The sequence below is a fragment of the Panicum virgatum genome, chromosome 3K (genome assembly GCF_016808335.1).
Source record: "Panicum virgatum strain AP13 chromosome 3K, P.virgatum_v5, whole genome shotgun sequence".
Classification (NCBI taxonomy): Eukaryota; Viridiplantae; Streptophyta; class Magnoliopsida; order Poales; family Poaceae; genus Panicum; species Panicum virgatum.
The window spans coordinates 27326266-27397938 of NC_053138.1; the positions used below are offsets into that span (position 1 = coordinate 27326266).

The following is a 71673-nucleotide window of genomic DNA, read 5'->3' on the forward strand; positions in this document are numbered from 1 at the left end:
TTTGCTCAAGGGGGTACATGCCAAGGGCGTGCTGGTGCTCCACCACATAGAGTGCCTCAGAGAGACAGAGGAAGACAGGGAGAAAATGGGGGTCTGAAGAATTTTGTGCCCAAGATGCATTTCTCTACATTTGATGGCAACAACCCATGTGTTTGGAAAGACAAGTGTGAGGACTATTTCAGAATTTTTAACCTTCCAGAAACCATATGGCCTAACATTGCAGCTATGCACATGGATGAGAAACCATCTAAGTGGCTTAAAGTATACAAACAGAAGCATGTGTTAGATGATTGGGCATCTTTTATCTCTGCAGTAGAGCAAAAGTTTGGGAACAATGACTATAGAGAATCACTTACTTAGTTACTGGAATTACACCAATTGACATCACTAGAACAGTATATTTCTACATTTGAAGACTTGCAGTACCAAATAACCATGCACAACAGTGAACTAGGTGAAAGTTTTTCACTACATAGTTTCTAAGGGGTTTGAAACCTGAAATTGGAAATGTGGTTCAATCCCAAGTGCCAGATACAGTGGAAAGAGCTATTCTATTGGCCAAAATTCAGCAACAAGTTCTTGACAAAGGGAAATATAAGTGGAACAAGTATGCAGCTAGTACCAAACCCAGTACTCCACCACTTAAACTGGACCAAAAAGGAGGTACCAGCACAAGCCCATTGTGGAAGGAAAGATAAACCAGAGATTTTCTGAAGGCCAATAACATATGTTTCTATTGCAGAGAACCTTTTGATGCAAATCACATGAAATCCTGTACAAAAAAGCCACAAAACCAGCTTAATGCATTGGCACTCAATGATATGGATGTAGTGTTGACAGATGAGGTACTGAACCAACTCGAGATAGAGGATACTTTAGCCTCTGATTTCTGCCAATTGTCACTCAATGCCCTGTCTGGAGCAGAGAAGGGAGATGCAATGAAACTCAGAGCCCTAGTGCACAACAAAGTCATGCTAATTCTGATTGATAGTGGTAGTTCTCACAGCTTTATCAGTTCATCATTTATGGATAAGCTGGGCCTTCCAACTCAAAGCACCAAATCACAACAAGTGAGGTTAGCAAATGGTGACATATTGCTCACTGATAAGATGGTGCCTCAGCTAGCTTGGTGGTGCAATGGGCACACCTTACATACAGACATGAAGGTATTGCCCATGCCAGTGTATAATGCAATCTTGGGATTCGATTGGTTGCAATAGAATAGCCCAATGCAATGCAACCGGGTTGACAAAACTATACAGTTCCAGTACCAAGGGCAGACAATTCTTCTTCAAGGAGTATTAGCTTCTGGGTTGTCACTCAAGGAGATGTCTATCAATCATGTGAGAAAATGGGCAGATGGCAATGACATTTGGGCACTGGCAGTGGTGGAAACTGTTCCTGATCCAGTACAAGGAACACAACAAGAGGCAGTAACACAGCTATCAAACAAATATCAAGATGTCTTTCAGGAACCCAAGCATTTGCTCCCACATAGATTCTATGACCATCATATTCCACTGATCTCTGGTGCTACTCCTGTTAACTCCAGACCCTACAAGTATTCACCCCATCACAAAGATGAAATTGAGAATTAAGTTAAGCAGTTGTTGCAGGCTGGTCTGATTTCTCAAAGCTGCAGCCCTTTTACTAGCCCTGTCTTGTTGGTGCTCAAGAAGGATGGGTCTTGGCGTTTCTGCATTGATTACATAAAATTAAATGCCATCACAGTTAAGAACAGATTCCCAACGCCATTAATTGAAGAAATTCTGGATGAGTTGGCTGGAACCAAATATTTCACCAAACTAGACATGAGGTCAAGATACCATCATGTGCATATGAAGCCTGAGGATGAGTATAAAACAGCTTTCAAGACTCATCAAGGCCATTATCAGTTCAAGGTAATGCCATTTGGCCTAACTAATGCTCCTGCCACATTTCAGTGCATTATGAATGATGTGTTGGCACCATTCTTGAGGAAGTTTGTCATGGTTTTCTTGGATGATATCTTGATTTACAGCCCGGATTTTGACACTCACTTACAACACTTAGCTTCAGTCCTAGAGAAATTGAGAGAGCATCAGTTATATATGAAGGCAAGCAAATGCTCTTTTGCCCAAACCAAACTGGAATACCTAGGACACATCATTTCTGATGTAGGGGTAGCAACTGACCCCTCCAAAATTGAGGCAATGCTCAAATGGCCTGAACCTACTACTGTCACAAAGTTGAGAGGATTCCTAGGACTCACTGGATATTACAGGAAGTTTGTCCATCACTATGGTTTGATAGCCCAACCCCTCACTCAGTTGCTCAAGAAGAAGCAGTTTCACTGGTCACCAGAGGCACAACAAGCTTTTGATCAGCTTAAGCAAGCTATGACTACTACTCCTGTACTAGCATTACCCAATTTCACAGAGCCATTTGTAGTGGAAACAGATAGATCAGATGTTGGCATTGGAGCAGTTCTGATGCAGCATGGTCAACCAGTGGCATATCTGAGTAAAGCAGTAGCCAAACACCACAAGCAATTATCTATTTATGAGAAAGAGTTTTTAGCTCTTATCATGGTTGTGGAAAAGTGGAGACAATACTTGCAACACCAAGAGTTCACTATCAGAACTGATCACAAGAGTCTAACCTACCTCACTGAGCAAAACTTGCATTCTGACATGCAGAGAAAGGCCATGAACAGATTGATGGGCCTCCAATGCAGAGAAAGGCCATAAACAGATTGATGGGCCTCCAATTTAAAGTAGTATATAAGAAAGGTTCAGACAATACTGCAGCAGATGCCTTGTCCCGAGTGGGCCATCTTCTAGTCATTTAGGCTATCCAACCAGTGTGGGTGCAAGAGCTGTTGAACTCTTATGTCACTGACTCCTAGGCCCAGCAGTTATTGGCTCAATTAGCTATACATAGTCCTGATAGTCATGGATTTAGTCTGGACAATGGTTTGATCAAGTACAAGAACAAACTATGGGTAGCACAGAATTCTGCCATGCAAACAAAAATCATTGCTGCCTTTCATGACAGTGCTATTGGAGGTCACTCAGAAGTACAAAGCAACCTACCACAGAATTAAAAGATTATTTCATTGGAAAGGCATGAAACAAGCTGTAGACGACTATGTCAAACAATGTCAAATTTGTCAGCAGGCAAAACATTAAAACACACCTCCTGCTGGGTTACTGCAACCTCTGCCCATCCCAGATGGAGCTTGGCAAGACCTCTCCAAGAACTTTATAGAAGGCCTGCCAAAGTCTGAGGGTTACAATGTCATCTTAGTCATGGTCGACAGGTTTACGAAGTATGCTCAATTCATCCCCAGCAAACATCCATATACTGCCAATACAATTGCTAGAGCTGTGTTTGACAACGTGGTTAAATTACATGGACTGCCTAAAACTATTGTCTCCGATCGTGACAAGATCTTTACCAGCACATTTTGGAAGGAATTGTTCAGGCTAATGGGTACACAGTTGCTTTTCAGCTCAGCTTACCATCCACAGACAGATGGACAGACCGAGCGTGTCAATCAGTGTTTGGAGATGTACTTGAGATGTGTGGTATATGAGGACCCAAAGCAATGGAAGCAACTTTTATCCCAAGCAGAATTCTGGTACAACACTTCCTTTCATTCCTCTTTAGGATGCTCCCCCTTTCATGCTTTGTATGGGTATGATCCTAGCTGTGGATTCTTCCAGTCCAATGCTGCTGCAGTTCAGTGCAGGAAATGGTGCACACATTACAGACACAAACCAACATGTTGAAAGAATACCTAGCCAAAGCCCAGAACAAAATGAAGTTGGCAGCTAACAAGAACAGAGTTGATAGAGAGTACAGAGTGGGCGACATGGTCCTGCTCAAATTGCAGCCATATGCTCAGTCCTCACTAGTGAACAGACCATTCCCCAAGTTGTCCTTCAAGTATTTTGGCCCCTACGAAGTGACAGAGCGCATTGGTCGTGCAGCATACCGGTTGGATTTGCCGGCTGATAGTCAGATTCATCCGGTGTTTCACGTATCTCAACTGAAACCATTCTTACCTAACTTTACACATGTTTTTTCTGAACTTCCGAAAGTTGCAGAGCTTGATGTGTAGGATCTGACGCCAGAAGCTGTTCTCCAGGGGAGACTGGTCAAGAAAGGAAACAAGGCCGTTCCACAAGCCCTGGTCAAGTGGTCCAAGCTTCCTCCACAGATGGCGAAGTGGGAAGACTGGTATGTCGTCCAAGAACGTTTCCCGGGTGCACTTCCTGGTGGTCCAGCAAGTTCTTGAGCGGGGGGAGATGTCTTGACGAAGGATGACTCATCCTTCGTCAAGACAACTTTACGCTTTCGAGTTTAGTTTACGTATTATGTAATCGAGTCGCTGCCCAGTGGGTCCAGCTATTGTAACCCGGACGGGGACAAGAGACGAGCGGCAGGGAACCGCGAACACTATTCTATTATCTGAAATGTAAAGCAACCGTCTCAGGTCAGGGTTCATCGCCCTCCTGCAGATCGGATCGAACCCATCTTGTACTATCTCACATCGGCGGCGATCGCCGGCGGTCACAGGAGTGACACCTCTTTTTGGAGGATAGAGGCTGGATTATCCTCCAGATTCACAGGAACCCTAAGTATAAGTAGGGTGGCCGCTGCCCTCCCTCCTGCTGCTCTCCCCATGACCATCTCTCCCCTGCTCTCCCCATGATCATCTCTCGAGCTGCTTGCAAATGCTATCGGGAGTCGGGACGGCTTTGTTTCCATTAGTTGGGCCACTCAAAACAAAGCCCAATTGGCCCATGCATCATAGCCCTTTCTTCAGTCGCCTGCGCTGAGGGGCTCCGCCGCCCTGTTCCGCTGTTCGTCTTCTCCAACGGCGGCGGCCAACAAGCGCAGCTGCTGGGATCGGCGAGGTAAGCGCGGAGCAAGGGCCCCCCAGAGCCTGTTTCGCATCCACTAAGATGAGCACTAGCCTTTACTAGCTGCGCTCCTTCTCCTTTTATTCACCAGTTATGGATCTCCAGCCGCTTCCACGGCGGGAAACCGGTAGCGCACAGATCTGAATCTGTGTTTAGTAGACTGGCTGGAGCTGGTGTGAGCGAATATTACTTCTTTTTTGCTCCCCTGTATGTATACATGTCGTTCGATTTACCGAGGGAGAAACTTGATCACTACAATCTTGCAATCACACTGTCGAAGCCATTAGCTTGTACTCCGTAGTAATTTCATTTCGGTGTTCAAGAACAAAAATTCTAATTTTTGGGTCAGCAACAGCATCTGTTCATGTATTGTTAGCAGAAAAAAATTGTAATTTTTGGGTCAGTATCGGCATCTGTTCATGTATTTTTAGCAGAAAAAATTGTAACTTCTGCGTCAGCATCAGCATCTCATTTATTGTTAGCAGCTTGTGCTTCCATGTGTTGCAGCATGTGCATTCTGTTGTAGTTTTCCCGCTTAGATTTTCAATTAAAACGATTCAGCATGTTTGCATCATGTGTTTGCTGAATTGGACCATTTGTTAAATCATTGATACCTAGAAGCAGTGTATTTGTTAGATCAGTATGTGTGTGCGCATGGACTATAATATGAATTGTTGTGAACAAAATGCATTGGGCCAAACAGATTGCTAGGATATCTCACATCTACTATTAGGACCTGCTTCTTGTTGGGGAGCTTCTATATAGTTGTTCTCTGTTAACATACTTGTGTGCCGTGATCGACAAATTTGGGAAAGGAAAAATTAAACCAGAAAGTTGCATAACAAATTCATGAGCAAAAAAGAGGTGGACATGAGCATTCCCAGAAAAAGAAGACAGATATAGGCAATTGTTGTTTGCTAGGAACTCATGTATCATGCATCTTGGTGTGCAAATGCACATATATAGAAAGACACAACATTCATGCAGGCATGAACCCAGCAAATTGTGATTTTTGTTTGCTACAGAAGCCACCAACCTACCAGGAGATGCATGCCTATTTCTCCTAGAATCACTCCTGGGAGTCAACCTTCCAGCCAAACATTTTTTTTTCCAGGACTTGCCTCTGATTCTGTTGAGGAGTGCGTCCTGGTAGCATCAGAGAAAATCCTAGAGTGGAAGCCTCCCGAACACACCCTAATAGCTGAAATAGTGCAGAGCAGTGTAAATAGTTGCTTTTTCCCTTAGAAGTCTGATTCAAATTATATCTTAATATTTGCAAAGCTGTAGTTTGTAGAACATACTTATATCTTGCAGTTCCTTTTCAGTTTTTTTTAAATGTTTGGTAAAATGATTGCCATAAAATTTACAGCTTTCGGCATTTTACAGGCCCAATCCATTTGACAACAACTAAAAGGCCAAAACTCACTGATCAAGGTGGCCCCACCAAACCAAACAAAAGCTTGCGATGGAATCTTCCTCGAGCAACACCAGGAACGTGCCACTGTTCGTGTCCCAACGGCCCTTACATGTGACCGACGCAGATGAGGAGGACGAGAGTGTGAAGCAGCTTAACGATTGTGCGACGATCAATCTCTCTCTCCAGGCACTGGCCTCCCTGCTCAAAAGTCAATTGTTTCCTTCAATACCAATCCTAGGCCTCTCAGATTTTGATCTCATTGTTTGTTCGCAGGACTGCCTTGTCGAGTCAAACCGCAACTGGAAGGCCTGCCAAGCACGTAAGTCATCTAATATACCAGCACAGTTTTATCTTCTCTGAAACAAGATTTGTTAGTTTCCAGGAACTGTGCACTAATGAAGGAAATCCAAATGCCTTTAGCAAGGTTGTTCAGCTGATTGACATGTGCATGATTTGCCAGTCCTTCATGAACTGGGTTTAGAGGGCAGTAATTATAGTTATATAGGTTAGTATATAGTTGGCTATTTGTCTTGGCTAGAGGAATGTTCCCGTGCAAACTGATCAAGCATGAACTTTGAGGGGTGCTATGAGATCCTTTTGGGAGCTTGAAAGGCATCAAAAGTATGTTCTAGCTAAGGCCTACCAGGTGAAAGTGAGAACTAGAACAAATTTAACATATTAGAATTAGGATGCACATCTGCTTCAGTCTTCACTACATTTTCCTTGCGATGATTTGCCCTGACATGCAAAAGGATATACTCTCTAGGGTGAGAGTAATGGTCATCAAGCATCCATATAACTCGTCTGGATCACTTTTATATGATAAATGGGTCCTAATATCCTTTCTGAACAGAATTCAGGACCTACACCCAAGTATGGTGGCGTGTTATCTGCTTCTACCTTATATAGTCTTTAGAGAAGCATTCTACATCGACTCTAGTCCAGGGCATTGACATAAACCATAAATGATGCATATAACAAGTGCTAGAAAATATCCTGAATAAACTCTATTTACTGATCATTAGCATTTTCATTGGGTTTGGAGAAAAAAGAAGCATTGTTTCAATGTGTGCTATTAAGTGCATTGTCTTGGACTTCGGCATTCTCTTATTTTCCATGTCATTCTTTTAATGGGAAATCCATGCATGTGGAAATCCTGGCGCATGCATCATTGCATCGACATGGGTGCAACAGTTGGCTTCAAGCTGGACAATTCTAGGATTCAAGGCTTAGTATACTAAAGCTTTGCCAGACCAACTTCCTAAACTGCTTGACTGCACTCAAACAAACCACAAAATGATGCTCAAGTACTACTGTATACTCTGGAGCGGTGTATTTATTTTTCCTGAGGGGTCATGGGGAACAGACATAACAGATTTGCCTTGATTGTCAGATCAGTACCACACTCTAATCTCTTTTTGGTTGCATTTGTGGCCATGTGACAGTTGACGTTGACTTTTTCAAACAGAAATTTTTAGCAGATTCTGCATATTAGTATTAGTCTTGATATAGTCTAGAGCATTATATTATCTTTACTAACTAGAGCCACGTCACTTCCTTTTCATAACAGAGGTTCAAGCCTGCCAGGCTAAAAGAAACAAAAATGATCAGACCTAACACTCTACATCTGCAAGTAGCTGATATCATAAAATGGTCAGCATGGATGTCAGGTAAACAGGCATTCAACATTTGATTAATAATGAGTTTTTTTCTTTCAAATTTGCTATTTCTGTGGACTGAAATTGTATATTTGTTTTTGTCTGTCAGTTTTCAGGAGACAAGAAGCAATTGGTGGATATTCTTAGCTATCGATGGGCATGAAGACCATCTCAAACAGCTCTGATGGCCGTGATGTTTCTTTGTTGCATTGTATGTACCGCATAAGCGCAGTTATAACGACAATAAAAACTGACACCATATACCAGATTTCTCGATGTAGTGCTTTCAGATTTCTTGACAGAATAGACATACTGTGGTCCTTTTTAAAAAAAATAAGGAACGACGAGCCTTCGAGCTTGAGCTGAAGATTGATGCAAGAGTAACTTTGTTCACATGGCCAGTTTCATTCTCTTTTGCTAGGGTCTCGGGTCTCCTAGGGGGGGAAAATACACTACAACTGCAAATGATCCCAGTCCGGCCTTGACGCCCTTCGCAGTTGCAGGATCTCTGCCTAGCGCGTCCATCTCCGTTCCCTGCTGTAGTTAGTTATCACAAGTCTCCCTTACCGAAACTAGATGACCATACTGCAGACGGACTCATTGGGGCTCGCCGGCCGTGACCGTGCAGGTTGCATTGCATCAATCCCTTTTCTTTTCTCCACAATTACCAAAGCTGAGCCAGTTCATCCAGCCAACCACGACTCATGGAACCTGAACCTGTCAAGTTCTTAACCAAATCATTCAGCCCCCCCCCCCCCCCCCCCCCCAACCTCGGCTCAATGTCACTTGGTATACATTTTGTCAACAGCAGAACGACTGATACAAGAGTTACAGATCCCAGTCCATCAAAATTGATGATCAAACCGATTGCATGTTGGCTGCAACGTCAAGGGTCAGATACTCAGTCCTAATGACTCAGTTGGAAACATTTTTTATTTACACTTGCCCTTTTTTGTTTCCAAATGGAAAAAGGAAGGTAATGAAATGACAAAAATTCAGGCAAAACTTCGTTCAAGCTTGTCTGCACAAAATCTATTAAGCTTTCATAAACAAGATGGTATGTCGTTTAAAGGATGAGTAAACATAATGATAAACGGCAGAACAACAACCTTCATCTGTCTACACTGTAAAAACACCCAACAAAGGCCAAGCTCTCATTCTGTTGTCGGGTTTCACGTTGGTGTTCATCTGCTGTCAAGCTTCCTCTGAGGCTGGAATGAACTTGAGAGAAATGCTGTTGACACAATGTCGCTCGTTGGTAGGCGTTTTAAACCCTTCCCCTTTGAATATATGCCCCAAATGTCCTCCACAGGCAGCACATGTGATCTCTGTCCGCCTCCCATCGGGGTCCGGCTAGTGTTGAAAATTAAGATTGGTTAATTACCGGAGATTGCAGAGAGGAAGGCCATAAAGCAATGATGATTCCTCATCCTGTGTGCAAAAGAAAATAATACATACCGTCTGGCTTATGGCCCCAGGAAGTCCCTCATAGAATGCAGGCCAGCCACACCCTGAGTTGAACTTTGTAGATGATTTGTATAAGGGAGTTCCACATCCAGCACATTTATAAATGCCGTCATCAAAAAACTTGTCATATTCACCCGTTCCGGGATACCTGGGAAATCAGATGATCAAACGGATTCAGAACAGTATAACAGAGAAACATCTTCCAACACATTTGGCATGTGACCCATGCTCCCATGCTATAACAATTTGGCATAACTAACAGATAGTTCTACCATGCTGCCATGCTATAACAATTTGGCATATAACAATGACTCTCATGTTACTACACAGAATCTGTGCAAGCTAGTGATAACTAACAGACACAAATGCTTGCTTGCCATTTGAAACAAACTAAATGGATTGCCCCACATTTTAGCAATTCAAATTTTATAAAAATAGAAAATAGTCATAATGGCTATAGGTCAGATACTAGATAGTAGATACAGATATTTAGTGTCAATCGACTTGTTCTTGCATTACTAATTGAACTCTAATGCATCAGCCAGGATTGCAGCAACACTCACAAAGCACAACTCGGGAGCTAGTTAGTTTATCAAATAGTTCACGACTTTTCTCAAGCTCTAGACTCTAAATAGCAACCAAAGAACTTAACACCTTATAGAATTCTAAGGTACTTGCAATTATTTATTTGTATCCATAATCACTAATTGGTTACTGACTTACTGAGATGTTAAAAGCTACAATTGGGCTACAAAGAAACTGATTTTTTTGCATCTTAGTTTAGTGCAATGACAAGACAGCAGTTTTCCTATATTATAATACCCATAGTTAAAGCCATGACCAACTGTATCCAGCCTAGTCTAACTTACATAATTATAATATCCCTCTGGATTTGTAAAATAACATTCACAAGATGGTAACAGCCAGCACCTTTTGTGATAAACTATAATGTAACACCATCACATAAAATGGTATACGTGGCTACCTTGTTGGTTGAAGTAGATGCATTTTATTAAGTGAAATATTGAAGGAAAACACCGCTAAGAAATGAAAAGGGCATATGGTAAGGTATGTAAACATAAAAAAAAAAACTCGGCCGGGTGGGGAAAGACCGCCCCACCGGTATTAAGCTAAGAAGAAGCCTCGGCTTCCCCGACCGAGAAAATCCCCGAACCCCAGCCCCGCCCTGACACTGGGAACCGTAACCCCTGGGGATTGCCTGGGCCATACACAGTCCTCAGGCTGACCTGGGCCGGCTCTTAACCAGTGCTTTGGCACACGGGACCGGCGAGAGGATTTTTTTTAACCACAACTTGAAATTCGCTCCCATGGGGATTCGAACTCAGGACCTGTGGAGTGCCGCTCGAGTGTCTTAACCGCTAGGCTAAGCACCCTTTGGCAAGGTATGTAAACATCACAGAAAGATGCATAACCAAAGTGCAGATTTAGAAGTAGATACAATTAAGGCCAAAAGGAAAGACTGCAAAAAAAAATCATGTGACAAACCAAAGAAAGATAAATGATCACTACGCAGTGGACATAATCTAGAGACCAGATGAGGGGCCCCCTTTCAGTAAAAGAGTACAGAGTAGCTAAGTATATTTGCTTACAGTGAAGAGCAATTTACCAATTTTTTTGGTTGAGAATTCGCTGCTGTAGTTAGTTCTCTTGAGTTACGATTAGGAGTAAAGAGCAATACCAGATTGCTCTCTTGGCTTGTACGTAGATTTTATGTGTCCTTACATTTCAATACAAAACATGCAGTTGTTCGAATAGCAACTGATAAGATGAATGCTGTGATTTAGTAATCAGACTAGCTTCATTTGATCCTTGTTTCAGTAATCAGCATTTTCTTGCTCTAATTACAAATTCTTCAACATTTTACAAGCAAACTACAAATGTATTGTGCAAATACTAGTAGAAAGTCAGAATCGATATCAGGTTCTGCAGTTAAATGACAGCGCTATCATCAATTCAGTGATATGCATAACACGAAAGCATGCTGCTGTGCATTTCTAGGACATCTTTTTTTGATGCTTATGGAATTGATTCAACTTGGGTTGATCAGTATCCGCTGATTATCCAGCGGTATCACTACCGTTAACAACACATCACACAAGTTGAGTAACAATGGCGAAGGACCAGAGATGTGGCCATGTGCCGTCCAAATCTTACTCTGTGCCCTTGAGGCGGAGGATGTTGAACTGCTCCGGCGTGAGGATGGCCTGCCACTCCTCCTCCGACTTGTGCACGGGCCCTGGCGGCGGGGTCGACGACGACATCGCCGACACGCCGGGCAACCTCCGTCCCGCCGCGCGGCCCCTGCACGGGAGGGGCGCGGGCCGAGGGCGCGCGGCGGCCGGCGAGGAGGCGAGGAGGAGAGAGGACAGCGGGCGCGAGGCACGCGGCGCCACAGCGGCGGTGCGGGGGCACGAGTGCGATGCCATCCTCAGCCCCAGCAGACGCTGGACGCCCATGTTGTCGCGTTGGTTGCTCTCAGGATTATGTGGAGTGGAGATGAGGAGCGAGAGCCGATGGTCTTTCCCTTTGTGGAAGGAATCAGGGTCGGAAGACAACAGGTTTGGTTCGAGTCCGGATCCTGCCTGCCTGCCTGCGGGCCTGCCTGGATTAGGATTAGGATGTTCCTCTACTCGGACAAGGAGGCCTCGGCATCTTCTTTCGATATAAAACCCTGAGCCTGACGGCCTGCTCCATCAAAGCCTGCAGCTTTGCAAAGCTTTCCTGCGGAGAAGCAAATACCTTCCGATGGAGACGCGTAGCAAAGCTGGGATTATGAGCCTTTGGAGTGTCCCGAGAAATCTGCTCTCTCTGATCTTGAGAGTTTTGTCAAAGCTGCTTTGTCATTGCGCCGGTTTACTTAAGAAATTCAGACAAGACGGGCCATCCATGCCACAGCTTCCTCAGGATATATTGATGGATATATTTGCCACCCTTGAGATCCCTGACCTGGTGAGGGTGGGCTCTGTCTGCTCGTCCTGGCGCTCTGCCTACACCGCCCTGCGTGACCATGGGCAGTACAAGCGCTCCCAGACGCCGTGCCTGCTCTACACCTCTGAATCCGCTGGCAAGAACACCGTGTGTCTGTACAGCCTTGGGGAGAAGAGGAGCTACAAGGTAACTCTCCCGGAGCCACCCATCCGCAGCAGGTTTCTTGTCGGATCATCGCATGGTTGGCTGGTTACCGTTGACGACAGATCAGAGATGCACATCGTCAACCCCATCACCGGTGAACAGATCGCTCTCCCTTCCGTGACCACCATCGAGCATGTGAAACCCATCGTCGATGAGTCTGGACTTGTTCAAGGGTATGAGCTCTCACGACACACTGCAAGGAGGGTGTATTACCGACTTTCGGATCCGGAGCATCTGAAGCTCCATGTGAACCCCACCTTTGACAAGTTTGAAGCTATCGGAAAGTATGAACCCACTGAATACATGGTTTATTACCCTGACCAACGCAGAACCCTTGCTCTTGCCGAGTTGCGGGAATATCTCCAGTATAAAGCTTTTGTGTTCCCTGATGAGAAATCCAAAGGGAGCTATATCGTTGCGCTCATCCATAATCCGATGAATCAGCTCTCATTTTCAAGGGCGGGAGATGACAAGTGGATTTGGCTTCCACCATACACTGACTACGAGGATTGTAGTTACAGTGATGGCTTGCTGTATGCTATCACTCTAAGGGGAGCAATCCATGCCTTTGATATCAATGGCCCTGTGATCATGAGGAAAATAATTATGGGAATGACGTTGGATCGTCTCACTGACTGCACATACATCGTTCACGCTCCGTGGGGTGATCTGCTGAATGTTCAGAGAATAGTTGATGAGGAGGATGCAAATGTTGGCTCCTCAGAGCATGTGCTGATGAGTACTACTGAAATTAAAATAAATAAGGTTGACACTAGAGCAAAAAAACTTGAGGAATTTAAATGCCTGGATGATCATGTGTTGTTTCTTGGGCATAACCAATCTCTTATCCTCAGCGCCAAAGACCATCCTCATCTAAAGGCAAACCATGCCTACTGTACGGACAATAGTTACTTGTATATTCATGGATTCAAGAATAATCGTCGTGACATAGGGATATTCAACTTGGAGAGCAACAGCTGGGATGAACTTGTGACTCAGCCTAGGTCCAACTGGCCTCCTCCCATGTGGATTACACTCAATCTTGCAAAGATGAATTGAAGATGAAATGAGCTATGCTTTGAGTTTTTTTTATGTCGAAATTCTTTTTGCATTGTCCACACTGCAGAGACATATTAAATGCTTTGTATTGCTGTTAAATGATTGAGCTGACAAGTGCGTCATACTTCTGTTCCCAACAATGTTGCATGGTTGTTTACCTGTGTACTGCTTTATGATGCTTGCAAAATTTGCATGGATGTCAGGCAAAACAGGCCTTCCACGTATAATCAAAAAATGTGTTTTATTCTCGAATTTGCTATTTCAGATCAATGCCACGCCCTAATCTGCTTTTCGTCCATGTGACAGTTGACGTTGGCTCTTTCAAACAGAAACAGTTAGCGGATTCTGGATATTAGTATTAGTCTTGATATAGTCTAGTGCATCGTATTATCTTCACTAACAAGAGCCACATCACTTCATCAGTTTCATAACAGAGGTTCAAGCCTTGAAAGCCTGCCAGGCTAAAAGAAACAAAAATGATGAGACCTAACACTTCGCAACGAGCCTTCGAGCGTGAGCCTGAAAGATTGATACAAGAGTAGCTCTGTTTTGTCTCGTAGGGGAAAAAATATACTACAACTACAACTGCAAAAGATCCCAGTCCAGGCCTTGACGCCCTTCGCAGGCATCACTTTCAGGATCTCGGCCCAGCATGTCAATCCCCCTTCATCACATTCATCTTCTCATTATATGGGGTCATCTCCCACCAGCCTATATGCAGCCATCATCGGTTAGATATAAAAGGTTAACTGAAAAGGCAACCATATCAATCTGGCCTACAACTGTTAACAAAGAAACTCACCCGTAGGAAGCTCGTGGTAGAAATGAATGTGGAGTGGGAGCTCGCGTGGCGTAGCAACACGAACCATGCACCCGCTCTTTGGGCACTTGTATCCGATCGTATGCTTACTTGAGCAGTGCACAAGCATCTGTAGATACAATGCAAACAAGTCATCAATGCTGTGAATCAATCTGCTGAACCAGTGTCGAAACACACAATGAAAACCTCCAATACTCACATTAGAAGGGGCATGCAACTTTCCAAAGTAATTGTGTTGATCAAAGACACACATATGGCACACAATTTTCTTGCGGCAGCCCAAACTGTCTTGGCAGTAGATGGCAAACTCACGGAGCTCCTCACCCCACACGGCCTCGTCGCCGACCATCTAGGAATCAACGTAAATTGCCGATGAATTAGTCATCCGAAACACAAAATGCAGTCTAATTAAACACGTTTCCTCGCAAGTCATCACAGCAAACAAAATTTCACAACGAGAAGTTCAAACTGCAATCCGCAACCAGGTTCAGAGAAAGAAATGCAAGCTAGGGGCATTACCAGTGGTGAGTCGGCGGGAGCCGGGAGCTGCCGCGGCGCCCGGGGCTGTGGAGGTGCCGGGAGAGCCTTGGCGGTGCCAGAATCCTGGTGCGCTGGATCATCGTGGTGAGCCGCCAGAGCCGGGTCATCGCGTCGGCGCACCGTGGGCTTGCCGTACATCCAGGCGTGATTCTTTCCCGTCTGCTTGACGACGGCGACGTGGTCGGGGCTGCGTTCGATGACGACGCCGTCCGTGCCTCGGCTGCGGCGCCCGAGCAGCAAGAAGACGACGCGGCCGACGCCGCGCGCGAAGCCGCGCGCGTACCTCCAGACACACCCGAGGACGTCCAACCAACGCGCGAACCGCGATGGAGGACCCTCGCGGTGGCCTCCTGCGCCGGCTGCGGGGAGGACGCGCGGCGCGGCGGCGAGCGCACCGGCTCGGTGCTCCTTCTTCTTCTGAGCCTCCATGCCTGCGCCGGCAGCGGGGCGGACGCGCGGCGCGGCGGCGAGCGCACCGGTTCGGTGCTCCTCCTCCTTCTGAGCCTCCATGCCTGCGCCGGCTTCCGGGCGGACGCGCGGCGCGGCGACGAGTGCACCGGCCTCCTCCTTCTTCTGAGCCTCCATGCCTGCGCCGGCTGCGGGATGGACGCGCGGCGCGGCGGCGAGCGCACCGGCTCGGTGCTCCTTCTTCTTCTGAGCCTCCATGCCTGCGCCGGCTGCGGGGCGGGTGCGCGGCGCGGTGGCGAGGCGTTCTTGATTCAAGAGACGACCTCTCGAAGGGTTCTTGATTCAAGAACTGTTGCTGACCCGAGGTCTTCTTGGAGGGGAATGGAGCTTGATTTCTGGAAGGAACAGGGGGTGGGATTGTTGCGAGGAGGAAGAAGAAGCTTCTTGGAGGCGAGGCGGCGAGGTGACAAATCGCGGGTGCGCGACGATGGAAGAGGTGGGAGGGAGAAGGCAGAGGAAGGGCGAGCGGGTTCTTGTTTTCGTTGGAGGTGGAGGAGGCGCGGAAGGATCTCGAGGTTTTATATGGGAAGGGAGGGAGGCAGGGAGCTTAACGACGTGGATCTCCTGTCTTATTCAGGTGTGGCTGGGCAGAGTTTCTGACGGTTCGTGGCCACTTCTGCTGTTAAGTACCGACCACCAAGGCTGTTTCTTTAATGAGAAATATGGATTAAAGCTCCATTAGTATCTGATGGCTGATGACAAGATCTCTCTGGAACTGAAGGGTTGAATGCTGATACACAGTTCTGAACAAAAATGTCTGTCTTCTCATACTGTCTAGCAATATCATCTCAGGTTTTAACAAAATGCACAAAGCAAGTCGTATTGGAATTGCTTGGCAATGAATTTGACATTTCACATTCTAACATGTGAATCGTTTACATGATGATGCTGAATTACTGATGAGTTCAATGGAGGTCTTTGCATACAATTTTTGGGGAACAGAGAGACAAAATACAACCCAAGATTAAACATAATTGAGAAAATGATGGAACAGATTTACAGTGTGCAGCACAGATCATTTCCGGGACTCAACCAATCAGGCCAGTGATTCAAAGTTGCAAGCATTGCTCAATTTTCACACGGCATCTGGAACCTCACATAACTGAGACAAATAGTGTGACTCCCTCACTCCCAGACTGAAGCTGGAGTAACTGAACATTTGAGCAGCTGACAACCAAAAGATCGGAACCTGGAACCTATGTTTCATCAGCTAGGTTTTCCCAATAACGTATGAAAACCCATCAGCACTCTCTCCATCTTCAGGCCTCCACTCTTGTTATTAACCCCGCACATTCATGAGAGAGATGGTTTAATATATGTTTGCCAAGTATGTCAGTAAGAAAGATGAGAAATACAACTTCCAATGATATCTGAACAAAAATGCCTGGCTTCTCATGCTGTCAAGCATTAATCTCTCAGGTTTTAACAAAATGCACAAAACAAGTTCCACTGGAAGAGCCGGACAAGGAATTTGAAGTTCCACAGTCTAACATGTGATTCGTTTACATGATACTGATGAAGTTTGGTGGAGCTCTATGCATACATTTTTTGAGGAACAGAGGGCAAAACGTCAACCTGAGATTAATATTATTGGGAAAAATATAAAAGATTGCAGTGTCCAGCACAAATCATTTCCAGGACTCAACAAATCAGGGCAGTGATTCAAAGTTGCAAGCATTGATCAAACGGCACCATTTCCCCCCCAGAACCTCACATAACTAAGATGCATAATATGACTCCCAAACTGAAGTAACTAAACATTTGTTAAGAAGCGCACAACCCAAAAATAGGAACCTGAGACCTATCTTTCAACATTCAAGATTTTCCAATAATATGTGAACCAATCAGAACTCTTATCTATCTTCAGTCCTCTGCTTTGTTGTGAATAACCCCTGAACAAACATGAGAAAGATGACCAGATGTATGTTTGTGGTAGAAACACAAGTATTTCAGTAAGAAAGATGACAATTACATCATTATGCAGTTAAACATACAACGTTGAAGGATATCTGAATATACTACTGGAACTCTAATGTACAGTTCGAATGTATAAAGCATTTGGTTTACCAAGCACGCATGCTTCAAAATCGGCAGTCTAATGACTGCATCATATACATCAAAGCATCAAGCTTAAGGCCTACATGCAACATCAGATAGCAATTGATACAATGCAATCAATTATCGAACAAACTCATCATCAGAATCATCATAATCGCTGTACTCTTCCTCCTCATTCTCTACCTCCTCTGCTAATGCATTCATGTCAGAAGATTCCTCAGCCTCCATTTCTTGAACTCCGATTGTATCATACTTCATGCGCTCATCAAATCTGGCATCCGGACAGTTAAGAAGCCATGCAAGAGAGCATGTGAACCCCTTCCTGGACACCATCTCATGCCGAGGCCTCACAGTCGACTCAAGGCCATAAGTGAAGAATGCAGGGAACTCAACCAGCTCCTCCAAATCCCTCTCCATCTCATTCTTGAAGTACTCAAAGTTCATCCTCATAATATCCATGTTCAGTGCGAGCAATTGGGGGCATGCCACAACCATCTTGCTAACTTGCGAGAGCATAAAACCACAGGCTGTAAGAAAATTGACATGCTTCAGAACCGCAGTTCGTCCAAGGTTAATGGCCTGTGGCATCCTCTCGATCACTCTCCCAAAATCATCACGGCTGACCAAAATGATTGACTCGAACAAGCTCTGCTGTGCAACAAGCTTGTCCCTCAGCTCAAGTCCAAGAATGTCAGGATACTGCATCACAATGGAGGCTAGTGCCTCCTTCCTCACTCCAAACTCCATCAGTACCTCAATGTTAGACTTCACCTTATCCTCTAATCCAAACCCAAGGACATAAGGCTTCTTCTCAATTATCCTTGCAATGTTAGAATCTTTAGATCGCCTAGGAGTAGATCAGAGGGTTGAAACCTTTAATCGTGGAGAAAACCCTTGCTGGTACCCGCCGTTGCCACCTGCCATGGCGCCGCTGCAGACGTCGAAGTCCGTCGCAGTAGAGGTGCAGTGGCGGCGTGGAGCAGAGGCGGCTCGTCGCGGTGCGATTGCCGGGACTGATGGCGGCTTCCCGTCGCTTCAGCGTCTCCCTCTCAGATCGGTCTAGGGTTAGGACGGTGGGAATAGTGGCGGCGACGAACCTCGTATCTCGAGCCGCTAGTCCCCACCTCCTCTTTATAGGGCTGCGCGATGGGGGCCCACCAGCCTCATCTTGGGCTAGGCATCCCCGATCAGGACGCGAGTCAAGGTTCGGCCCAATCGTTGGACTGGCCCGGTGGAGATCAACCTAACATTCTCCCCCTTGATCTCACCTTTACTTTTAAAACTTTATACTTTGACGTAAACCTTTTTACTTTCTTTATGTTTCTTTGCTCTTGGTCCTCATCTCATTGCAGATCAGTACGTAGGGCGTGCTTCGTCGTGACAGTTATTAGTTACCGTCAGATTAACAGCCACAATGTCCCTTTCTGTATTGAAACAAAAACCTTAATATTTCTTTGGGCCCTTTAGTAATCCAGAAATCATAGGCCTCCCGTAAAACTCATGTCGACTTGGGCGGTAGACCTTTAGTAAGCGGATCCACAAACACTTGCCTGATACTTTGATGCTCAATACTTTCATATGATTCTGGATTTTCTCCTTTGCAACATATAACTCACCGTCAAAGTGTTTGGCAGCACACTTGACTTGTTGCCATAGGAGTGAAAACATTCGAATGGTATATTGCTGTTGTCTACCATTATCAATTCCGGGTAAAGGTTTCCTCAACTATTTTGCTTGTCCTGTAGCATCATATTATGCTAAACTTTGGGTATACATAACCCATGATATCATAACTGTTTTGCTTCGGAGTTTTTCCACAATAAAACTCCAAGCTCGAGTGTTAGCTACTACTATGGGCTTCACTGAACATCTCGCCAAAACTTAATTCTTTTTACTCACAATCTTTTGAGAGTACATGTTCCTTTCTTATTTAGCATGAGGCTGACAATACTTTGCAAAATTACAAAAACATTCTATAACTCCATTCCAGTGATCTATTGCTGGACTGGACTTCTGCCAAAATATCCCGGATACTTGTGCTATGTCAGGATAAATTCTTTTGAGCACTAATTATGCTTCCAACAGCTGAAGCACATGGAACCTTTTCTTTTGATCGATCATATAACGGTTCCTGGAATCCTAAAAATTCTAAAACGGTTACCCTTGACAGACAATAGGACATGCGTAGGTTTATTCAATATGCATACTTTATTTCTTTAGAATCTTTTCTAAATATGCCTTCGTTGTAACCATAATACCCCTTCATTTTATCTCGATGAATTTCAATTTATAGAATGAAAACCCATCACCGAGATCAAAACTTGAGGACAAAGATTCTTTATCTATAACATATTAACACCACCACTAGAAAGTAGGATGTTATCTGCATTTAAGTTGTGGAAATCAAATTTTCCATTATTTGACTTTGCTATTGTCCTCTTCAATCTCTTTTAAAACCCAAGCTTTCTTACTATTTCATGAACTTTAGATATTACTGTCTCGAAGCTTACTTCAATCCATAAATGGATTTGATGTTGTACTATTTCACATGTTCTTTCTTCTCTGTAACTAAAACTATTGCCACAAGTCTTGCTTTATATCTTTCAATATTTCCTCTGGAGTCACATTTCGCTTTGTAGGTCCATTATAACCTATTGTGATGGCTCTTTTAGGAATCATTCCTTTTTCCATGGACTTAACACATGGAATCCTTATGACTTCTTCAAATGAGGTGGAATCGACCTCCATTTGATTTTCTTTACTTTGTATAGGGCTGTTGTTGCTCCTTTTGCCAAATGCCAATGGATTAACAAGATCCTGCATAACAGGATCCTTCTTTATATTATTCATTTTCTTTGACAGCTAACAACAGGTGTTGTACGCAACATCAGTAGGCATGAGAAACTTTTGTTCTTGAATACTTTTGTTCTTGAATACTTTTGTTCTTGAATCATTGAAGTGGACACACATTCCTACTTCTCTTCAAGTCTTAGGTCTATATATACCATACTCCCCCAGATTTGCCATCATTTGTAAATATGGCGTATCAGTAAATCTCTTTATTTAGGTTCCATCTGTTAAAAACTTTATATGTGCTCCGTAAGCATCATCTTACTATCTTTGAGGGTCGTCCAACATAAATACTGGAGTTTAGCCATTTCTTTACATAGGAGTATTAGTATAGTGACCGTTGTACCCCCCTGATGGTCACATTCATTCTTTAATACATCATCTCTTGCTTTCAATGCACATTACATGAGAGTATCTTTCTTAAGTGTCTTATATTTCTCCACCTCGAAATGTGGCTTTAACTTTTCTACCACAATTTCGAAAATTATTCACAACTTTTGTGAATGAGAAAACTTTTATTACTTCATCCACATGATTACATCATGCAGAACAAAGTAATTTCTTAATTTGTATGGGAGTACATTTTATTCATTTTGCTTTGAGAACTCAATAGAGTCCTTTATTCGATATGGCAGTATTTTTTCCTCATTTCATTTCACGAACTCAATAGAGTCCTTTATAACAAGTACTTTAGCAAGTCATGCTTGCATATCTTTCTTATCTCGAGGTTCGCATGTAACTTTCCATTTTTTTAAAACTTATTGAGTGCTTAATCACTGTGACACAATAGAAGTGCCCAATCAATTCTAGAATAGCAAAGCTACTACAAACTTTTCTCCCAGTGTGGGATAAACCAGCACATGAGTAATCACCACTTTCTCCCGCCATGCAGGATTAGCACTATGCCAACTTTACCCCGTCATGTGGGTACTATTTCATACTTTTTCCAGACATAAATGTCAGAATTGGCTTATATCAAATTCAAAAATAAATCTGAATATTCCATGACACACATGCTTAATCCGACGTTGGTCAAATTAAACATGTATGACTTATCACAACTTTGAATGAACTCAAAATGAATTCTACTTGATAGAGAGTACATAAGAGATATTTCTCAAAACAATCTCTTATTGCTCATTCTTCTTTTCCTTGGATCAATATCCATAAGTACTTTTCTCATGTGATGACCTTCTTTCTTTATGAGTCGCAAGTACTCAGTTCATTTTCTTTTGTCCCTTCAAGCAGAACTACATGCAAATCTCTGTCTGAAAAGACAACAATTAAAACTTTTAAGTTCTATTCTATATCACCGTTGGGCAGAAATAGAATAATCTTTTACATTAATTACATATCACCGTTGGGCAAAAACGGAATTAACGTATGAAAATCTCGATAAACTTTAAAACCATATATTTGCTCCTTCAGAAATAAATTCTCCCGTTGGTTCGAATTTAATTAGAGGATAAACAACTTTATTTCAGCGCAAACTAGGAAAAATACATTTCTCTAGTTCAGGAGCAGTCCTTTATCTATTCTCTGAAAAATGGTACTTTTATGCAATATTTACCAGAGATTTTAAACTTTAAGGTATGATTCATGAAAAATTATAATATTGTTATCATCAACGTTGGTCAGAAAATAACAATACCATAATTAACTTTAAATTTATCTTCCTTGAGAAATATCTTTGCGATTCCAGTAATGCTCAACTTTGAGACTTCAAATGACAGAATAATGCCAAAACTCAACTTTTACTTTAAACAGCAGAAACTTTTCTGTCTTTTACCCACAGGCAAAAAAACTCATTTAAGACTTTTAGACCATTCATCCAATTAAATCTTCTCGTTGGTTCCGATTTAATTGAAAGATAGCAACTGTATAACAACGGAAATCTTTTCCTTTCTTTTCAGAAACTGTACTTGGTACTTATTTTATCTCTAAATAATTTGTCTCGTTGGTTCAAAATTGAATAGAGATAAAAATGTACAAAACTTGCTCAAAGTAAGGTCTTTAATCATGCTCTTAAAAATAATTCTCCCATTGATTTGAATTAAAATTAAGAGCAAGAACTTTAAAACTTTGCAGCAAAAATAGATAAAAAATTATAATATTGCTATTAACAACGTTGGTCAGAAAATAACAATATCATAATTCACTTTTAAAGAAAACTCTTGAAACATGCTCTTAAATTTAATTGTCTCGTTGGTTCGAATTAAATTAAAGAGCAATGACTTTAATCTTTGCAACGGAAACATGAATATCACATTTATTCAGAAACAATATCATTGTAAAACTTTACTATTCTCTTATACAAATTATTCTGTAGGTTCAAATTTGCATAGAGAATCAAAACTGTACAAAAGTCTATAAAGAAATGCTTCTGAAAAGGATAAAACTAATTCCCCTTCTTTACTGTGTTCGAGCCCATGGCCCAAAAACTCTTTGAGTTCAACTCGGCCCGCTCCATGGCGCGTGCTCTTGGGCCGAAGCCGGCCCTCCATGGCGGCCCAGCAAGCACGGGGCGTGTCCCGCTCGGCGCCCCCGCGCCCAGGCCGCAGCCTGGGCCTGGGCCGGGAATTCGGCCTCCGCGCAATCTCCTCTTGGGCCGAAAGCAGCCCGAGCCGCGACCGGCCGATCGGGACCATTGAATCTGATCGGATGGTCCTCCAAGTTTGTCGCTGGATCAAAACTGCCCGACGGCGGTGCTCCCCCAAACCCTAGTCTCATTTCTCTTCCTCCTCCCCGTCTTTCTCGGACCCGATCGGTGGCGCCGCCGCAGGCGGCTCTCTCGTCGGCACGCTGCCAAGTCCGGCCACCGGCATGGCCGTGCTGTGGTCGCGCGGCCCCGAGCCCGATCTTTCTTTCTCTCCTATTTCTCACCAACCTGATCAAGTCGAGCGGCAGCCGCCACTGCGGCTAGCTGGAGGAGGTGACTGCGCCACCGCGGGGCTCTTCACCGGCGCGTGTGCCCGCCCGAGGGTGAGCGTGCCGCCGTCGAACAGCCTTGGGGCGGTGCCCTGAGCCTGAGCTCGCGCGTGGCCTCTGTTCCATGAGACGGCGGCTTGGCTCTCTGTTCCGCGCGACGACGGCGGTCTGCCGGCGAAACGGCGGCTCTCATGGCCTTCCCGCGCGGCGGTGGCCGGCGATGGAGTGCACAACGCGACAGGTTGGTCACGCCGGCCTATGTTCTTCCCTAGGGTTAGGGTTTGGCTGGATTCTAAACTTTGATTCGTGATCGAATTGTTCTCTTTCCTTTCTTTCTTTTCGATCCAAGATCGAGATCTTTTTTTTCCTTTCGATTCGTGACTGAATGATGCAATCTTTCAAATCCTCCATACCAACTAGGGCTTCGGATTCGTTTGCTTTGTCAATTCGAGATCGATTTGATTCCTTCTTGTCTCTATTTCTTTCGATTCGTGATCGAATCCATCCCGATCTTGATCTACTCGCTAGAGTAGGCTCTTGATACCAATGTTAGAATCTTTAGATCGCCTAGGAGTAGATCAGAGGGTTGAAACCTTTAATCGTGGAGAAAAGCCTTGCTGGTACCCACCGTTGCCACCTTCCATGGCGCCGCTGTAGACGTCGAAGTCTGTCGGAGTAGAGGTGCAGTGGCGGCGTGGAGCAGAGGCGGCTCGTCGCGATGCGATTGCCGGGACTGGTGGCGACTTCCCGTCGCTTCAGCGCCTCCCTCTCAGATTGGTCTAGGGTTGGGACGGTGGGAATGTGGCGGCGATGAACCTCGTATCTCGAGCCGCTAGTCCCCACCTCCTCTTTATAGTTCTGCGCGATGGAGGCCCACCAGCCTCATCTTGGGCTGGGCGTCCCCGATCAGGACGCGAGTCAAGGTTCGGCCCAGTCGTTGGACTGGCTCGGTGGAGATCAACCTAACATGCAATAGATAACTTCTGGATCCCGATGCCCTCAAGGTATTCGACGAAGGGTTTTATAATCTTCCCCACACGCATGCCAAGCACCTCGGGGAAACAGGTGATGATGCTGCCGATTTGGCGCCTACCCACGCCAATGTCGACGAGGTAGGCGATAGAATGCTCATGGTTCCCTTGAGCTTGAACCCGAGGAGCTCTGGGTAGCGCTCAAGCACGCGCGGGATGTCAACGGATCGGACGCCCATCCCCTGGAGGTACTTGACAATGGGGGCGAGGTCTACGACGACACTGGCGTGCAGGACCTGAGGGTAGCGGCGGAGCAGGTCTGGGAGCGCGTCGTGGCGGACGCCGAGCTTGCCGAGGTAGTCGAGGACGGGGACCATGTTCTTGCGCATGCTGCAGCCCAGCGCGAGTGGGTAGGCGGCGAGGTCCTCGCGGATAAGGCCGAGGGAGGCGAGGAACTCGGCGCGCTCCCGCATGATGTCGACGGTGACCGGGAGCTCGAGGCCCGCGAGCTCACCCGGGTCCACGCCGAGGGAGGCGAGGAAGGCGTCGACGTCGGCGCGGCGGGCGGCGCGCTCGCGCTCCATCTCGAGGAGGCTGGGCCGGGCGTAGAGGGAGCGTGGGCATGGGCGGCGCGATGGCGCGGTGCGGGGGGAGCCGCGGCCGGCGCGGGGTGGGGCGGACGCGAACGCGGAGGAGGCGCAAAGGCGGATGAGCCTACGGAGGTGCGGGCCGGGGAGGAGCGGCGGCGTGGGGTGGGCGGAGAAGAGGAGGGACTTCATCATTGGGACCTGGGAGTGGCAAGAGGGGAGTGAGGGGAAGAGGTTTGGGGGTGAGATGGGATGGAGCCCGAGACGGGTTGAAGAACGAAGATGACGCTCCGGTGATTTTTTTTTCGTTGAAAACCCTGTATTTTTAAAAGTACAATTTCCAAATTGTATGACAAAAATTTACGATTTTCAAATTTTCAGTTGAATTGCACCCGAGTGTTGTTTATAGGTAGCAAACATTGTAAAATACAGGCATGTTTGGTTGCTATCATGACTTTGTTTTTCTTCACCGCTAAGAAAAATAGCCACCGCAGAAAAATTTGCCATTTTTATGGCCTATATATAATCGGGTTTGGGCATTAATTGCATAATTTGGTAGATGTGGAGAGTACATGAGAAAAGTGATCGTCCTTAGATGACCACTTGAAATATCTTTCATTCAGTAGAGAAAGACAGTAATTAAGGTGTACATGTTTCGACTAGAGATCTTGAAGAGTAGACTGTGTACATCTAGATCGCTAAAGTAGAATTGGAAACTTGATAGTTGGTTAGCAACATAGATTTTATAGTGCATCCTTCTTTCAAAAATACTAACATGTGGATGATACGTACAAAGAGCATCCATAACTCCTCTTGTTTTGAATTTGGTCCCAATTCAAAGACCAAAATAGGTTCCTTGTAACTATTATCCATCTCTTCTTTCTTAGGCATATGGGTTACTAAGCGGTGGATCGGTGACCACATGATAAGCGTAAGGGAGAGAAGTGTTACATGATGGGTAAATATGTGGAGGTTCAATATGGACGGACACATTCTAGAATCAGAGAAGAAAAGTTGAGGTCTAAGAAAGTAGAAAGCGTGTGATAATGGAAGAAAGGTGACAACATCTTTTCACAAAATGGATGGCGATTGTGAATATTACAACTGTAACGAACATTTGTTTTTTTAGAGTAAATTTCCTCTATGTCATTGAAAAATATAACTCATCCCCTGAATGACATATAGAGAATTTTTTTTTGTCTATGACATAGTATGAGTCTAATCACATATAAGGAATGAGTATAATTTCTAATGGCATAAAGGGCATTGGCCCTTTTTTTAAGGTCCCAGGCTGATTTGTTGGGACGGACCTTAGGGGTGTGTTTGGTTGGAGGGACCCTTGGTGGATGGAGCCGCTCCATACCAATTTCTATACCGTTTGGTTCATGAACATCCAGAGTGGAGCCATTCCTAGATAGGAATATTCCTCAAAGATCCTGCAACGCCCTGTTTGCTCAATGCGGTCGAACGCAGCAGCTCCGGTGCGTCTCGCTCCTTCCATGGTCGCTTTATCCGTTCAGTCACCACCTCCTACCCTCGTTCTCACCACTCCACCTCTCGGTTTCCATCTGCGCACCCTCCTCGCCTGCTCTTCCTGCGTGCGCCCTCCTCTTCCCGCGCTGGGCGCGGGAAACAGCGCCACCGCCGCCTGGCGGCGCTGCCAGATCCAGCCGCGGCAGATCTCCCTCCACTTCCCCTGCCCCTCGAAGCACTGCCGTCCGCGCCCCTCCATCCCGTTCCCCGACACCAGCGGCGAATCCAACGGCCGGGCTGGGGGCTCCAGCCCCCCTAGAGCAGCAAATTTTCATGCAAATCACTGTAGCAAGATCCTAAAATCACCATTAAATCTTCATGCAAATCATTATCTCTATTATTTTAACCCCCCCATCCTGCATCTGCCACTGCCCTTGAATGCGCAGGAAGCAGGCTCGCCGCCGGACCCTGCTGTGCTGGCTCCTCCTTGCACTTCCCCTGCCTCCACGAGCAGTGCCGGCCCCGACTCGCCCCCTCCACTCTGAAACTCGGAAGCAGGTCCCTGCTCGGCACCGGCAGCACCCCCGCCCGATCTCCTCCTGCAGCTACAAGACACCACCGTCCGCTGATTCAGGTGAGCAAATTGGATCCTGGTGGCCTCCTCTTCCATCGTCCCTTTCTAACCACAATTGTTAATGGCCATATTCTATTTTTTCCGGCAGATTGACGCCCTATATTGCTAGATTCACCAGCAGTGAAGGACAATAGAAGTAGCAGCACACCATCTTCTCCATCGTCCAAGGAACTACAGCACTTGAGGTAATCTAATCTGAATATGTGTATATGCATCTATGATTGGGTATTCTTGACATGCTGCAGATGCAAGATTTGGTGTACTACTATGTTGATTGCTTACAAATTTATTATGTAATTTTTTGTTTTGTTATTTAGATGGACAAAAGGAAGAAGCTTTTAACTTATATGTCTGCAGCACATATGTTGCTTTCAATTATGGCTATGGTTATTCATCATTCCGAAAAAAGAAAAAGAGAGGCACCTCGAGAAAGAATTAGATATGGACCGATAGATGAAAGGGATAAAATCTGACTTGAGTATCTAGAAAATAAAATATGGAAAAATGATGTAACTTGTGTGGACATGCTTAGACTTAGTAAAGCATCTTTTTTCCGTTTTTGTAAACTGTTTAGGGATCGTGGGCTGTTGCAAGACACTATACATATGTGTGTTGAGCAGCAGGATGCCATGTTTTGGGACACAGTGGGACACTATACATATGTCGTGCTGTTTTTTATTTCTATGTATTGCTGAATTTTCATGTATGAACACATATTATTTGCTGTTTTTATTTTGTATGGACCTATATGCTGCTGTAACTTTATAATGGATCATTGTAAGTGTTGAATTTTCATGTATGAACTTATATATTATTTGCTGAAATTTTGTGTCACAATATTATAGGCAATGGAGGCTGAGGGTGCATCAAAGGCTTTGGTGTGTCAATGGACACCAACTCAATCCTCTTTCATGCTTAGTTTCCTTTCCAACATTGTAGCAGATGGCACTAGAACTTCATCTGGTTTCAAAAAAGTTCATCTCAATTCCTGTGCTAAGGCTTTGAATGATTATTTCAAGCTGAATAGAACTGGTGATCAGATTGCTAATCATCTGAAAACATGGAAAAAGAAGTATGTTAAAATCAACCAACTTAGGAAGTTGAGTGCTGCCATCTGGGATGAGGACAATTTTATAATTACTCTTGACCATGAGCTCTACACAGGCCATGTGGCGGTAAGCCGGCATCAGCTATTCTTGTTTAATTGTTGCTCTATCTCTATATTTATTTATGCTACCACTAATAATTATTTCACTCTTTTATAGGATCACAAAGGTGATGATGAATATGTAAACAAGCACTGTAGTACTATGGAGACTTGGCTACTATCTTTGGTAATAGTGTGGCTACTGGTCAGTATGCAAAGGGCTCAAATGACCCTTTAGGCACAGCAGGAGAAGATGGAGAAAATGAAGGGGGAACACAATGGTGCTGCAGCCACCCCTCATGATAATGGAGCAAGCAGACCAAACAAGAAAGCCAAAATTGTTGAGGGTGATGGTGATGGTTTGGTTGCAGCACTTAAAGAAGACTCTGAAAAGCTTTCTGATGCTATCAAGGAGGCTGTTAAAGCGGACAATGTGCTGCCACCAGAGTTGTTTGATACTATGAACAATCTTCCAGGTTTTGAATATGAGCACAAGTCGTTTTACTTTCTACACTTGGTGAACAATGCTCATATTGCTAGAGCTTTCAGCTCCCTGCCCATTGATCACAAAATAACTTGGATGGCCAAGTTTGTTACCGACAACTTTTGATGCACTATGGTATAGATTGTGGCTGCTCGAGCTTTTGGTTGTGTTACTGGTGGACCTCATGTTGTTGGAGCTTTTGGTTGTGTAGACTTGTGGACCTCATGTTGCTATAGCTTTTGGTAGAACCTAGAGCTTTTAGTTGTATGGGCTGTGAACTCAGGTTGTTACAACTCATGCCTGATGCAATGGTGGTATAGAATTTGGCCATTTCATACTCTAACTTTTGATTGTACCCATAAACAATGCACTATGGGTTAATTAAGTATATATCATATGTCATGATCTCTTAATTATATATGTAACTGTAATATATATGTAATTGTGATGTATACTATTGTTTCATTATTTATATGTGGGTTATGGTTGAGCACTGGTGGTAAACTCACCAGAAGAGAGAAGTGTGTAACCAGAAACAAGTCCCCATTCTTATTCTCCAACCAAACAAAGAATATAATAGCTCCATTCTTCAAACCAAACACAAAATGGGATGGCTCCGTCCCTCCAACCAAATATTTATTAGAGCCATTTCACTCCAAAAACATAGAATGGAGCCATTCCATTCCATTCCGCTCTCCAACCAAACACACCCTAGCTGAACTCGAGCAGACCGTGCGTGCCGACCTCCACTCCAATCCGATATGTTTACCTCCATCTGCCGGCGGCGGCTCCTCCGCCTCCGCCGAATCCCCTCCGTCGCCGGCGCAAACCCCATCCAACTCGACCCCATCAACACCCCCTCTCCCTCGGATACTCCTCAGCTTCCCCCGCGGGCTTCCCCATCTCCGAACCCTGCCCCGCCACCATCTCCTACTTGATCTCGTGCGGACTCTCCCCCGCTGTCGCGGCCGCCTGCAAGCTCCGCATCCGCTCCACCGAGAGGGTCGATGCCGTGCTCGCGCTCTTCCGGAGCTACGGATTCGGCGACGCGCACATCGCCAAGGCAGTCCGCCAAGCCCCAGGGGTCCTCAACCTCGACCCCGACCGGATCCTCCGCCCCAAGCTCGATTTCTTCGACTCCCTCGGAGTCCAGCCCCCGAGGTTCGCCACCATGACGGTCCTCCTCACGCACAGCCTCGACAAGCACCTCGTCCCATGCATCCAATTCCTCCGCGGCATCATCGGCACCGACCGCGACATCTGCCGAGCCATCTTCCTCAATCCACGCGGCATCTCGGCTAATCTGGAGAAGCAAATGCGGCCCTGCATGGACGCCCTCCGCCTCCTCGGGCTCCGCGAGGAGTCCATCTCGAAGCTCCTCATCTTGGGGATGAGCGTGCTCCTGATCCCGCCCAACCGCATGTGCGAGATCTTCAAGGACCTCAAGGCGCTCGGCACGAGCGTAAAGACTACGGGCTTCCTCTACGGCATCCGCGCTCACAGCTGCCTCAGTAGGGAGATGTGGCTGCGAAAGTTGGCCCAGCTTTGGAGTGACGGAGGGCGAGCTGCTCATGGCGTTGAAGAAGCAGCCCACGATGCTGCTCTATTCCAAGAAGAACATAACGAAGAAGCTGCAGTTCTACCTGGACGAGCCGAAGCTTGAAGTAAGCGATGTAATGGGGCGGCCTGTGCTTATGGGGTATAGCGTGGAGAAGTGCATCATACCAAGGTACGCTGTGCTGAATGTGTTGATGAGGGAGGGGAAGATTGAGCCAAACATCAACTTACTTTCAGCATTGCTCTGTAGTACCAGCCAGTTCTCTCGGAAGTATGTGCTGAGGTATGCTCATGATGTGCCAGATGTTGTTAAGGCATATAAGGGTGAGATTAAATTTGAAGGTTTCAGGGATCATGGTGTTTTAGTTCCTGTGAAGCCATGAGACTACCTTGCTATGGCCCTATGGGTAGGTTGCATATTTGCAATGATATTGGCATCAAAGTATGCTATGACTTTCCAAAACGCGATGCGCCGATGTTACTCATTTCAGGCCATCTTTTGCTCTGTTCCATCTTCATGCTGTTTGTCATGTGGTAACCTCTGTCCTAACAAATCTAGAAATGTAGAGCTTTGCGATGATGTTGAAGTAACTAGATCTGGAATGTCGAACTGGTTCATTCAATTGTTTATGCTCTTTAATCTGTTTCATTCACAAAACTAAGATTTTGATATTTCTATGTGGAATGGCCTTAGTGCTGCTTTTCTTTTTACTACCCACTTCAAGACTAAAGTTGAGAACATTCTGATTTTGTTGGTCCTTTGGAACCAGGATATTTGGGAGTGCATCTACTGGATTTTCATACAATGTTGAGCATTTAAAAGTAAAAGCTTGTAGCTCAGTTTAAAAATGGCTGTTGTGGGTTTGATGCACTTCTCGAGTTGCTGTCAAATCTGTAAAGTTTGTGTTTGTAAAGATGATATTGTGTTTGAAAATGTCCTTCTAGAATGAGGCTCTTGCCATTGCGAATTACAATGCTACCGACCTTTTTCTAAGCTGAATGCCTGAATAGATAACCATAGTAAAAATAAAGGTGGTGAATTTGCTTATGGTTGCATGCTTGCAGTATACCATGCCATGTGAGGATTGAGCCGTTCATCTGGTTCTGCATACAGGAAACTTCATATTCTAATTATTAATCTGACGCACCTTTTATCCTGGACGTGGCCCAACAGTCACGGTTCGTGGGCTGATTTGAGCCTGTTGTCTATATGAGGAGCCCCTGGGCCCTGGCCACAAAAGCCAAGTGATCAGGCCATCGCGCTTCACGCGAAGCACTCGCCTAGCCCTAGCAAGCAGGCGGCCGCCGCAAAGGCGATCAGAAAGGCCACGGCGGCCGGTGCGTGGCGCGCAGGCAAGGCAGCCCAGCCACTCGGATTCACACACACAGCGGCCATCCTCACGCACGCGCTCTTCCACCAGCATCGCTGACGCTCCCCGACGTCAAGCACGTACGATCCCGAGCCCAAGACCGAGAGGAATCGTGCACCACCACCGGCAGCAAGGCACAACCGGTGAGCCCCATGGATTACAACCCCGGAGGCGGCGGAAACTTCCACATGATGTGCGAGTACTGCGGCACCGTCGCCGAATACAGCGCTGACGATGCCGACGACGGCTTGTTCTCATGCCCAAGGTGTTATGCCGTCCACACCCACACCTCATCGCAGGCCGCCGCCACCAACCACGCCGACGTCCCTGCCGCCACGTCCGGGGACCTCGCGGGGGCCCGGGACAAGCGCCGGCGCGTCGGGGGAGCGGGAGGACTTGGGGGCGCGGGTGTGGGGGCTCCTGGTGATGATGACCCTGCCCTTGCTGCAGCGGCAGCTGGAGGTGCTGATGGAGCGGCACCAGCCAAGCGCGCGCGCGTGCGGCGTCGTCGCCGGCGCCGGTGGACAACGGTGCTCAACGCAATGTGGGCGCGGGCCGTGCAGCAGGCAGTCGCGCCGTCGCGGTCGCGGGCCACGACGCCGCGGGGGGAGAGACGCGTCCTTCATCGGCACAGATTGAGTTCAGCGCGCCTCCGCATCGGTGTGTAACTACAGATGCTGAGCACGAGAGCTGCATCAAAAATGGGACTGATGGATGATCTGCATACGAAGTACAAGTTAAAGAACTCATATATGGGCTTCAAGGATTGTTATATTACTTGTAATAATGTTTGAGGGTGTCGACGTTGTCTCTAATTTGTTTTCCTTGCTCTTTGCTTTGGGTGGTGCCTTAGCTTGTAGAACCTTTCGAGTGTTGATTCGTAAAGCTGCGAATGATAGATGTTCTAGTCGCAGGCAGTTGCAGGTTGGGGCGTTGGGCGTCATCTACTGCATTTGCCGGTGCTGCATTTTGTCGCAGGAGAAGACGATCTGTAGAAAGAAAAAGGGGTCCGTACTGCAGTTTGTTATCTTGATTCTCGAACTACATTTTGTTTCAATGACTGTGGATCCTATCGCCTTTTTTTTTACTCAATTGGCCGCCCCATAGCGCAATGCACGGCACTCAGCTGTTCCTCTGGGATACTAATAACGCCAATCTCAGTGGGAGTGCCATAAAAATGTCATGGATATTAAATTTGTTAACATGTACCAATAGTATGAGGAGATAGAAAAAAGGAGTGTCATGAACTCCACTAGCACAGTTCTTAATATTCCAGTCTAAATAACTGTATCGATGACACTCCCACCGAGACTGGCCTAATAAGACACCTTCTAAATGTAATTCTTGAAAAGTATCGTTTTTCGGTCATGATTTACGCCTCACAGTTGCTCACGATATTATTCACTACACATCAACTCAATGTTTCAAAAACAACTTCTCGACCTATAGATTATGAAATATCAACATATTGTTGTGGTTGTGGATCTTTGCTCTGAATACTATGGGCTGGTTTAGTTGGTATGGTCCTGCCTGTGACTTGTAATTTTTTCTTTCTTAGGATTGTGTGCTCCTTATTCTAGTCTAAGGTAAGGAGTGTTTATTGTAAATTATACTTTTTATTCTCTCTTAATATAAAGATACACAACTCTTCTGCGTGTTCGAGAAAAAAAAAGAATCATCACCCTACATACTGTAGTATTGCTCATGTTGTACTTCCAAGATACTACAGAAAATACGCACTCATTCTTGACTACTAAAATGCATTTGATGTGAAAACTGTATATGCACCCAATATGAAAATTTCTAACCGTGGGGACAACAGATTCACCACAAGAAGAAAGCGCACAAAGGTAAAGCATTCCTCCATATGCTCCCACGATCACTGCTCTTAGGCCCTCATTTCTTTGTTTTACAGTCTCACCTTTGTGCTCTCGTTCATCCAAATATGTTTATGGAAATCTCTAGCATTCCCCTCAAATAATTATGCGAGGAAGTAGAAACTAAGGAAAAATAGAAACGGTATAGAAATACGTACAACAGATTAGAGTGTGTGTGTGTCTATATATATATATATATATATATATATATATATATATATATATATATATATATATATATATATATATATATATATATATAGACCTCTGTGGTAGATTAACGCTTCCATAGTCAATTTCAGTTAGAATTATTAAACTGCAAAATGATGTTATGAATCATGAAGCAGAACTTTTGTAGCTTACCCTGCCAGATTTCAAACAATAATTAAACCTAGCGAAGTGGCAATATGGCACCACCCTGCCAGATTTCAAACAATAATGAGTTACATATTATCAAGCAGCACTTACCGCAACAAAAAGGTTTTCTAGCTTTGATTTCTTTCTTTCCAGAGTTAACATTTTTCTTCTTTAACCAAAACATATTGTTGTTCTTTAACCAAAACATTTTTCATGAACTCATACGTGTTATATTCCACTTTGAATTTACAATCTTGTATCTTCATTGCAGCTTTCATCCATCGGCCAAGAAATAAAAAAGCTAAGAAGCGAGTGATATACTAAGCAAACAAGTTGAAAATTGTGCTCTCAAAGCTGTTTTGGTGTTATTTGCCAAAAACTTTGAATCAGATATTATGTAACTTTTAACATTTGTATGAATATATGAACATGTAATGTTTGATGGTGATAGCAATGCTTCGAAGTTATCATCGCTCTATATAGCTCAAGTTATTGAAGAACATTATGACATAACTCAAATTGGTTTTTATACTTTGAGCTTGTTCCTTATTTAGGTGATCTTAAATATTGTCTAAAACTTATAATGTTCACTTCAGAATAACAAACATACTTCTTCTGACGGTTGAAAATGTAGAGCTTATCATAGAGCGCGCAAAGCGCACCTAGTGTTATAGTCTCTTTAATTTATACTAGGCAAATTTGTTTGTGTTACTACGGATAAAGTTGATATAAGTATCTAATACGTATAGATGGTCGTACGTTAATTTGTAGGGATCTACGTGATCAAAACTTGGAAGGAGTGTTGGTCCGACTCGGATGGACTAAGATCCACCAGTCAATTATACAAGGTGGATTAAACTAAAATTTAGATGCAAACCTTATGCCAATTTGCCAGAGCCCACATGGACCACACGGTAAACAGTCAACACCGTGTTTAGTTCTTTTGGCGTAAATTTTTTGAAATAAAATCTTACTATTTCGGAGTAGTAAATAAAATCTATTTACAAAACTTTTTGCACGGATGGGTTGTAAATCACGAGATGAGTCTAATGAGCCTAATTAATCCGTAATTAGCAAATAGTTACCGTAACATTACTGTTGCAAATCATAAATTAATCAGGCTTATTGAATTTGTCTCGCGATTTATAACTTATCTGTATTTAATGTTTTATAAATAAATTTTATTTAATTCTTTATGTATGTGTTCAAATATTTTATGGGATGGATTTTAGGATAATTTTTTTTATCTAAACACGGCCCGCGATGTGTCACCCAAGAATCCAAGAATGACATGGTCCCCTCCAGCCCCACGCCCTCCTCGGTCACTACTACTCCCCTACGCCCCTCGCGAGATCCACCAATCTGGACACCACCTCCTACCTCGTCGCCTCCGGTGGCCTCTCCCCCGCCGCCGCTGTCGTGGCTTCCCGCTGGGTCCGCGTCTTCTCTACCGCCAGGGCCGACGCCGTCCTCGCCCTCCTGCGCCACCACGGCTTCTCCAGCGCGCACATCGCCCAGTTGCTTCGCAACGCCCCGGTTGTCCTAGTCGCCAACCCTGACAAGATCATCCGACCCAAGCTCCGGTTCTTCGACTCCCTAGGCATCGGCGCCTCCGTCCTTGCCCAGTCGAACGTCCTCACGCGCAGCCTCGACAAGTTCCTCGTACCCTGCTTCGAGTTCCTCCGCGGCATCGTCGGCACGGACGCCAACCTCCGAACCGCCTTCTCCAATAAGCCGTCCCTTCGTGGATTGGTCCAGAAGAAGCTGCGCCCTGCCGTGGAAAATTTGCGCCGCCACGGCCTCTTGGATGAGGCCATATCGAAGCTAATCGTCCTTAATATGGGCATCCTCGGCATGGCGCCCAACCGCATCGCCGGCATCTTTGAGGAACTTGAAGCGCTTGGCCTGCCCATTACGGACCCCTGCTTCGTCGGGTGCTTCGCTCAGATGAGTGGACTCAAGCGGGAGACAATTCGGCGTCGGGTGGCGCTGTACCAGAGCTTTGGGCTTTCTCAGTGCCAGGTTGCCAGGGCATTCATGGCTCTGCCCCGGATATTGGGGCTTTCAGATGGGAACATCCAGAGGAAGCTCCACTTCTTCCGAGACGAGCTGAAGATTGCTCTGCCTCAGGTGATTGCAATGCCTAAAATCTTGACATTTAGCGTGGAGAATAATATCCTCCCGAAATATGCTGTGCTGAGCTTGCTAATGAGGGAAGGGAAGATCCAGAGAGGCATAAATCCGTTTGGTCGTTTGGGCCTATCTGCCAAGGATTTCTCTGAGAGGTGTGTGAAGAAGTATGAGAAGGATGTGCCAGATGTTGTTAGGGCATATGAGGGGAAGTTAAAATTCGAAGGGTTCATGGATCAGGATATTGAACCTGCTTGCAGAAGCCAGGCACTAATTTTCTAGGTTAAAATCGCTGTAGGTAAGGCAAATACTTGTGTCAGGATAAATGGAGATGCTAATTCTTATGCCACGATTATTCATGTATTGTTTAGCCAATGTGATCCTGCGTCCGTTGGTGTATACGAATCACGCAAATGCTCTGTCTCAGGTGATTGCACAGCCGAAAATCTTGGCATTCAAGATGGAGAAAAAATATCCTCCTGAAATGTGTTGGTCTTAACAAGCTGATGAAGGAAGGGAAGATTCAGGGAGACATCTGCCCAGTCCTTTGGGTGCGTCCAGAAAGTTTTCACTGAAAGGTATGCGAAGAAGTGTAAGAAGGATGTGCCAGATGTTGTTAGGACATGCGAGCGGAAGATTCAATTCAAAGGATTCTTGGAGCTATTAAAATTTGCTAAAGCCTGGCACCAGTCTTCTAGGGTAATGTCTGTGTCTGTGTAGGTAAGAAGTGTGCTAGGATCAACCCAGATGCTAGTTCTCATGTCAGGATTATTGTACATAGTCTCAGCATGTCACAATCTTAGAGCAGGTACAATAAAGCCACGTCAATGGTCGTAACGGCAAGACAGCTCAGCATATTCCGACGTGGGAGAGAGAGGAGGGAGGAAAGAGAATAAGCTTGTCGCTGCAGGCCGCGCCGGTTGCTTGCACTGCTCTGCAGTTGTGGGTCCCGCCACCACTACCAAGCTGTGAGAGAAGATGAGGACAGTAAAAAATAGCTAGTGGATCCTGCATAAATTTAAAATTATATTTGGAATAGGAGGAGAGACAAAATTGTTGTATGACTTGTCTCGTGTGTTGAGCTCTTGATAACTTGGCTTGGCTTATAGCCAAGTTTATTGGCCCTTTGGCCCTGCTCTTACCCTATTTATTGACAAGCTGACCCTAGCTCTATAATTCTAGCTTTCTTTGTTCGGCCACTGTGATTTGCATTCATTGGTGAATACAAGTCACACATATGCTTTCATCATGTTGAAGGCAGCTCGATCTTTGTTCTCAACAAAAAAAATAGGAACATTTGCTTGTGGGGGTAACCGGTTATTAAATGCCTCTGTTGATCAGCCACATACTTCCAATATTTGTAAACACGTTAATGGTAATTAATATTAATATTGTTATAATCAGATTTCTATGCTATTGTCAATAATTGTGATATCCTTGTTTTGTTTAAACCAGACCTGTCTGGGCTGGTCCTTCATTTTGTTTTGGGAAGTTCCTATTTGAAACTTTCACCTCCTCACCTTTGCTTTGCATAAAATCCCTGAAAACCTCTCAAAATTATGGATGGCTCTCTTGTTCAAAGAGATTGTTGAAAACTCTAGCCCAGTTGCTCTCTGGTGCTACACTGACTCAGAAACTCACAATTCTAACAGCTTCAGTGTGCGCACCATCTTATCTGTCAAGTTACATTTCCATAAAATAGTTTGCTTTATGTCCTGTAATGCGTGGTTTAGGGATTGATGTTCTGCATTACTCATGTTTACCTTTGGTGTTCTAGTTTCTTTTTGACGATTTCTGGTGTTCTAGTTGAGAATCTTGTTTTTCAATTGTTCATGTTTTTAAACAAGTTAACGTTAGATGCCTTAAACTGTTCAGAAGTGACAAGGACTTATTTGGGAAGTCATTAGGTCCACTCATTGACTGCAGCATAAGCCTCTGCAATTAATTTGTTGAAGCTGCTACGGATGCGTGCTTCAAACGTGGGTTATGTATGAACTTGAAAATACGATGCATGGCCTACATAGGTAAATAGACCAATTCATCAAAAATAATGATGCTTCGCGCACATAGCTCTGTGCGCACTTAGCTCAGGCCTCGTTTGGTTTTTTCAGTTTAAATCGTAAGTCGCAGAACATTGCATGTTTACACACCAATTAGGAAGTACTAAATATGCATTTGAATTTTGAACTCCTGAAAATGCGGAGCGGGCGATCGGGCGATGCGACGGCGTCCGCTAAGCCGCTGGCGTACTTGGTTGCCGGGCGGAGCGCCGTCCGGTGGGCGCGGGGTGCCTGTGCGTCGGCGCGGCCCCCCGCTCGGCGTTCGCGGCGTGCTAAGCCGCCGGCGAGGCGTTGCTGGGCGTTGGCGAGACCACCGATTCCCGACCGGCAAGGAATCGCTCTTGTCACCTGATGCCTGGCCTGGGATGACCTCCCTGCCGTCTCCGGGTGGTGCTTCCTCGCCGGAGCGTTCAACCTCGTCTCCGGGGAGGACTACGTCGCCGGAGCCTTCAATCCCGCCGGATGCGATTCCGGTGCTTCTGACAACTCCTTTGCAGGCGGATTTCGACCCTGGCGGTGCGGCAAAAATGGCTGTTCGTCGTCGCTGACGGCTCACGCTCGCGTGTCCCGAGGTGAGTGCTTTTCCGTCTGTTCTTGCAGGTCTTCCGGAGGTGGAGGATCAGAGCTTTGCCGATGGCGTGGCTGTGAAACAATCTTTGTGGAAGCGTTGAACCCCTTGTTAGGGGCCGCACCTTGTTTATAGGAGCAGGGAAGAGCCCCTGCGTGGCTTACAAGCAATGTATGATCTTATCTTGATATGGCCAACAACTAATCCTAGATTGATACAACAAATCCTATCTGACTGATACAGGAGATCTCAACAACATGGTAACTAACTATCCTGGCCATATCACGCAAGATCACACGGACGCTTACATTATAGGAAAGCTAGATTCTATCTTAACACTCCCCCTCAATCAAAACTTCTGTAAGTTTAGATTGCGGCAGAACTCCTGCACCTTTTGCACTGATAGTGCTTTTGTGAAGTCATCTGCCACTTGATCATGTGTAGATACAAATTGAATGTTGAGAAGTTTTTGAGCTACTCGTTCTCGTACAAAATGGTAGTCCACTTCTATATGCTTTGTTCTTGCATGGAAGACTGGATTAGCAGAAAGATACGTGGCTCCAAGATTGTCGCACCAAAGAGTAGCTGCTGACGGACTAGACACTCTAAGCTCCTTGAACAATATTTGAATCCAAATAATTTCGGCCGTGGAATTTGCCATTGCCTTGTATTCCGCCTCTGTACTGGACCTTGAAACCGTGGCTTGTTTTCTGGAACTCCACGAGATCAAGTTAGATCCAAGAAATATACAAAATCCACTAGTAGATCGTCGATCATCAAGTGATCCTGCCCAGTCAGCATCAGAGAAGCCGCTAACACACAGAGAGGACGACTTCCAGATTTTCAAACCATAATCCAGAGTTCCTTTAACATACCTTAGGATTCGTTTAACTGCTGTCCAGTGTTCTGTAGTAGGCGCATGAAGGAATTGACACACCTTATTAACTGGAAAAGCCAAGTTTGGACGTGTCAATGTCAAGTATTGTAAAGCCCCAACTATACTTCTGAATTTGGTTGAATCTTCCACGCCTAACTTTGTGCCTATCTCGCTGGACAGTTTTTCTGATGTAGATAATGGTGTATTAATCGGCTTGCAACACTGCATGTTAGCTCTTCGAATAATATCTGAGGCATACTTCTGTTGAGACATAAGAATTCCATCATTCACCTTCTTTACCTCGATGCCAAGAAAGTAACTGAGTTCACCAAGATCTTTCAAGGCAAAGTCTGCCCGCAAGTCAAGAAGTAATGCTTCTACTGCTTTAGGCGATGAGCTAACAACTATGATATCATCAACATATACTAACATGAATATGGTGACACTATTCTTGTGATAACAAAATAATGACGTGTCAGCTTTTGAGGGAGAGAAACCGAGTTGTTGCAACTTGTTACTTAACCTAGAGTACCACGCTCTGGGCGCTTGCTTCAAACCATATAATGCCTTGTCTAATTTACATATAAAGTGAGGACGAGAAGAATCTTCATACCCAGGAGGTTGTTTCATATACACTTCTTCCTCCAGAACACCATGAAGAAACGCGTTCTGCACATCCAGCTGTCGAAGGCACCATCCCTTAGATACTGCAATAGATAAGACAGTTCTGATGGTAGCTGGTATAACAACAGGACTAAACGTGTCTTCATAATCAATACCATACCATTGCTTAAAACCTTTAGCAACTAGGCGGGCTTTATACCTGTCAATCTCTCCATTTGCCTTTCTTTTGACCTTGTAAACCCACTTACAATCGATGAGATTTTTACCATGACCGGCAGGAACTGTAACACCTTGGGTGTCTGCACAGTAATTAAAAAGGTGTTTGCACAGTAATTGTGTATGTTTGCTATGCATCATGTGCTTGAATCGCTTAAAAAGGATCTTTTTGTAATTATAAAAGGCTATATGTGTAATTATGATTTTATGCAAGGTCCTTTCTTTAGTTATTTCTGAATATAGCTTTTGTGGAGGGTGTTTGTGCAAAATTTCAGTGCATTTATTGCATGGAAGCAAATTTTGCTTTTAAGTCTATGTTTGAAGTGAATTTGCTTTGAAAAAGACAAAATTCCTAGAATTCAAAATCCCTTCAATGTTTTTAATTTTAGCTCTTGAATCTTTGGTCAAATAAATTTTTTCACAACATCAAAGTTGTAGATTTTGAAAAGTTGAACAACTTTTATGTTGGGCACTTTTCCATTTGAGCTTTGGTTTAAAAGTTATCATTGGTTTACAGTTTAGTCCCTGGAATTTTTGGAAATTGCAAAATCGCCCTTTTTTCCACCTCCACCCCCCTGCTCTGTTCTCGCCGCCGCCCACCGACAGCGCCACCGCCGGCGCCGGGGAAAGCTTTCCCGGCCATTACTTCGCCTCGCGCTGGCACCCACGCGTCGCACCGCTCCTCCCCCTCCTGTTGCCTCGCGCTGGAGCCCCCCCGGCCGTGCCACGCGCGCCGCCGCTTCCAGAGCCGCCCAGGCGGCCGCCACCTCGCCGTCGCCGTGGACAGCCCCGGACAGCGCCCGCCGCACCCTTCTAGCGAGCGCCCGAGTGCTACAAGAACCCCAGAAGTCGATTTTGTTCGCTCCTTTGCTCTCCCCTCGCTCCCACGCCTCGGAACGCCGCCGCCGCACCACCCCGAACCCCGTCGAGCTCACCCCGCCGCGGAGCCGCCATTCCGAACCCGCTCCACCCCAATAGCCCCCACCATTAGCCGCGCCTCGCCCTCGCGCAGCTCCCAGGCCACTTCCCCTCGCCCAACCCTCACCGGAGCACCCCGCCGACGAGTTGCCTCTGCCGCCGAGCCGCCCTGCTCCGTCGAGCCGCCGCCTCCGAGCCTCACCCCGCACCCCAAGACCACCCAGTGGTGCGCCTTGAAGCCGTGAAGCTCCCCCACCCCTCCACCCTCGCCGCCGGTGAGCCCCTCGCCGGGAAACGGCCGGTCAACCGCCGCCACCCCTCTCTGACCCGGCCCAGGGACCTCTGGTTGAAAGAAAGAAAACCCTAGGGGGTTATTTGAATAGGCCTAGACTCAGATGAATAGTGCTATAGGGGCTTCTTTGCTATGATTTTCAGTGAACTTTGAAATTCAATATCAATTCGTAGAAAATTTGTAAAATAGCAAATCTTGATGTTTTGGAATCCTCTTGAAGAGATCTATGCAGTAGAACCATAATGTGTTAGGCTTTAGTTGCAAGTTTTTGCTGTAGATTTTGATTTGTGTTTCTAGTGCATAAATATTAGTTGATTTCATCTTTTTCTTAACTGCTGTATAAAGCCATGTCTTGCAGTGAAACTTTTATGGTAGTTTACTCATGTAACACTTGTTTTGCTATAAATATTTCATGATCAGTTCTATGTTGTAGCTATTTATTTGATTTAATCCTTGTTTAGTAGACTTTAATTATGGTAAATAGTTTTTGTTCTTGTTAAATTCTGAAAATATTCCTGCGTGTTCATCCGGAGTATCTTAGCTTGTCCTGGAAGTTTGAGCTTCAGTTCATTGCTAGATCAGGAGCTAAAAATATATCTTGCTAATATGTTGTTCTGTTTTGTTTATTTTCTCATATTTATTTCTGTGCAGATAAAATCATGAAAACTTCACAGTTGCTAGTCCATTTCTGTGTCAACCTCCTGTTAAATTTTGAGCTTCTGATTTGCTCTAGTTGACTTGTATAATTCAAGCTTGCGCTAGGTGTTGCCTGCATGAATGATTTGTTGTGATTAAATGGTTACATGTCTTGGTATGATTTTTACAGGGTAGTTTAATCTGTTCATGTTCTACTTAGGGTAATTTTTGCTAAATTTATTAATCTTTGTTCTTTGAGTTATTTATTTATTAGCAGACATGGAATTAATTATTATAGGAATCACCCACCACTCATTTTATGAAGCTAGTAAAATTCTTTTGTGCTGTTGATCATGATGCCTTGTGTAGTTAAATTTGGTATTTAACTACTCTATAAACGATTGCTGATGTGTGTGTTTATAATGTTGTTCTTGCATTACATATAGACACGACTGCCTTATCGGACGGGACGTACGAGCTGATCCCGGAGTCTGACGGAGGTGATCCAGAAGCTCAAGTAAACACTGCTGAACTAACTGAAGCCCCGAACCAAAGTTCGGAAGAGCCTAGGGCTGAAATAGTTAGCAACTACCGAGAAGCCAAGCCCCGGGCATAACCTATATTTCAAATTAATATCATTTACTGTATTACTTACTTGTGCATTTACAGTTCTTCGGATTTGAATTGAAACCCTAGATGCATGATCCTAGGAACCTATGTACTGAACACTAGACTTGGGTTCGACTACTTGCTAAGCTTATAGGACCGGTAAAAGTCGAGTGATTGCCTGTCACTCGCGAGCTTTATAGGAATTGCCTGTTTACTTTCTGTTAACAATATAAGGACGACGGACGGGGTTGTGATCGATATCATGACTTTATGTGAGACCCCGTCTGTGTTGATGAACTTGCTAAGGTCGCGGTGTGTGGTAGTGCTGGTTAAGTTTTTGAAAGTACTAGCCACATGCCGTAAATATGGTATGCGGCAAGCCTAGTAGCCGATTGGACCGGGGAGTGGATATACCTTTCACTCTCTCTTAGGGATAGGCTTTATTTTTAGGGTCATTTTGATCCATGCCACTACAATTTCTTGAAGTTGGATTTCATGTTGAAATCCATGCCATTGAGTGGCATGATTTTGAACGTGACACCCAATTTCACGGAGTTGTGGTGGCACGAATCGAATTTTCCCTTATTTTTATGTTGCGCAACACTACGACTTCAAGGGACAAGGTTTGGCCTTGGAGCCCTGTAGTCGGGGAGAGTGACCCTATCCACAAGCCGGAAAGAAAGGTCAACGGTTGTTTGGGAATGACCCGACGGTGTTCCAGACGTGTGTGCTAGGTTTGTCCTTGCAAGGTTGAATTTCGATTCAGAATCGTCTGCCTCTCATGATGAAATGAGACTGCTTGATCTCTTTGCCACACAGAGTAAGAAGAGCAACAATATTACGATCAATCTTGATGTTTGCTTAAAATTCTACCATGATTGAATAGTAGTTGCTTACATAGAATGGTTAATCAACTAGAATCTTGAAAGCTAAAACTTGAAAGTAAGGACATACTCTTTATTGCTTTTCAGCAAAAGGAAAACCAGAGCCTCACAAAACCTTGCATAGTCTAGCTAAAGTGGGCTACTTATACCCGTTGATGGTTAAGTCTTGCTGAGTATTAGAATACTCAGTCTTGCTGTTGAAACCCTTTTTCAGGTATGAATTTTGAGGATCAGATCGCTAGCTTGACCTACCCTTGCTCGTTGCCTCCTGGCTGGTCAGTAGAGTGGGATACGTCTTCGACCAGCAATGACTTTGACGAGTGATACCATGCTTGGGCTAGCCTGGTATACTTTTGCGACGTGTTGTAGCCGTCGTGTTTTATCTTCCGCTGTGTTTAAACCCGGAACTTACACTTATGGCTTGTATAACTGTTTTACTTAAGTTGGCTTTGTAATAATGATTTGAACTGGTTTGTAATTATTACTATGCCTGTGTTGTAAAATTGTGGTTGCAATATCTCTGGACTCGCCTTCGTGCGGGGTATGCTTGTTCGATCCGAGAACCGGTGGTTGTATCGGGACGTTACCCGACAGACCAAGAATTATTCCGTTTGAAGTGCGTTTGAGCTGATGTCACCTTTATGGTGATGGCCTGCGTACTTGAGCCGGGATAATTTAGGCGGTTCTGCCACAGCTGGTATCAGAGCTGCAAGTGTACACTAGAGGTATTGGAACCCTAAAAATCGCTTTCCGTATAAAATTGGAACAACAAGGTATTTCGGAAAACTACGTTGGAATCGTTAAGGGTTGTGCCTAGAACGTAAAGTCCTAGGGAATTTACGGGAATTATTAGGTGGCTATTTGTGTATGGTTTATGTTATCTGACTTCCAGCACTTTTCATTTTTGTCAAACCATACTCACAAGCAACTCTTAATTCTTGTAACGACGCACCTACGTTGAGGTAAGAAGGTAAGGATCCTCAGTCAGCTGAGGGAGTCTGACCTTCCCGTCGGTGATGCGAGCCGAACGCTGCCCTCAAGCAGTGGCTTACTTGAGGTGCTTCCAATATATTGACGATTAGTTGACTATATTGGAAGTAAAGTGTGCTCAGTCAGCTGAGGGAGTCTGACCTTCCCGTCGGCGATGCGAACCGAACGCTGCGCTCAAGCAGTGACCTACTTGAGCTGCTGCCAATATACCGACCTCGGTCGACTATATTGGGAGTAAAGGAACTTGTGAATACGCCTCTGAGTAGCGTATGTTAACGTTGGCCATACGGCGGGAATTGTATGGCTGCCGCTTCTATAGTGAGCGGTAATGTTTGGGGACGCTTTCATGAGTGCTGGCATGAAAGGTTCATTGGATATATATATATATATATATGTTCTGTCAATCTTCTGCAGGTACACTAACCGCGATTCGATATGTTAAGAACGGTTAGAATGTATCGACTAGCTATATAGGGAGAGCCGTATCTATGTTATACCATCGTGCTAACTACGTAAGCCCAACGATAGTTGGCAATTATTTATCTTGTGAGGACGGTCAGGACGTGCATACATATCGGGTTGATGTTTGATTGGTTCATAATATTTGAAGTTGTCACATGAGCTTTTAAGGAATTTCTAGTATGAATCCTCATAAGATAAGTGTTAGGGTGCTTAAAACATGAGTGAGTGTAGTTTTGATTTTAGTAGCATGCTTGTTAAATGCTTAGGTTTCCTTGGATGAAAAATATGGTTTTGAGTCATGCCTTCATCCTAAGCCCCATCTTGTTGTTATAAGGATCTTTTTATTCCTTTGAATCTCAAATGATGAACCAGTACCGATTGTGGTTTATTATTCTCTGAAATTGGAACCATATCATCTTTTGAATTAGAATCACATTTGTTTTACCGCAGTTTTTTTAAAGCTTTATTTGAGAAGTCTTGAGATAATTGTATTACTCACATTTGAATCCTTTTTGATTCAGATGGCGACTTGTTCCCAGATCTTTTGGGATGAGGAGGGGAATGCTCATACCGACTGTCTGTACTGGGAGGGTTTCCCAAGGATTCTTTGGGATTCACATCATATCTTCCACTACCCAGATCCACCCCAGTACACGGGACGCCAGTTTTCTGAGGAGGGAATTAAGAAGAACAGAGTTACAATGACCATTCCTCAGCACCCCACCTTGGAGTGGCCACCGATTGAGATTGAGGTGATTGGGTACTGTCTTGTGGATGCTTTTGAGAAGGCAGCTCTCAACGCTATCACCACTTTTTGTGAGCACCATCCCGAGGAGGTAGCTGCATATCCTATTGGTTTGTTTCCAGCAGTCAGTGCTGGCAATGCAGAGTGGCTGTTCAGAGTCACACACTTCGGACACTTAATTGGAGATGTAGCGGCTGAGACTATTGAGGCCGTAGTCAGATATATGAATGCTCAGTCGCACTACCAGATACTTCAGCAGCGACACATGGACCAGGTGATAGACTTGGCCCAGAGTTTTCAGCGAGGTCTCCGTCTGAGAGATACCCAGATTCAGGGACTTCAGGATGCCGTTGCTGGGAGGGATCAGGCCATTGCACAGTTTGAGCATCAGGCTATGGAGCATGGTGCTGAGATAGAGCAGCGCAACATAGTTATTGGTTTTCTTCAGGGGCAGGTGAATGAGCTTCAAGCAGATTGGGCTGATGCTTTAGCACATGTTGGTATGCTCCAGGAGCAACTAGATGCCCCAGCTGAGCCTGCAGCAGCAGATGAGGACCCCGAGGAGATTGAAGGAGTTTCTGATTTGGATTCAGAGCACACACTTGCTGAGCCTAACCCTCAGCCGGATGACTCTTCTTCCGGCAGTGCCTCTTCTGTTGGCAACCTCGACGACTTCTAGGCGTCTTAGACTAGTCCTAGATAGTTCGTGTTTTCTCTTGTTGTAGCTTATGTACATAGGGAAGAGATGTTGTAAAATAGCCCTAGGGAGCGGTACCACTTGTTGTATTATATGTGGTAAGGGTGAGTGATGTTCGGTTGTAAGAAAAATGCTACTTTGGGTGTAATATAAGTAGCGACTACCAGTTTTGAAATCATGATCTTCCTACCTACCAATTCTCTTCGTTTGTGCATTTCTAGGCTGTTTAATGAATGCTAAAGATGTTGCAAGTTTTGTGGCATGTGTGCTCATCAAATTTTAGCCTATTGAATTTGTGAGACTAAATTTTTAGTCCAATCACTTCTATGATCTCTGTTGATTAGCAGCATAGCACATAGCGATAAAGAATGAATTGCTAGGTTATCTTCTTTACCCTTTTGCTCTCAGCGTTAAGTATCCAAAACGATGGAGCATGAAGCTATTTGACAGCTGACCTATTCTGAGTATTATGGGTTGCACAAATATGTGTTATGCATATTGTGCTACACCGCATTTAGTTAAATTCTGCTGATTTTATTTTCATATCCAATGTATGATCATTGCATGTACCATTGATTTTGGAAGCAAGAAATATGTATCTAATGGATGTCTTCCATAATTACAGATGGTTGGTCATACTCGTGGAATGCCTGATGGCTTCGGTTGTGAAGCTGGCAGTGGATCTCAGCAGCCACCGCCACCCCCGTCGAATCTGGCCGAGTTAATGGCCATGCAAACAGAATTGCTTCGCCAGCTAGTCCAAGGGCAACAAAATCAGCCACGCCAACAGTATGGAGGACGTGAGGCACAACCAGCGGGTTACCAGGAATTCTTTGGTACCCAACCTCCACTGTTCAGTCGAGCTGATGACCCGCTGGATGCTGATGCTTGGCTCCGTACAATCAATTCCAAGTTTGCTCTGTTAGCAGTACCGTGTGTTGATGCAAACAAGGCCCACTTTGCCGCTCAGCAACTTCGTGGTCCTGCACGTATATGGTGGGATCATTATTGTGAGATGCAGCCTGCTGAACATATCATATCTTGGGAGGAATTCAGAACTGCTTTCAGATCACATCATATTCCTGAGGGACTAATTGAAAGAAAGTTGAATGAGTTCTTGGCTCTAGATCAGGGAACCTGCACTGTTCTACAATATGCACAGACCTTCAATCATCTGTGCCAGTATGCGGGCCATCATGCTGATACTGATGCCAAGAAACATGATCGTTTCCGTCGTGGCCTCAATACCAAGCTCAAGGAACGTTTAAACTTGGTTCAGCCCAATACTTATAATGAGCTGGTTAATATGGCCATAACTCAAGAGGACTGTATTGCTGCACATCGTGCCGAGAAGAAACGAAAAGCACCAACAGGACCCTCGAGTGCTCAGCCACCGAGGTATCGTCTAGTGCAGAATACTCCACCCAGGCCTCCACAAAGAAATGCCCCAGTGGGCAGGTTTGTCTTTAGGCCGCCTCAGCAACAAGGAGGATTCAGACCTCCAGTGCCTCAGCAACAGCAACAGCAGCAGCAGCAGTAGCAATTTAGCCCAAGGCCGAATGCCCCACAGTTCAATAGTGGGAATAGTAATAATCGATGTTTCAACTGCGGCAGTACTTCTCACTTTGCCAAGAATTGTCCGCAACCCAGAAGGAATAATCCAGGGCAAAACTCCAACCAGAACAACAACAAGAGCAAGGGCAAGAGGCAAATGGTGCAAGTCCGGCAAGGGCAAGTGAACTTCACTACTCTTGCAGACCTTCCAGAAGGAGCACCAGTCATGACGGGTACTTTCTCTATCCACAATAAACCCGTAATCATATTATTTAATTCTGGTGCAACTCATAGTTTTATAAGTGCCAAATTTGGAGCAAGAATAGGATTAGACTTTTGTCATACTAAGGGATCTTTTATGATAACAACTCCTGGTGGGAAGATAGCTTCCAATCAAATCACTAGACATGTGCCAATTAAGCTGGGTAGTAAATTGATCAAGACAGATTTGATCTTAATGAATTTAGAGGGCATGGATGTTATTCTGGGCATGGATTGGATGACTAAACATAAAGTACTATTAGATATCTCTTCCCGAGCTATTGAGATAGATTCACCACATCAAGGAGCCACCATACTCTATCTACCACAACGAGAGTGCTTCAACTCTTGTGCCTATGCCGTAAAAGAACTTAAACTTGAAGATATCCCTGTTGTGTGGGAGTATGCGGATGTATTTCCAGATGATTTGCCTGGAATGCCCCCTGATAGAGATATCGAGTTTGTTATTGAGCTTCAACCCGGTACAGCCCCTATTTCTAAGAGGTCGTACCGAATGCCTCCAAATGAGTTAGCAGAATTGAAAGTCCAACTCCAAGACCTTCTTGACAAGGGCTTTATACGTCCAAGTTCGTCACCCTGGGGATGTCCAGCCCTGTTTGTGAAAAAGAAGGACAACAGCTTGAGGCTATGTGTTGATTATCGACCACTCAATGCGGTCACTATTAAAAACAAGTATCCTCTTCCCCGCATTGATATTCTGTTTGATCAGTTAGCTGGAGCTAAGGTTTTCTCTAAGATTGATCTTTGTTCTGGCTACCATCAAATAAAGATCAAGCCTTGTGATATTCCAAAGACTGCTTTCTCTACCAGATATGGACTATATGAATACCTGGTTATGTCTTTTGGTCTTACCAATGCCCCAGCATATTTTATGTACTTGATGAATTCAGTCTTCATGCCGGAGCTGGATAAATTCGTCGTGGTATTTATTGACGATATTTTGATCTACTCCAAGAATGAAGAAGATCATGCTGAGCATTTGCGTATCGTTCTTCAACGATTGCGAGATCAGCATCTTTATGCCAAATTCTCCAAGTGTGAATTTTGGTTGGACAGTGTGAAATTCTTAGGCCACACTATCTCCAGTGATGGTATATCTGTTGATCCAACTAAAGTACAAGAAGTGATGGATTGGGAATCTCCGATTTTAGTTCATCAAATTCGCAGTTTTCTTGGTTTAGCTGGATATTATCGTCGAATCATTACTGATTTCTCCAGAATAGCCAAGCCTATGACAGAGTTATTGAAGAAGGGAGTGAAGTTTGTTTGGAATGATAAGTGTGAGGAAGCTTTCCAAACTCTCAAAGCACGATTAACTACTGCTCCAGTATTGGCTACACCGGACAGTACCAAACCTTTTGATGTCTATTGTGATGCTTCTGGTACGGGACTTGGTTGTGTGCTTATGCAAGATAACCGGGTTATTGCTTATGCATCAAGAGCTCTTCGGAATCATGAGAAGAATTATCCAACACATGATCTGGAGTTAGCAGTTGTTATTCACGCTCTCAAGCTTTGGAGACATCATCTTATGGGAACTCACTGTAATATTTACACTGACCATAAGAGCCTCAAATATATCTTCACTCAAGCTGATCTCAACATGAGACAGAGACGCTGGCTAGAGTTGATAAAGGATTATGATCTAGAAGTGCACTATCATCCAGAAAAGGCTAATGTGGTTGCGGATGCACTCAGCCGCAAGTCACAATGCCATTGTCTATCTATAGAACCATTCAATGGAACTCTATGCCAGGAAATGATGAAGTTAAACCTAGAAATGGTACCTCAAGGAAGTTTGAACCATATATCCCTTGAGCCTACACTTCATGATAGCATCATCATGGCACAATTACATGATGAAGGTATCAAGATCATCAAGGAAAAGTTATCACAAGGAGAAGCAAAGTACAAATGTTTCCGAGTGGATCATAGAGGAGTTCTATGGTTTGAATCTCGACTGGTTGTACCCAAGGATCATCAGCTTAGAAAGCAAATCCTTGATGAAGCACATCTATCGAAGTTTTTGATTCATCCCAGTGGTACCAAGATGTACCACGATCTTAAACAAAATTTCTGGTGGACTCGAATGAAAAGAGAGATCGCCATATATGTTTCTGAATGTGATGTTTGTCAAAGAGTTAAGGCTAGTCACTTGAAAGTAGCTGGTACTCTTCAACCTTTACCCATTCCATCCTGGAAATGGGAGGACATCAGTATGGATTTTATCGTTGGCCTACCCACTACTCCTCTTAAGTATGATTCTGTTTGGGTAATCGTTGATAGACTCACCAAAACCGCTCATTTTATTCCAGTACACACAACTTATTCTGCCAAGAGATATGCAGAAATTTATCTCGATCAGATTGTTCGTTTGCATGGAATTCCAAAAACAATTATTTCTGATCATGGGCCTCAGTTTATTGCTCATTTCTGGGAGCAAATGCAAGAATCCCTTGGAACAAAACTGATTCGTAATTCAGCTTATCATCCACAAACAGATGGGCAAACTGAACGCATCAATCAAATCCTTGAAGACATGTTGAGGGCATGTACTATTCAATATGGCAAGAACTGGGTTAAATACCTAGCACTGGCAGAGTTTTCCTGTAATAACAGTTATCAATCCAGCTTGCAAATGGCACCATTTGAAGCATTATACGGTCGAAGGTGTCGAACTCCTTTGAATTGGTCACAAGCTGGAGAACGCAAAATCTTTGGACCAGATTTAGTCTCTGAGGCAGAGGAGAAAGTCAAAGTTATCCAGGTTAATCTTAAAGCGGCTCAATCAAGACAGAAAAGTTATGCAGACAAAAGAAGAGATCCTTTACAATTCGAGGTAGGGGACTTCGTATATTTGCGAGTATCTCCTACTAAAGGTGTTCAACGCTTTGGCGTAAAAGGGAAATTAGCACCCCGATACATCGGACCATTTGAAATTATCGAAACTTGTGGACCCGTTGCCTACCGACTTCGTCTTCCATCTCAGTTGGCTGCCATTCATGATGTCTTCCATGTATCACAACTCCGGAAGTGTACCAGGGTACCTACTGAGATCCTTGAACCACAGGATATCGAGATTGAATCCGATCTATCTTATAAGGAGTATCCAATCAAGATTCTTGACACCAAAGAAAGAAGTACTAGAAGGGAGAAAGTTAAAATGTACAAAATCCAGTGGAATCAGCATACTGTGGAAGAAGCTACTTGGGAGACTGAAAATTTTCTCCAAAGAAACTTTCCCGACTTTCTTAGAACAAATCCAGGTACCAAGTCTTTGCATCCTTTTCTTCCTGTAATCTCGGGACGAGATTCCTTTTAGGGGGGAAGGCTGTAACACCCTGGGTGTCTGCACAGTAATTAAAAAGGTGTCTGCACAGTAATTGTGTATGTTTGCTATGCATCATGTGCGCTTAAAAAGGATCTTTTTGTAATTATAAAAGGCTATATGTGTAATTATGATTTTATGCAAGGTCCTTTCTTTAGTTATTTCTGAATATAGCTTTTGTGGAGGGTGTTTGTGCAAAATTTCAGTGCATTTATTGCATGGAAGCAAATTTTGCTTTTAAGTCTATGTTTGAAGTGAATTTTCTTTGAAAAAGACAAAATTCCTAGAATTCAAAATCCCTTCAATGTTTTTAATTTTAGCTCTTGAATCTTTGGTCAAATAAATTTTTGCACAACATCAAAGTTGTAGATCTTGAAAAGTTGAACAACTTTCATGTTGGGCACTTTTCCATTTGAGTTTTGGTTTAAAAGTTATCGTTGGTTTACAGTTTAGTCCCTGGAATTTTTGGAAATTGCAAAATGGCCCTTTTTTCCACCTCCACCCCCCTGCTCTGTTCTCGCCGCCGCCCACCGACAGCGCCACCGCCGGCGCCGGGGAAAGCTTTCCCGGCCATTACTTCGCCTCGCGCTGGCACCCACGCGTCGCACCGCTCCTCCTCCCCCTCCTGTTGCCTCGCGCTAGAGCCCCCCCCCCCGGCCGTGCCACGCGCGCCGACGCTTCCAGAGCCGCCCAGGCGGCCGCCACCTCGCCGTCGCCGTGGACAGCCCCGGACAGCGCCCGCCGCACCCTTCTAGCGAGCGCCCGAGTGCTACAAGAACCCCAGAAGTCGATTTCGTTCGCTCCTTTGCTCTCCCCTCGCTCCCACGCCTCGGAACGCCGCCGCCGCACCACCCCGAACCCCGGCGAGCTCACCCCGCCGTGGAGCCGCCATTCCGAACCCGCTCCACCCCAATAGCCCCCACCATTAGCCGCGCCTCGCCCTCGCGCAGCTCCCAGGCCAACTCCCCTCATCCAACCGTCACCGGAGCACCCCGCCGACGAGTTGCCTCCGCCGCCGAGCCGCCCTGCTCCGTCGAGCCGCCGCCTCCGAGCCTCACCCCGCACCCCAAGACCACCCAGTGGTGCGCCTTGAAGCCGTGAAGCTCCCCCACCCCTCCACCCTCGCCGCCGGTGAGCCCCTCGCCGGGAAACGGCCGGTCAACCGCCGCCACCCCTCTCTGACCCGGCCCAGGGACCTCTGGTTGAAAGAAAGAAAACCCTAGGGGGTTATTTGAATAGGCCTAGACTCAGATGAATAGTGCTATAGGGGCTTCTTTGCTATGATTTTCAGTGAACTTTGAAATTCAATATCAATTCGTAGAAAATTTGTAAAATAGCAAATCTTGATGTTTTGGAATCCTCTTGAAGAGATCTATGCAGTAGAACCATAATGTGTTAGGCTTTAGTTGCAAGTTTTTGCTGTAGATTTTGATTTGTGTTTCTAGTGCATAAATATTAGTTGATTTCATCTTTTTCTTAACTGCTGTATAAAGCCATGTCTTGCAGTGAAACTTTTATGGTAGTTTACTCATGTAACACTTGTTTTGCTATAAATATTTCATGATCAGTTCTATGTTGTAGCTATTTATTTGATTTAATCCTTGTTTAGTAGACTTTAATTATGGTAAATAGTTTTTGTTCTTGTTAAATTCTGAAAATATTCCTGAGTGTTCATCCGGAGTATCTTAGCTTGTCCTGGAAGTTTGAGCTTCAGTTCATTGCTAGATCAGGAGCTAAAAATATATCTTGCTAATATGTTGTTCTGTTTTGTTTATTTTCTCATATTTATTTCTGTGTAGATAAAATCATGAAAACTTCACAGTTGCTAGTCCATTTCTGTGTCAACCTCCTGTTAAATTTTGAGCTTCTGATTTGCTCTAGTTTGACTTGTATAATTCAAGCTTGCGCTAGGTGTTGCCTGCATGAATGATTTGTTGTGATTAAATGGTTACATGTCTTGGTATGATTTTTACAGGGTAGTTTAATCTGTTCATGTTCTACTTAGGGTAATTTTTGCTAAATTTATTAATCTTTGTTCTTTGAGTTATTTATTTATTAGCAGACATGGAATTAATTATTATAGGAATCACCCACCACTCATTTTATGAAGCTAGTAAAATTCTTTTGTGCTGTTGATCATGATGCCTTGTGTAGTTAAATTTGGTATTTAACTACTCTATAAACGATTGCTGATGTGTGTGTTTATAATGTTGTTCTTGCATTACATATAGACACGACTGCCTTATCGGACGGGACGTACGAGCTGATCCCGGAGTCTGACGGAGGTGATCCAGAAGCTCAAGTAAACACTGCTGAACTAACTGAAGCCCCGAACCAAAGTTCGGAAGAGCCTAGGGCTGAAATAGTTAGCAACTACCGAGAAGCCAAGCCCCGGGCATAACCTATATTTCAAATTAATATCATTTATTGTATTACTTACTTGTGCATTTACAGTTCTTAGGATTTGAATTGAAACCCTAGATGCATGATCCTAGGAACCTATGTACTGAACACTAGACTTGGGTTCGACTACTTGCTAAGCTTATAGGACCGGTAAAAGTCGAGTGATTGCCTGTCACTCGCGAGCTTTATAGGAATTGCCTGTTTACTTTCTGTTAACAATATAAGGACGACGGACGGGGTTGTGATCGATATCATGACTTTATGTGAGACCCCGTCTGTGTTGATGAACTTGCTAAGGTCGCGGTGTGTGGTAGTGCTGGTTAAGTTTTTGAAAGTACTAGCCACATGCCGTAAATATGGTATGCGGCAAGCCTAGTAGCCGATTGGACCGGGGAGTGGATATACCTTTCACTCTCTCTTCGGGATAGGCTTTATTTTTATGTTGCGCAACACTACGACTTCAAGGGACAAGGTTCGGCCTTGGAGCCCTGTAGTCGGGGAGAGTGACCCTATCCACAAGCTGGAAAGAAAGGTCAACGGTTGTTTGGGAATGACCCGACGGTGTTCCAGACGTGTGTGCTAGGTTTGTCCTTGCAAGGTTGAATTTCGATTCAGAATCGTCTGCCTCTCATGATGAAATGAGACTGCTTGATCTCTTTGCCACACAGAGTAAGAAGAGCAACAATATTACGATCAATCTTGATGTTTGCTTAAAATTCTACCATGATTGAATAGTAGTTGCTTACATAGAATGGTTAATCAACTAGAATCTTGAAAGCTAAAACTTGAAAGTAAGGACATACTCTTTATTGCTTTTCAGCAAAAGGAAAACCAGAGCCTCACAAAACCTTGCATAGTCTAGCTAAAGTGGGCTACTTATACCCGTTGACGGTTAAGTCTTGCTGAGTATTAGAATACTCAGTCTTGCTGTTGAAACCCTTTTTCAGGTATGAATTTTGAGGATTGGATCGCTAGCTTGACCTACCCTTGCTCGTTGCCTCCTGGCTGGTCAGTAGAGTGGGATACGTCTTCGGCCGGTAATGACTTTGACGAGTGATACCATGCTTGGGCTAGCCTAGTATACTTTTGCGACGTGTTGTAGCCGTCGTGTTTTATCTTCCGCTGTGTTTAAACCCGGAACTTACACTTATGGCTTGTATAACTGTTTTACTTAAGTTGGCTTTGTAATAATGATTTGAACTGGTTTGTAATTATTACTATGCCTATGTTGTAAAATTGTGGTTGCAATATCTCTGGACTCGCCTTCGTGCGGGGTATGCTTGTTCGATCCGAGAACCGGTGGTTGTATCGGGACGTTACCCGACAGACCAAGAATTGTTCTGTTTGAAGTGCGTTTGAGCTGATGTCACCTTTATGGTGATGGCCTGCGCACTTGAGCCGGGATAATTTAGGCGGTTCTGCCACAGGAACCAAACGCCAAGTTTTGTTTCTCATCAGGGCATCATATTCCTCATCCATGGCATGCTTCCAATGCTTGTGTTGAAGTGCTTCATCAAGATTGGAAGGTTCACTACTTTCTGCAAAACATCCATACCTGATGGTGCCATCCGTATAGCTCTTGGGCTTACGGATCCCATGTTGCAGCCTGGTCACTCGGCGTGGTGAGTGGACAGCTTCCGAAGGTGATCCCGTCACCGCCGCAGAGGATCCCGTCAGGATTGTGGTGGCCGCACCAGATGTGTCGCCCACAGCAGGAGCAGCCGGGACACTGGTCGTACGCGTGCCAGCGTCGGAGTCGCGTGCAGGAGAGCGTGTGGGGGGCATCGAGGCGGAGGATGGAGTGGCGCTGGGAGATTCGTTGGCAGGCGAGACAAGACGCCGCCTGCTCCACTGACGCGCCCAAATCCACCTCGTGCCCCGCGCTAGTGCCCTGTACTCCGACCGAATATGGTTCCTGCATGAAATGATGTCTGTTTTCCCTGCAACTTGCATCACTTTCATCAGAATTTTCATGAGTATTAGTCAGTTGGCCTAGCGATTTATCTTGAAGATTAGTACTGTCGGGATTTGCGAGGTGTTCAGGGAGCAACAGAATTTGAGAGCGAAGGAGAGCACCGGCATTAGGATGTAGCTTGGAAAAAGGAAACACATGCTCATCAAATACTACATCCCTAGAAATATACACACGACCCGTACTAATGTCCAAGCACTTGTACCCCTTATGCATATTGCTATAACCAAGGAAGGCACACTGTTTGGAACGGAACTCCAACTTCCTAGCATTATACGGGCGCAAATTTGGCCAGCAAGCTGAGCCAAACACCCGTAGGGCAGAATAGTCACGGGTTTAATTGTAGAGGCGCTCAAGAGGCGTCGAATTTTGGAGAAGTCTTGTGCGTGTGCGATTGATAAGATAGGTAGCCGTGACAAAGGCTTCATCGCAAAATTTTAGGGGCATGGATGCTTGGGCAAGAAGAGCAAGGCCAACTTCAACTATGTGACGATGTTTGCGTTCCGCGGATCCGTTTTGCTGATGTGTGTGTGGGCAGGAGACATGATGCGAGATGCCTACCCTAGTAAAGAAGTGATTGAGTTTTCATATTCACCTCCCCAATCCATCTGCATTGCAATAATTTTCCTACTAAGAGATCGCTCGACAAGGGTTTGGAACTCTTGAAGTTTAGAGAATACTTCAGATTTATGTTTCAGCAAATAGATCCATGTGAATTTGCTGAAATCATCAATGAAGCTAACATAATAATTCTTTCTGCCTACTGAATCACGAGCAGGTCCCCACACATCAGAGAACACCAACTCAAGAGGAGCAGAAGAAGTACTGGATGACCGAGAGTAAGGAAGTTGATGACTCTTTGCCTGTTGACAGGCATCACAAACCGACTCTGGACTGGAAACATGTGGCAAATTATTTCTACTGACAACCTGACGAACTACGGAGATGGACGGATGACCAAGACGATGATGCCACATGTCCACGGAGATCTTGGTGGCACTGCAGGCTACCTTCCCACGAGCACTTGATGACGATGGGAAGGGATAAAGGCCACCGCTACTCCGCCCTCTAAGGATCGTTTTCTTCGTGGCCTGATCCTTAACAAGAAAGAATGAGGGATGAAACTCAAGGAACACATTGTTGTCAGTAGTAAAACGATGAACAGAGACTAGGTTTTTCTTGGCTTGGGGAACGTGAAGGACATTTTTCAGAATTAGATCTCGATCGGAAGTATGTAAAATGCTATGGCCAACATGACTTATACTCATACCTGATCCACTGGCGGTGTGGATTTGCTCCCCGCCATGGTACTTTTCACGTGTAGAGAGCTTGTTCAGCTCACTTGTGATGTTGTCGGTGGCGCCCGTGTCGGTGTACCACGCGTTGTCGACGTTCTACGCGGCGTAGGCAGCATTAACATGCCTCTCATCCGGCATGTACTCCTCATCAAAACGGTGCCAACATTCATTTGCTGTGTGGCCCGCCTTGTAGCACACCTGGCAGCGCGTCTTCTTGGACCCATTGGACCGGGAGGAATTGTTGGTGAAGCCCCCCCGGTTTCTATTGTTGTTGTTGGCGCCGTTGCCGCGACCGCGACCTTGACCAGGACCACGGACACCACTGCGACTGTGTCCGCCGCGGCCACCGCGTCCACCACGGTTGGCGATGTTCACGGAGGATTGAGATCCTCCGCTGAACATGTTCATGCGCTGTTCGAAGCTGAGGAGCTGCGACAGCAGGTCGTCGAAGGAGGTGTCGCCCGGCTGAGCGAGGACGGCGGCCACGACGGGGTTGTACTCCTGATCCAGTCCGGTAAGGATATACCGGACCAGTTCTTCTTCATCGATGGGTTTTCCCGCACATGCCAGCTCATCTGCCAATAACTTCATCTTGGAAGTATATTCGGTAATGGACATGTTACCTTTTTGAGTAGTTCCCAGCGCTATGTGCGTGTTCACCGCGCGTGCGCGAGATTGGGAAGAATGGATCTTCGCCAAGGCGCTCCAGACCTCCGACGCTGATTTGTACAGCGCCACTTGGGAGAGAACTTCACGAGAGAGGGAGGACAACAAGTAGGAGAGCACTTGTTGATCAAGCGCAAGCCACCTTGCGTACTCCGGATTGGGCTTGGAGATGTCTTTGCCGTCAGTGCCCTTCTCCTGGATGGTCTTGGGTGGGGCAACCTCGGTTCCATCTAGGAACCCTAGGAGTTGTGCGCCACGCACAGCAGGAAGAATCTGAACTTGCCAGAGGGCATAGTTTGTTTTGGTGAGCTTTTCCGTAATGGTTTGAGCAAAGGAGGCTGGCGGTGCCGGTGCCGAGAGGGTGGAACTCGCCATGGGTGGGATGGGATGGGTAGATGGATGTGTATTTGGAGGTTAGGCTCTGATTACCATGTGAAACAATCTTTGTGGAAGCGTTGAACCCCTTGTTAGGGGCCGCACCTTTGTTTATAGGAGCAGGGAAGAGCCCCCTGCGTGGCTTACAAGCAATGTATGATCTTATCTTGATATGGCCAACAACTAATCCTAGATTGGTACAACAAATCCTATCTGACTGATACAGGAGATCTCAACAACATGGTAACTAACTATCCTGGCCATATCACGCAAGATCACACGGACGCTTACATTATAGGAAAGCTAGATTCTATCTTAACAGTGGCATCAACGCCTATCGACACCGATGAGGTAGGAATCAACTTAGCAGAGGCTTCTTCTCCAGTGTCGATGGTGTTGCAATCATCCAACGAAGTGGACAACCATGAGTGCTTCAGTCCTGCGGACGATGAGGCTTTACAGGATTGTATCATGGCGGGTTACTCATATGAAGAGGCACGAGATTACATCTCAGAAAAGAAGAAGTGCTCAAGTTTCAATGATGAGATTTTCGTTGAAAAATTTTGGGCAGATATGGGTTTCCCAAAGGGAACACGATGGTGGGAAAATGAGCGATCGCCGGTGGGAAGTAATCCAGAGCACAAACAATGTGTCTCGTCGGAGCCTTCTTCACCGCAACGTGCTAAGCAATTTTCTCTGCCATCTAAGAGAAAGGGTGCGTCAAATCCAGACATTCAAAAGAAAGGGTTCGCTTTGCATTCTTGGAAAGGCCCACTTCCTAAACGTCGATCTCCGGTGATCACGTTGGAAGCCTTTTTGCCAGAGACTGCAAGGAAGCGCCTCCTGCATCCGGTTCGGCCTCTGCGTGCAGACCTCATTGCACGTGCTCGCGATTTTGGTAGGTCCATCTGGGACCTGATCCCGAATGGGCCCAGGAAAATCAATCGCGCTCCACTTCCTGGCCGGGAACTTCCCACGCCGACACCATCTCTAACCCTAGCGCGAGAACCTGGGTGCCCGAGATCAGATTCATCGCCGGCGTTGGTGGCTAAGCGGGACCAACGCTCCTTTGCGGACGTCGTGCGGAGCTCGCCGATGCCACCTTACCCTCGGTTTGTGGATCGAGGCAGGGGTCGAGGCCCCAACCCTGGTCGCCGGGATGGTCGCAGTCATGGGGATTTTGGCGGCGGCGGTTTCCAGGCCCACTCCAGGGCACAACACCCTACTGGTCGCGGCCATGAGTATGGTCGCGAGGTAGGTCGTGAACATGGACGTGAGCATGGTGCTTCTGATGGTCGCAGCGCACATCCTGGTCGAGGAGGAGGAGGAGCTGATCAGCAATTTTCTAGATCAGCAGGAAATCAATCCCAACAGCAGTACGTTCCTATCTTGCCATCTAGCAAGGCTGATTTTGTTCAACAGGGGGCAGAGCGGGAGCAACAGCAATTGGAACAGGGTTCACTTAAGAAGAGGAAACCCTTCTGTTTTCGTTGCAAGTGCAGCGGACATGTTAACGAAAATTGCAAGGCAAATCTCGACTGCGTTATCTGCAACAAGAAGAATTCTCATTTGTCGGCCAAGTGCCCGATTCTGAAGATGCCTAAACCAAATGCATCTTTCTTTGGGTCAGGCAAGAAGGAGTTTGCTTTTATCAGAATTACAGACGTCGACTACAAGCTTGAGACACCAGATCCGTCGCCCACGGGACTGGTCACCGTCTCTGGGGGACGCATCACAGCGGAAGTAGTTCAGTCTGAACTTGCTCGTATCATCAGAACAGACTGGAAGTGGGAAGCTTTAGTTCATGATGAAAATTCTTTTTTGGTGGCTTTTCCTAGTGACGATTCGCTGCAGAGAATGGTTGACATTGGTTTTCAGTTGAAAAATCATGGCGTCACACTCACGGTGTCAGTCTGGCAAAATGATCAAGATATTGCACCTACGTATGAGTTAGAGGAAGTCTGGGTCCATGTTACGGGGGCGCCACATGCTTACAGGCATTACTTGGTTTTCTGGGCTGTTGGGACAGTGATTGGTGCAACTCTGGAAGTTGATATGCTAACTTATAGGATGAAGGGCGTGATCAGAATCAAGGTTGGGATGCTAGATAAGCGTCAGCTGCCATATACTACAGACCTGGTTTTTGGTACTCAAGGTTATCATGTGACCTTTGCACAGGAAGATGAACTTTTCTTGCCAGCAACGCTTCCGCCAGAAGATGATGATCCCATGGATTTTGATAATTTCGGGGATGGTAATGGTAGTGCTGAGGATAAGGATAGGGATGATTCTTCAAAAAAATTGAAGAGGACGAGTCAACCTGAGAGCAGCTTACCTCAGACAAAAAATGTTGGATCTGGACCTGCCCCAATGCAGTGTCGGATTGCGGTCACTCCTTTGGGAAACCGTCGCCCATGTCCACCGAGGAAGCCGGTTTTGTCTGGAGGAACTACAAAATCGACCAAGATTGCAGTTACTGTACCAAGAGGTGGTTTCAGACCGGTTCCTGGGAATACTTTTGTTAAGCAGCAGGGAGAGGTGATCGACACACCTTTGGGCGTAGATGCGCTTTCGACTGGCATGGCCGCCCAGATGGCAGGGCCAATGGGCGATTCCAGCATGGTGATGGATAAAAATCCCCAGGAGCTTAAACCTGCACTGCAAGTACAAACAGGCTCTGAGTCTGTTACTTATAGTAGTCACGCTAATGTTACTTCACCAAGAAATAATGATTATGCTAATTCGCCATCTAGTGGGCCATCTTTGATGGCATCGCCGATAATTCCGGAGTCAAATACACATACGGTGGTATCTGCTAAGGCGGGGGTGACAACACCGAGTAAGCAAAAAGTTGTGTTGGCGTTAGGCAGCCGGAGGTGTTCACGCCGGCAGCTTTCAAGACACCTACCAACAGTATCGCAGCAGATGAGCTAGTTCTGGACAAAGCCAAGAGGCGTGCTGCTATTAGGAACCTGGATAACCCGGCAGGGCCATACCCACCAGGTTATCTACTCAACTACGCACTGGCTCCGTACATGGGCTATTCTTCAGAAGTATACTTTGCAGGACAAGCTTGTAGCGGCCTCTCATTTTTTGGCACAGGTGGCCAAGGATTTTTTTGCCCGGGCACATGGGTGGCGGTCTAGTCTTCAGATTGACAGTCATTAGTGTGGAAGGATCTTTATCAAACTCTTTTTAGGCTGTGTGTCGTTTAGGCAGAGGTCGGGAAAATTTCAAGACGATGTATCGCCTTAATGTATTGTGCTTGAAATCAATAAAATTTCCCTTTTCAAAAAAAGGAAGTACTAAATATAGATTTATTACAAAATTAATTTCATAAGTTGTGATTTAATCACGAGAAGAATCTATTAAGGATAATTAGTTCATAATTTGTCCACTAATTGTTACAGTACCAATCTACTAATCGTGCATTAATTATATTTAATAGATTCGTCTAGAGTTCTAATGTTATAAATCCAATTGCTCAGCTGCCCGTCATGTCGTGCCTCGGCTGCCGGCCTCTCGCGAGGGCGGCACTCCAGCTTGACCTCGCGCGGACGCGCACAACAGTCCAGCTCGGCCTCCGGCCTGTCGCGAGGGCGCCGCTCCAGCTCGGCCCCGCATGGACATGCGCCGCGGTCCATCTAGGCCGCCGACCTGTCTTGTGGGTGGCGCTCTGGCTCGATGCAGCACAGACACGCGTCGTGACCCGCCTGCCGTGCGTGCGGCGCTCCGGCTTAACCCCATGCGGAGGTGGAGGGCGGGCACCGCGTCGTGCCGGTAGCACCCGAGGGTGCAGCGCAGGGGTGCGGATGTGGAGAGGAAAGGACGGCCGCCGTGCCGTGATGGTAATGAGGAGGCTGTTGGGGGAGTGGAGGGAGGTGGCGACAGAAAGGAGCGCGGCGAAGGGAAGCAGCAGCAGCCAGCGGGTAGAGACGGCCAACATGTCGGGAGCTATTGAAGAGAAGAGAGGAGACGGGAGGAAGAAGAAGATTGGAGCATTTTAGTCCATAAATTTTATAAAACACATCGAAGAGGTAAATAGTGATGTATGTCAAAGAGTTGTGAAATTACAATGGTACGTTTGCAATATAATGAATAGTAACGGTAGAGTTTTAAACTCAAATAATTATAATGATATATAAATTCATTTAATTTATAATTATATTTCTCTTGATTACAGGGCCACCTTAAAGTGATAGCATATAATACGCCATTATTGTAACTGCAATCCTTGTAGTCAGTGTATGGTGGAAACCAAATCCATTTGCCATCTCCGGCCCTTGAAAATGAGAGTTGGTGATGGATGAGCGCAATTTCCCTCATCCCTTGCCCGCTCTCGCACCTCCACTCCGCATAAATCCTCGAGAGCAACGAACGCGACACGTGGGCGTTCAGCGTCTGCTGAGGCTGAGGATGGCACCGCACTCGTGCCCCCGCCCCGCCGCCGTGGCGCCGCGCTCCTCCCTCCTCCTCGCCCCCTCGCCGGCCGCCGCGCCCCTCTCGTGCCTCGCGGCGGCGTCCCCGTCGCGCGGCACGGATAAGTCAGTAGCTCCCGAGTTGTTTTTTTTGTGAGTGTTGCTGCAAACCTGGCTGATACAATCCGGGCTGCAGGCGGAGGAAGCTCAGTTTAGTGCGCGCAAGAACCGATGGTTCGGGGTCCGGCGCTGCGGCGGCCGAGGCATCCACCGTGGGAGACAATTTGGAAGGGGAGGAAAGCGGCGGCGGGGAGGTAATTGCTTCGGCTGGCTAATCGGCAGGGAAGCAGCCGCCTCACGTCAATCCCAAGATTGAAAAGGAGCTCAAGAAGGTTTGTTTGACAATTTTAGCAGGAGAGGAGGAATTTCTTTAGATGTTGTACCATCAATCCAAATTTTTATTTTTAGTTTCTATGGCTCAGTAGTTTAGAAGATTTGTATAAAAGAAATCTTTTGCTGATACAGCTAACAAGATTCGCTATTGAATCAACTAATTTTATGTGTGTGTGAATTATGACCCCCCAGCTTGTGCAACACAGTTGTTATTGCTGATACATTCCTGATTGTAATTATGATACGTTGCTGAACAACAGGCAGTCCAGAAGACTGCGGCAACCTTTGCACCGAGGGCGTCCACGAAAACAAAGAACCCTGCTGTCCCTGGAAGTGCCCTGTACACTATCTTTGAAGTCCAGGGATACGTCTCCATGCTGTTCTGAAACATGGGAAAATAGTGTTTAACTAGCTAGAAATATTATATTGTAGTATATCCATTTCAGCCTGTGTTTTCTTTTGGTGATTGGGCATACCTAGTGTTGCATATTATAGCAAAAAAACATTTATTTTAAGATAGTTATAGTAAATACTTCAAGAAAATTTGTTTCCTGACATGGTCTATATATGTTTAATTTCACCTACACAAACAATATGATGAGATTGAACTATCTTCTCTTTCTGCTATGTTCTTTCTTTTTTATCTTCGAGAAATAAGTTCTTGCTCTTTTGCCAAACTATTGTCTTACTTGAACAGTTGGATATGCTTTGTAGACTTTAAGCTGAAAGCGCAATGTCAATGCAATCCATTATTCAAAAATCTGAGACATAATCAGTTCTATTTGATTTTGTAACATATGGAATACCACCCATTTGAAAGATCCATGGCTGTGGTCTGTTCTGGAGAGTCTTTTGTGCTATTCATGGAATTAACTAACAGATTCAAGCTTAAAATCCGTTGGCCTATGGAAATGGATTTGATGTGGCCGCGGTTGCCTTAGCGAGGTATCAAACTTAAGGCCACTAGGCTCTGATAGTCTGATACCTTATTTTAGTTAAATGCACTTGATGGTATTGAGGAAAGGTGGAAACAATATGTGAGCATTATTATTCAATAAAAATTCCTCCAGTTGGTGTTGGAGTTACAATAATCTTAAACTTTGTGGCCATGTTCTTTAAAAATGCTGACTCCTATTTGTTGCTTATTGCATACTACATAGGGGACTTTTTTCTTAGTAACTGAGTGTAATCTACTTGTGCAGCTATACCTTCACTTCGGGCCTGTGACTGCTCAAACAAGGAGAAAGAGGCTCTCAACTACTTATTTCTCCTTATTCCCCTGATCAATGTTATAATTCCATTCTTCGTGAAATCCTTTGCTGTTGTCTGGTCAGCAGATACAGTTGCTTTCTTTGTGATGTATGCATGGAAGGTAACTTCTTATAGTAATGTTTGCTGCTCCTTCAGATTAAGTCATTAAAAATTAAGCATATTCTTTCTGCACAGCTTGGATGGCTTCAAAGTTCGGAGTAAAAGATTTTCAGTGTGCTTTCTTGGTGATGTATGCATTGAAGGTACTTTTTCATGTTAATGTTCTTTGCTCCTTCAGGATTAAGTTCTTAACATATGTTTTATATAAATCATATTCTGTCTGCACAGCTTGAATGACTGGCTGCAAAGGGCGGAGTGAAGATCTTTTGTGGTTGAAGAAACATTTATCCTCAATTTTTGGTCATTTGGGGGGGGGGGGGGGGGGGGGGGCATGGAAAAACATGCTTTGACCATTTAAGTGATAAATAGATGTACTGTAGTCTTCAAATTTTGTTTGACTAAACTAGGCAGTCTAGATGGGTTTCAATTTCCCAACGTTGTCCCGGATAATAGCTGAGTTTGTTCTGAAGATAAAGGAAGTACCAAATGAAGTCAGATGAAGCAACAAGCGTAACTTCAAAACATTTGTATAGTTCAAGTCAGATCTGAGACTTTTGGACCCACATTACCACGAAAGAATATCATGTTGCCCATGGCTTATGTTCTAACATGATCGCATGCTTCCAGCTTCCGAAGTTCAGATACTTCTGTTCCAATGTGGTGCTCAGTGACCACTTCCCGGGCCCCTTGTTCTAGAATAGGAGCTGTACAAAGCATACTGTAATTATGTACATGCCAGATTAGAAACTAGGTTTGCAGACCAGACAAGAAGACTACATGAGAACACTGTGCTCTCTATTACTCTTTTTTACAAGGGAGAAGTGAGTTGGTGTGCTCTGGTTTCCTCGTTTACAAGGGCGAACTTATTAATTATTATAGTTAAATTACATATTTACAGTCCTATTTATTTCCGATTATAAGCAGTGTATCAGCGAGAATAAGTAAAAAGCTGGCTCAAACGTTTCACTTAATTTTGGCTTACCCAATACTCACTCTATTCAGCTTTGATTGATATATTTCAATATGGCACAATGACCAATGCCACCACAAGTGTGTTTATCAATCTAATAAATACAACAGACTTTTTTGTTGTTCCTCCAATATTTTAACTGGGAACTCCTTATAACTTGTGCTGTTTATTGCTATAACCCATGCCAATAGTAAATATAGTTATTATTTTTGAATGTTTAAATTTTTGAAATATAGCTATCATAAGTGAATGTAAGGAGTAAGTAGCTTAGGCCCTGTTTGCCAGCAGCTTCTATGCTGAATTCGGGAGAAACTCCGCCAAACAGTTTCTAAGAGAAGTGGTCCTAATGGAGTGATTATCCGAAATGAAAAGTTGTATGCTGGAAAAGTAGTTTCTTCTGATTCACTTCTCACTCTAAATCTAGGGTTCCGCCCGGCTTGCTCCTGTGGCGGTGGATCTGGGCGGCTCCAACCGATTTCTCCCTTCCCCAACCCTCTCTTGCACGGGCGGGCGCCCCGAAGGAGCAAGCGCACGAGCACCCGGCCGCGCTGGCGTGAGGACCCCGACCGGCCCCGCTCGGGTCCTCACGCTGCGCCAGGAGCCTGCGGCTGGCCCCGCCTCCCCTCCCCAGCACGGAAACGCGAGTGCGTCAGGCCATCTCCAATCCATAGTGTCTATAAGTGGTGTCTAAAGAGAAAAGAGAGTAAGAAACTATCCATAGACACTACCTTCTCAATGTATAGTTTCTATGATAAATGGAGAAAATAAATCTCATCCAATCTTTTCTCTTCTCTCTCCTTGCGCCCTGTCACTCTTCTCTCTTTCTTGTTCTTGTGTAGACATGGTGTCTTGTATGAAAAACCATGTCTATTTTTTCTCTCATTAACTCTTTTGCCATGTCACCAAATTGCTTATGTGGTAGCCTATTTAATGCTATGAACACCATCCTACTAGGAGGGTTGGGAATGGTGTCAGGGTGCCCCCTCTGGCTCTGCTCACTGACCTCCCAGCAGCGCAGCAGGTATTCCTTCTCTCTGTGCAAAATTTGAGTTATATCTTCACCTAGTCGTTACATGGAAACATGAATGTGCATCGTATCTATCAGTTATGCTAGATCTACAGCGATTGGCCGTGATGAGCGAGGTTAATTAGTTTGCAAAATGTTGAATGAACACATAATTTACTGTCCTATATGTTGATACAAATTGCTGTATGATTCATTGTTTTGCTTGAACGAAGAATGGCTGATAAGGCAGATTGGTATTGTGATGCCAATTTGAGACATTTTATTGATATCTGCAAAGGAGAGATAGAAGCTGGGAATAGGCCGTTGGAAATTTTCAGTAAGACTTGTATGGCATTGCATAATTTTATTCGTGGCAGTAAGTTGCATGATGAGGAGTTAGATGTGATGCTGATGACTACCTACTAGAAGAGATGTCCCTATCATAAAAAGATGAGAGTCCACATTGTGAGAATGTGGATACCAAGAATATCATTCGCACTAGGATAGCTGATGCTTTTATGAGAGGTGTATAAATTATGGTGTATTTGAACCATATATCTTTTCTTCTACTATCTTTGTACTTTGCACTTATGTGAACCATTTGCTAATTGTGGATGCAAAACTTATAAAAAAATAAATTTCTCTTCCAAATATAGTCAATTATATGCAAAACAGTGAACAACGAAGAATTTTACGATCAATTTGCATATAAATAGTCTCACAAGTCTTTAGCGGCATTACATACATTTTATACCAAAGTCACAGCCTATAACAGCTTTTAGCTTTTCCGCAGCTTACAGCCTACATCAACTTTTTTCACGGCCACAGTCCACAGTAGCTTTTTTTTACCACAGCCCAACGAAACGGACCCTGAGCCGCCGTCCTCCGTCCCAACCCTCTGCTGCCAGCACCGCATCCGCACCGCCCCCACTCCCCCCCTCCGCTGGTTGCACCACCGCCTCCCTCTTCTCTCGGCGCGGTAGCACGCCTCCCGCCACCCTCCCTCTGGTACTGTGCCGCTGCCCTCCCTCCTGTCATGACTCATCCTTCGTCAAGACAACTTTACACTTTCGAGTATAGTTTACGTATTATGTAATCGAGTCGCTGCCCAGTGGGTCCAGCTATTGTAACCCGGGCGGGGATAAGAGACAAGCAGCAGGGAACTGCGAACACTATTCCATTATCTGAAAAGTAAAGCAACCATCTCAAGTCAGGGTTCATCGCCCTCCTGCTGATCGGATCAAACCCATCTTGTACTATCTCACATCGGCGGCGATTGCCGGCAGTCACGGGAGTGACAAGTGGTATCAGATTCACGGTCCTCAGCACTCCATCGCGCAGTTCATAGTTTCGATCCCGCTCTGGTTGAATTCGCCATATTGGCAATTACAACTCGCTCCGCCGGGGATCCTTCCGATCCCGATGTCCACCGCCACGCGACGGTTAGCCCTTTCGGCGCCGTTGGCCACCTCCGAGTACTCGCCGCTTAGGTCTAGAGATCGGGATCGAGGGTTTGTCCGTGCTGGATCTCGGGGTTCGAGGATCCGGAATGTGGTCTGAAGCAGTCGGGCACGCCGTCGGACATTTCGACGCTCGTTCGCGGGTTCCGGTGAAGGACTGCGGCAATCCATCGGTTTGGGTGACGCTTCTCGGGCCTCTTGAGGTAACATCAAATTGAGTCGCCGTCCCCTTTCTTCTGGAGTAGTCATCACAGCGCCCCCTAAGCCGTCTACGCAGACCCAGATCCTTCTCGCTCAGATGGAGGAGCGTGCTAGGATGGATGATGCACATTGGGATAGTGTGTTGGAAAGTCTGGATCTCTTGTTTACTAAGGTCGCGGGAGTGGAAAATTGTCAGCAGCGCATGGAATCTTGGATGTGTCTACCAAGCTGTTCGAACAGATGCTGCTCGATCAACAAATTCTCGCCAAGCAAATGAAAACTACTGGGAATGCAGTTGCACAGCTCACCATAAATCAGATGCGACATCGTCAAGACCGACTGCCTAGCCCAACATCGAGTGACAGTACTGAGGAAATGGGATTCCAGCAATGAGGACAGTTTGCTCAAGGGGGTACAAGCCAAGGGCGTGCTGGTGCTCCACCACATAGAGTGCCCCGAAGAGATAGAGGAAGATAGGGAGAAAATGGGGGTCTGGAGAATTTTGTGCCCAAGATGCATTTCTCTACATTTGATGGCAACAACCCATGTATTTGGAAAGACAAGTGTGAGGACTATTTCAGAATTTTTAACCTTCCAGAAACCATGTGGCCTACCATTGCAGCTATGCACATGGATGAGAAACCATCTAAGTGGCTTAAACTATACAAACAGAAGCATGTGTTAGATGATTGGGCATCTTTTATCTCTGCAGTGGAGCAAAAGTTTGGGAACAATGACTATAGAGAATCACTTACTTAGTTACTGGAATTACACCAATTGACATCACTGGAACAGTATATTTCTACATTTGAAGACTTGCAGTACCAAGTAACCATGCACAACAGTGAACTAGGTGAAATGTTTTTCACTACACAGTTTCTGAGGGGTTTGAAACCTGAAATTGGAAATGTGGTTCAATCCCAAGTGCCAGATACAGTGGAAAGAGCTATTCTATTGGCCAAAATTCAGCAACAAGTTCTTGACAAAGGGAAATATAAGTGGAACAAGTATGCAGCTAGTACCAAACCCAGTACTCCACCACTTAAACTGGACCAAAAAGGAGGTACCAGCACAAGCCCATTGTGGAAGGAAAGACAAACCAGAGATTTTCTGAAGGCCAATAACCTATGTTTCTATTGCAGAGAACCTTTTGATGCAAATCACATGAAATCCAGTACAAAAAAGCCACAAAACTAGCTTAATGCATTGGCACTCAATGATATGGATGTAGTGTTGACAGAGGAGGTACTGAACCAACTCGAGATAGAGGATACTTTAGCCTCTGATTTCTGCCAATTGTCACTCAATGCCCTGTCTGGAGCAGAGAAGGGAGATGCAATGAAACTCAGAGCCCTAGTGCACAACAAAGTCATGCTAATTCTGATTGATAGTGGTAGTTCTCACAGCTTTATCAATTCATCATTTATGGATAAGCTGGGCCTTCCAACTCAAAGCACCAAATCACAACAAGTGAGGTTAGCAAATGGTGACATATTGCTCACTGATAAGATGGTGCCTCAGCTAGCTTGGTGGTGTAATGGACACACCTTACATACAGACATGAAGGTATTACACATGCCAGTGTATGATGCAATCTTGGGATTCGATTGGTTGCAACAGAATTGCCCGATGCAATGCAACTGGGCTGACAAAACTATACAGTTCCAGTACCAAGGGTAGACAATTCTTCTTCAAGGAGTATCAGCTTCTGGGTTGTCACTCAAGGAGATGTCTATCAATCAAGTGAGAAAATGGGCACATGGCAATGACATTTGGGCACTGGCAGTGGTGGAAACTGTTCCTGATCCAGTACAAGGAACACAGCAAAAGGTAGTAACACAGCTATCAAACAACTATCAAGATGTCTTTCAGGAACCCAAGCATTTGCCCCCACATAGATTCTATGACCATCATATTCCACTGATCTCTGGTGCTACTCCTGTTAACTCCAGACCCTACAAGTATTCACCCCATCACAAAGATGAAATTGAGAATTAAGTTAAGCAGTTGTTGCAGGCTGGTCTGATTTCTCAAAGCTGTAGCCCTTTTACTAGCCCTGTCTTATTGGTGCTCAAGAAGGATGGGTCTTGGCGTTTCTGCATTGATTACATAAAACTAAATGCCATCACAGTTAAGAACAGATTCCCAACGCCATTAATTGAAGAAATTCTGGATGAGTTGGCTGGAACCAAATATTTCACCAAACTAGACATGAGGTCAAGATACCATCATGTGCGTATGAAGCCTGAGGATGAGTATAAAACAGCTTTCAAGACTCATCAAGGCCATTATCAGTTCAAGGTAATGCCATTTGGCCTAACTAATGCTCCTGCCACATTTTAGTGCATTATGAATGATGTGTTGGCACCATTCTTGAGGAAGTTTGTCATGGTTTTCATGGATGATATCTTGATTTACAGCCCGGATTTTGACACTCACTTACAACACTTAGCTTCAGTCCTAGAGAAATTGAGAGAGCATCAGTTATATATGAAGGCAAGCAAATGCTCTTTTGCCCAAACCAAACTGGAATACCTAGGACACATCATTTCTGATGTAGGGGTAGCAACTGACCCCTCCAAAATTGAGGCAATGCTCAAATGGCCTGAACCTACTACTGTCACAAAGTTGAGAGGATTCCTAGGACTCACTGGATATTACAGGAAGTTTGTCCATCACTATGGTTTGATAGCCCAACCCCTCACTCAGTTGCTCAAGAAGAAGCAGTTTCACTGATCACCAGAGGCACAACAAGCTTTTGATCAGCTTAAGCAAGCTATGACTACTACTCCTGTACTAGCATTACCCAATTTCACAGAGCCATTTGTAGTGGAAACAGATAGATCAGATGTTGGCATTGGAGCAGTTCTGATGCAGCATGGTCAACCAGTGGCATATCTGAGTAATGCATTAGCCAAACACCACAAGCAATTATCTATTTATAAGAAAGAGTTTTTAGCTCTTATCATGGTTGTGGAAAAGTGGAGACAGTACTTGCAACACCAAGAGTTCACTATCAGAACTGATCACAAGAGTCTAAACTACCTCACTGAGCAAAACTTGCATTCTGACATGCAGAGAAAGGCCATGAACAGATTGATGGGCCTCCAATGCAGAGAAAGGACATGAACAGATTGATGGGCCTCCAATTTAAAGTAGTATATAAGAAAGATTCAGACAATACTGCAGTTGATGCCTTGTCCCGAGTGGGCCATCTTCTAGTCATTCAGGCTGTTTCCTCTATCCAACTAGTGTGGGTGCAAGAGCTGTTGAACTCTTATGTCACTGACTCCCAGGCCCAGCAGTTATTGGCTCAATTAGCTATACATAGTCCTGATAGTCATGGATTTAGTCTGGACAATGGCTTGATCAAGTACAAGAACAAACTATGGCTAGCACATAATTCTGCCATGCAAACAAAAATCATTGCTGCCTTTCATGACAGTGCTATTGGAGGTCACTCAGAAGTACAAAGCAACCTAC

General features: G+C 45.1%; 3 protein-coding genes, 1 long non-coding RNA gene, 1 other non-coding gene and 2 pseudogenes across 6 annotated transcripts; 4 read left to right on the forward strand and 3 right to left on the reverse strand.

Annotated features, from left to right (window-relative positions):
* Positions 1-7908: 7908 nt before the first annotated feature.
* On the forward strand, positions 7909-8291 carry LOC120698762. Its single transcript, XR_005685009.1, has 2 exons — positions 7909-7997; positions 8095-8291. It is a non-coding gene; the product is annotated as an uncharacterized LOC120698762 (long non-coding RNA).
* A 674-nt stretch (positions 8292-8965) lies between these two features.
* On the reverse strand, positions 8966-12102 carry LOC120698760 (peptide methionine sulfoxide reductase B5-like). 2 transcript variants are annotated; one of them, XM_039982493.1, is made up of 4 exons: positions 11972-12102; positions 11628-11929; positions 9444-9600; positions 8966-9338 (listed from the first exon to the last, which is right to left on the reverse strand). In XM_039982493.1, the coding sequence occupies exons 2-4, from the start codon at positions 11927-11929 to the stop codon at positions 9180-9182; spliced, it is 618 nt and encodes a 205-aa protein (XP_039838427.1). In that variant the 5' UTR covers positions 11972-12102; the 3' UTR covers positions 8966-9179. The 2 variants fall into 2 exon arrangements, with proteins under 2 accessions (XP_039838427.1, XP_039838426.1); XM_039982492.1 differs by lacking the exon at positions 11972-12102 and having other exon boundaries at positions 11628-11967.
* Positions 12103-12359: 257 nt separating this feature from the next.
* On the forward strand, positions 12360-13664 carry LOC120698759 (F-box protein SKIP23-like). Its single transcript, XM_039982491.1, has 2 exons — positions 12360-12835; positions 12935-13664. The coding sequence occupies exons 1-2, from the start codon at positions 12360-12362 to the stop codon at positions 13662-13664; spliced, it is 1206 nt and encodes a 401-aa protein (XP_039838425.1).
* Positions 13665-17425: 3761 nt separating this feature from the next.
* LOC120698763 lies at positions 17426-25096 on the reverse strand (annotated as a pseudogene).
* A 4249-nt stretch (positions 25097-29345) lies between these two features.
* On the forward strand, positions 29346-31265 carry LOC120701368 (annotated as a pseudogene).
* A 3422-nt stretch (positions 31266-34687) lies between these two features.
* On the forward strand, positions 34688-36197 carry LOC120700787. The gene is made up of 2 exons (XM_039985012.1): positions 34688-34699; positions 35091-36197. The coding sequence occupies exons 1-2, from the start codon at positions 34688-34690 to the stop codon at positions 36195-36197; spliced, it is 1119 nt and encodes a 372-aa protein (XP_039840946.1).
* A 21546-nt stretch (positions 36198-57743) lies between these two features.
* LOC120701661 lies at positions 57744-57882 on the reverse strand. Its single transcript, XR_005686224.1, has one exon. It is a non-coding gene; the product is annotated as a small nucleolar RNA Z247 (small nucleolar RNA).
* Between the last annotated feature and the right edge of the window lie 13791 nt (positions 57883-71673).

What these genes read in the sequence shown, in the direction of transcription:
- LOC120698760 (XM_039982493.1), bottom strand. Translation starts at nt 11,929, where the DNA reads ATGGGCGTCCAGCGTCTGCTGGGGCTGAGGATGGCATCGCACTCGTGC. An exon ending in CTCCGCCTCAAGGGCACAGA is followed by an intron (nt 9,601 to 11,627) that starts GTAAGATTTGGA and finishes CTGATTTCCCAG; the next exon opens with GTATCCCGGAACGGGTGAAT. An exon ending in CTGGGGCCATAAGCCAGACG is followed by an intron (nt 9,339 to 9,443) that starts GTATGTATTATT and finishes TTTCAACACTAG; the next exon opens with CCGGACCCCGATGGGAGGCG.
- LOC120698759 (XM_039982491.1), top strand. Translation starts at nt 12,360, where the DNA reads ATGCCACAGCTTCCTCAGGATATATTGATGGATATATTTGCCACCCTT. An exon ending in TACCGACTTTCGGATCCGGA is followed by an intron (nt 12,836 to 12,934) that starts GCATCTGAAGCT and finishes TGACCAACGCAG; the next exon opens with AACCCTTGCTCTTGCCGAGT.